This window comes from Acomys minous (genome assembly GCF_964271855.1).
Source record: "Acomys minous genome assembly, chromosome: 5".
Taxonomy (NCBI): domain Eukaryota; kingdom Metazoa; phylum Chordata; class Mammalia; order Rodentia; family Muridae; genus Acomys; species Acomys minous.
Window position 1 is genome coordinate 28,033,732 of NC_140494.1, and position 72,089 is coordinate 28,105,820.

General features: G+C 42.3%; 1 protein-coding gene across 1 annotated transcript; it reads left to right on the forward strand.

The window, feature by feature from the left end:
• Positions 1 to 11,663: 11,663 nt before the first annotated feature.
• On the forward strand, positions 11,664 to 46,218 carry RAB18 (RAB18, member RAS oncogene family). Its single transcript, XM_084782185.1, has 7 exons — positions 11,664 to 11,879; positions 17,882 to 17,937; positions 33,303 to 33,364; positions 38,142 to 38,214; positions 39,549 to 39,667; positions 39,933 to 39,999; positions 44,394 to 46,218. Exons 1-7 carry the CDS (start codon positions 11,812 to 11,814, stop codon positions 44,567 to 44,569), a joined length of 621 nt encoding a protein of 206 aa, XP_084638311.1. The 5' UTR covers positions 11,664 to 11,811; the 3' UTR covers positions 44,570 to 46,218.
• The last annotated feature ends 25,871 nt before the right edge of the window (positions 46,219 to 72,089 follow it).

Here is a 72,089-nt window from a genome sequence, read left to right on the forward strand (position 1 = left end):
CATGACTGATGCTGGGGCTTTATGCAACTTGAAGGGAAGAGGTACGAGGGGAGTTTAGAGATTCCCTGGATGTATTGGTCAAGAATCTTTGGTTGAAGAGTAGGGGGGGACCCAGGCACACCACATCTCAAAGATAATTAACAAGGCATTAGAAACACAGGAGAGCTGAACCCCCTCTTCCTTGATCTTCCTAGGCTGAGCTCCTGTGTACTGGACTGGTCAAGGAGTTACTACGTTTATTCACACCTGTAGTGGGCATACACACGTGACAACACACATGAGTAGCTCACAGGGGTGTCTCGAGGTTGTTTTTATATTACTGAAAAAGAACACTAAATTAGAAAGGCGACAGGATAAAGAGGCAGTTTTTAGGTTTTTGATGGATGAAATTATCAGAAGGTAAATATGTAGGGAAGACAATGGGGTTTGCTGTCATTGTGCCAGTTGGTTACTGAGCCCCACCTCGCACTGCCTAGCCTCATTCTTTCTTGCCGTAAGGCTTCTCCAGGAAAGGGTATCTATAGCATCCTGCCTCTAGTAATAGAAGAGACTCTCTGGAAAGGAGTAATTCTGCCTTTGTGGAATTTCAAATGTGTTCACATCTAAATAACTCCCGTGTCAACGTGCCATTTTTTTTGGATAGAAAATTGTGATTGCCTACAAAAAATACCAAAGGCCAGATGAATATGAAGAGTTATAGAACACTAAGTATAGCACTTCAAATGCATAAAGAGCTAAATCTCTCAACTCCGAGCTCCCAAACCTAACATTGGATTAAAAAGGAAAATTGTAGACAGAGATATATGACTTGAAAATATGATGAAATGTAAAATTCTGTCTAACAAATGTAAAGACACATAAGTAGGAAACAAAATATAGCAGTCTATGGACCTAAAATGCACTGAAGTTATCATGACAGCAATCACATCTGAGTGACAGGGAGAGAACCAGGGGGGATCCTCACCATGCCCTCAAGGTTAAGTGGCCTACGGTAAGACACTCAGTGTCATACACTTGATCCTTCTGTGTCAAGTGCCCTATAGTAAGACACTTAACGTTGTACATGTGATGCATGGATTAACTGGGTGTCCATGGTGTTCACCATCTCCTGTTTGGATGTGTGTTTTTAAATATTTCATGGATTACTTTAAAAGGGAACAATATGCTGACTCCTCTCCTAGAAGGATGTAGGAGACTCTGACTGTGAGTCTGGCTTCCTGCTGAAGGCTGTGAGGGGCTGTCAGGAGCTCACTATCTGCACTTCCTAGTGCCGCTTTCTTCTCTCTGAAGTCTGTACCATCTTGGTCCTTACACAAAGGTTTCTCTTCCCCGAGGCCTGTTTTAACCTGCCAGTCGGCATGCCTTGCAAAGGGAACTCCCCTTTTAACAGCTCCAGTGAAAGTCTGAGAACTGCATCCCATGGAACCGAGTTGTACCCCCTTCCTTACAGTAAAGCAGTATTTATTTGGGAAGTGAGGTTTCAGCTAGGCCTTGGTGATATGTGATATGTTGATATATTGTCCCCAGATTGGTGAAACAGCTGATACGCTTCCCTCAGGTGACATTAAGAGAGAGGTTTTCAAGGAAAACAGGGCCTTCTACTTTCAGGAGAAGAACTATATTTTGGGTAGTAAGAAACAACTGACATCTATCACAAAAAAGAATAAGAAAGATGATTTATTATCATCACCAATATCTAACATATTGTTCCCAAATGCTATTTCTTGTTCAAGGAGAAAGCAGATATATACAGATATGAAACACGAGAGAATTGTTCTACCAACAAGACACACAAGCAGATTCAGTCTGGGTCACTGACAAGGAGAACCTGATCTAGAACAACAGCACACACTTCTTTGGAACAGGGAAGTGTAAGTGCTAGGTACACAGACACATCGTTCTAAGAATTATCTCAGAATGAAGAAAGAGCTGGACACAGCCCCGGGGCAACAAGGCTGGCAAGAATGGACCTGGAAGCAGGTTCCAGCCAGCTGGCTTGACCTACAGGACACTGAGAGCTCAGTACACAGACAAAGACAGTTCAGGCATCTGAGTGGAAGAGAGGCTGGTAGGGGCCCAGATCTATTTCGTGTGTCTTTGCCGATGCTTCCAGGTATACTGGGGTTACAGGTGCTTGCTGTAACACTCAGGAGAGAACAATGGAGCAAGAGATTTGATGTGGTTGTACTAGGCTGGATGTATAATGGTCTATGGAGAGAAAGGGCAAGCAGCCTAGTTGTGATTGCTAATTCTTTGACAATGTAGTAAGATTGAGACTAACATGGGCCAGTCCTGACGTTGTCTTCCATGGGTATCAAAGATTAAGAACAGAGGCTGGAGAGATGGCTCAAGTGGTTAGTTCCACCTACCAGAAGCCCGTTTTAAACACAGCCATACAGTACAAAACAAAAATACCCATCACATCTCAATGATAGGAAGAGAACCAGAGATGCTCCCCAAGTGTCTGTAACCTGTCTTCAATATTAAGTGTCCTACACTAAAACAGCTAACATGAGATACTTAATCCATTGACAAACAGATCAATGGAATTGAATCTAAAACCAGAAGCAAACCCATACGGCTATGGACATTTGACTTTTGACAATGAAGCCAAAACTATAGAATGGGAAAAAGAAAGCATCTTCAACGAACGGTACTGGTATAACTGGATGTCTGCATGTAGAAAAATGTAAACACACCCATTATCTATTACCTTGCATAAAACTCAAGTCCAAGTGGATCAAAGACCTCAACATAAATCCAGACACACTACATCTAATAGAGGAAAAAGTGGGGAAGAGCCTTGAACTCGTTGGCACAGGAGACAACTTCCTGAGTAGAACACTAACAGCTCAGGCTCTAAGATCAACATTTATTAAATGGGACCTCATGAAACTGAGCAGCTTTTTAAGGCAAAGGACACCACCAAAAGGACAAAACAATAGCCTACAGAATGAGAAGAGATCTTCGCCAACCCTACATCTGACAGAGGGCTGATATCCAAAATATATAAAGAACTCAAGAAACTGTACATCAACAAACAAAATAATCCAATTAAGAAATGAGGAACAGAGCTAAACAGACAATTGTCAACACAGGAATATCAAATGGCCAAGAAACTCTTAAAGAAATGCTCAATGCCCTTAGTTATCAGGGAAATGCAAATCAAAATGACTCTGAGAGTCCATCTTACACCTACCAGAATGGTAAAGATAAAAAACTCAAGTGACAGCACATGTTGGCTGATGTGGAGGAAGGGGAACAAACCTCCATTGCTGGTGAGTTTGCAAACTTCTACAACCACTTTGGAAATCAATTTGGCAATTTCTCAGAAAATTGGAAATAGTTCTATCTCAAGATCAAGCTATACCACTCCTGGGCATATACCCAGAAGAAGCTCCACCATACCATAAGGACACTTACTCAACTATGTTCATAGCAGCTTTATTCATAATAATCAGAAGTTGGAAACAGCTGAGATGTTCCCCAACCAAAGAATGGATAACGAAACTGTGATATATTTACACACTGGAATACTACTCAGCTATTAAAAACAAGGACATCGTGGAACTTGCAGGCAAGTACAAGTGTCTACTTTTCCTTTGAATTCGGTCAGTTTTTGCTTCAGACATTTGAACTTGTGCTGTTAATCACAGTTTACCATGCTCTAATACTCCCTTTTTATAGCAGACACAACACTAGCAAAGCTATGAGTAGCATCCACCCACTGGATCCCATGGACTCTTGTAGAACTTCAAAACCAGGGTATCCACTGCTTTCAAGTGCACACAGAGTGCATGCCAACCCTGGTGATACACTAACCCACAAAAGAGATCCCGGTATGTTTATTAGATACAATTATAGGGAATGAATCAAAGTACAAACCAGCAACAAAAGAGAAAAATCTCTAAAAGCTTGGGAGTTAAGTTAGTTTTTTAAAATACAATTCTCAGGTCATAAATGAACTCCTAGGAGAAATAAGGACAGGTTTGAAATAAATCTCAATGAGGACACACCACCTTTGAGCTCCTGGGATGTAGCTGCATTAGTGGGTGGCGAGAATTTTTCTGGCCTTCATGATTATCTTGGAAGAAAGCTGCCAAACCAGCAGCAATAATTTTCTTATATGAAACTATAAAAACAAGAATAAAATAATCTCAAAGCAAGAAGGAGCCAGGAAATAAGAAAAGATAAGAGGTATCAATGTAACTGCAAGTTGAAAACCCAGACAACCAATAACACAAAAGATAATTTTTGAAAAGATCAATAAATTTTGATAAACCTCTAGCAAATATATAGATAGGGAGGAAGGGAAGGAAAGGAGGGGGAGGGGGAGGGAGGAACAGAGGGGGAAGGGGCATGTTGGAAGGGAGGGAAGCCTGCAATCCCTGTACTCAGAAAGTTCTAGATCAAAGTGAAAAAGGTGAAATTCACAATTTGCTAACATCAGGAAAGATATGGAAGGAACCATTGTATATATTCCACACAGACATGTACTGAACTGTCAAAAAAAAAAAAACCCAGCAAACTACCAAGCTGACTCAAGTAGAAGTATTTGATAATCCAAAGAGCCACAGAACAATAGTAAATAATTCACTGTTTAAAATATTGGCAGCTTGAAGTACGTATTTCTAGGAGTGCTCAGTGCTGAATAAGACATCTATGTCATACTTTTCCCCTAAGGCCCGAAGGTCATCATAGAAAGAACAGGAAGGTTGTAAGAGCCAGGACTAGTGGATGTCTTCAACAAAGCATTTCCTGGACATGCCAGCACCATTGCACAAATGAGGACAGCGTTTGAAACTGCACGCACAAGATCAAGCCAGCAAAATTCACACCATGGACAGGGAAGGATTCATAAAGTCCACCCCTAGTCTAGGAGACTTTGGCACTGATGGCTGAAGGGTGGGGAAGAATTAATTTTTTCAGGGATGCAGCTCTTGAATGGCTACCCATGTTCCACTAGGTGGTCCTGCACCCACCCGTGCACATACAAGCACTAAATAGATTCAGTCTTTTATTTCTTTGAGAGAAAACACATAAGATTGGGAGAAAAGGAGGGGATGAGGAAAGGGGCTGGAAAGAAAAGAGTGGTTCATTTGATCAAAACACATCATATAAATGTATGGAATTCTCAATAAGAAATTTCTAGAATTTTCCAGGCTGAAATAGGTTTACTGATAAATTCTATGAAGCCTATCAAGGAGAAATAACTCCAATTCTACTAAATTTCTAGAAAAAAACAACATGAATAACAACCTCACTCCCATTTATAGATACACTGGTGAATTTTAAGAATATTTAGGAGGAATCAAATATAGCATATAGAGGCTGGAGAGATGGCTCAGCCGTTAAAGGCTAGGCTCACAACCAAAAATAAATATAGTATGTAGGCCATTTTTTCTCCATTCCCTTTCAGAAAATAGAAGAAAGAACACTCAATAATTTCATTTATTAAGTCATTGTTCACCTGATACTAAAACTAAACAAAACAGTACAAAGAAGGAAAGTTAGGATCACTATCCATTAAAAATGTATATGAAATCATCAAGAATATTAGTAAATTGAACCAACTTATTAAAACAAATAAGTAAAAGAATAGTAACTCAGAGCTAACTCTGCCTTATTCAGGAATGTGGGAGTGGCCCACTGGTGAGAATCAGCCCACATCATCCACTGCATTAGCAGGCATATGTCATAGGAACGGAAGCAAAGGTAGCATTGGACAAGTGCCACACCCATTCAAAGTGAAAGTTTTACTTGGTAAATGTAGAAACCTAAATTTTATCAAAGTCATCTAAAACATACATGTATTGCCAAAAGACTGACCATAATACACACACACACACACACACACACACACACACACACACACACACACACACAATGTTTATTTGTGTAATTGTCTGTTTATAGCTATCCTACAAATTAAAAGTTAAAGCTTACCAAACACAGTTTTCAATGCACAACTTGTAGATATGATCAGTTTGGAGTGCCATCAGATTTCAGTGTGTAAATAAAACATAAAATTGGATTTTTTACTACGGAAACTCCATTTCTTCTTTATGGAGATGGAATTTGAGGAGGAGACACCAAGCCTGAGGACCTGAGTTTTATCGCGAGAATCCACATGGATTTGTGCCCTTTCCCAAGGGTTTCCCACTGTTACTTCCTGTCCTTCCTTAACAGAGTGTCTTGCTGGCTGTTGAAAACCACATTTTTTGTTTGGTTTTGTTTTGTGTTATTTGGGGTTTTTTTTTCTCAGAAAAACTGAAAGGTATAGAGATTTTCCACATGTCCCCCCACCACACACAAACACACACACACACACACACACACACACACACACACACACACACTTGTTACAATTGATGATCTTATGCATGTACATCATTATCATTCAAAGTCCATAGTTTACTTTTGGGTTCACTCATGTACAGTCCAAGGGATTGGAGGGATTAAGTGTGACGTGTCACCCTATTTGTAATATGCAAAATAGTTTCACTGTTCTAAAACTGTACTATACTTGATTCCTTCCCTCCTCACAACTCCTAATCTTTGAAAAAATATTTTTTTGTTTTGTTTCTGTGTGTGCATCTGTGCTTATGTTTCCCAGAGAGGAGCGACAGAGAAGAAGAAAAGGGGAGGAGAATGAGAAAGTGCATGCCCACAGAGGCCTGAAGAGGACTTTGCATCACTTACAGCTCTAGTTACAGGAAGCTTTGACGTCCAAACGCTGGTGCTCATGGTTGAGCACCAGGCATTCTTAGCTGCTGAGCCAACTTTCTAGCCCCTTCCAGTCTTTTGCTGACATAATCACTTGTCTTCTGTAGAAAGTCATACATTACAGTTAGAATCATATGATATGAAATTTTTTTTTATTGTTACAGCCCTTGACTAGTGTCCATGAGGTTCTGGATTTGAGTCTCTTCTCAGTAGGAGGAGGAGGAAGGGAAGAGAGAAAAGAATAGGGGAGGGGAGGGAGGAGGGGGTAGGAAGGAAAAGAACATGAGTAACGATGTTGCTTTTTTTTTTTTTTTTTAGCAGATAATAGCTTTGGGATGTAGTGGGAAACATTAATGCTGGCTATAGATCAGTCAGTCGTGTCCAAAGGATATGAATGGATCTGATTCTTCCTAGTTATTCAAAGATGATGGATGAAGAAGGAAACCATTAAGGACAAATCATCCCTCAGCATGTCCTCTCCTCGACTGTTTTAGTGTCTTACTCTCTGCCAGTAAAGAACAAATATCACAACTTTGTCTACACTTTGAACTGGGCTTATTTTCAGGGTTAGAATAGAAAATGCTTGCCTTCCTGGAGTGTGTGGATGGGCTCAGCAGAGGAGTTTGCCTTAGGCTGTAAGGAACAGAGAAAAGGACCAGAGGCAACTACTTCAGAGCCATCTTCTGGGTGAAGTAGGCACAGAGAGAAGAGATAAGGGAAAACCAGTGGCACTGGGCCACTTTGAAGGTTTTATGTAGGGACGCCTGCAAGGGAGTCAGTCTCCTGATCACACTGAGTCAGGCTGGCCTCCTGGGGAGCTGGCTGCTCCCTAACCCTGACTCCTCCCACTGTCCAGTACTTACTTAGTTTCTGTTTCGGGCATGCAAGGTCAACCGGAGTGACTCTATCTTGATTATTAGTTTGTCCCCTGGCACCTAGTGCAGGTCCTCAGTTCAGAACACTACCCTGTCACCTCAGGAGGAGCTATCGGCTTATTAGCAGTTGATGGCAACTGGGTCAGGAGAGATCACCTTTTTTCAGGGGTATCACTGGCACATTGCCCATGCCCCAGGGAAGGCCCCACATCTGCACACATATGAGAAGCACTAATCAGACTCAGTGAGTTATAAAAAAAAGAGGCATGAAGTTGAGATGGAGATGTTAGGGGGACCTGGGGAAGCTAGATGAAGGAGGGGTAGATTGATCAAGACAATCGTATTCATGTGTAAAAACTCCAAAAAATACATACAACGTTATTTTTTTTAAAATGCTGCCCTGAATCTTAGAACTTACCTCTAAGAAAGTTCTGAAAAACTTGCCTCCAAAATTAACTTCAACATAAATTCTAGTGATGTCAGATGTACACTTTTCTTGTTCACTTCTCTCTTGGATGTTTTTCCTTATCAGTGGTACCAAGTGTGGAACATTGGAGAAGCATCAACATCTCAGTCTTCCCTTCTCTCTCCTTCACCAGCAATAGGACAATATTCCCAGGTTTTTGTAAGCATCCCTTAGCGGCTAGCAGCCCCACCCTACCATCCTGACAACCTCAGGTTCTTAAACAATTTCATATGAGGTCCTTTATTCCTCTATTTCCTTACTATTGTGCACATGCATACACACACACGAGAGAGAGAGAGAGAGAGAGAGAGAGAGAGAGAGAGAGAGAGAGAGAGAGAACTTTTCTATAAAAAGATTAAATGTTAGATGCCTCCCTAATGCCTAAAATATTTTGAAACAAACACTATCCCTATAAAGCACCAATCCCCTAGATAAGGCATCAATGCTGTACTCAGCCAGCCTCTCATTCCTTGCAGTTTTCATTTCTTCACTATATACTACCCACAGGTGGGTCTTTTTCACGCTGTTGTTTCTTATCAAAAGCAGGACAAGATCCTGACCACTATTTTTTATCAAAACTGAACTTTTTTTTCTCATTTCACAAATCTTCTGGTTGCTGGAAGCTTCAGTGACCAAGTGTCAGTGCTCTATGTCCTTATGTCCTTCAAGTTTCAGATCTTCACATTCAAACAAGTACAGATTGAAAATGTAGGGTGTGTGCATGTGCGTGCATGTGTGTGCACCTGTGTGTGTGTGTGTGTGTGTGTACGTACAGACATGTTTATGCATGCAGAGGCCAGAGGCCACCCTGGAGGTTTCCCTGCTGTGCTGTGTTGCTTATCTATTTTTTTGAGGCAGAGTTTCCACTGACCATGGAGCTAACTGAATGGCTGACTTTCACATGGCTGCTGCTGGCCATGTTCAGGTCCTTATGCTTACCTGAGGCTCTTCACCACCACAGCATCTGTTAGCCCCTAGAAGAATTTAAATTGCATATATGCTGAGCATTTTTGGACATTTTTCTTAGATTATTTCCTCAAAGGCCTAGTTGACTTATCAGCATACAACAGCTTATTTCTGTCCCGCAGTACCCAGTAATGGGTGTGTGCCAGGTGATACTGAGGGGCCTTTTCCCAACTGAAATGTTCAGAGTAGAGTTTTAAAACTCATCTCAATCTATTCTAATAACAGATAAGAAAACTATATTTTTCCAAATTCCTGAGGTTGGTTTGAAGGTTTTGGTTCAGTTTGGGTTTTTTGCTTGTTTGTTTGTTTGTTTGTTTGTTTGTTTGTTTTATCAGCAAATAGTCTTCAGACACAAATGAGCCCCTAGGTCCCATCCCAAGAACTGCAAAAGAAAAGAAGAAAAGAAGGGAAGGGAAGAGAGGGGAAGGAAAGAAGGAAAGAAGGGAGGAAGGAAGGAAGGAAAGAAGGAAGGAAGGAAGGAAGGAAGGAAGGAAGGAAGGAAGGAAGATTTTTTTCAAGCAAGTTCTCCAGGACAAGGGTTGCACTAAACGCTGAAGACAAAAATAATGACAAGACTGTATATAATTCTGCTTTTAAGAAGCAAGTGTTGTGGGGCCAGAGAGATGGCTCAGTGGGTCGATGCCCTCACTGCTCCTCTGGAGCACTTCCCAGGACCCATGTTGGGTGGGTCACCACTGCTGCCAGGAACTCTAACTTCAGGAGATCTGAATCCTCTTTTGCCCTCTGTGGCCATCTGCACTCATGCACACACACATACACACATTCACACACATGCAGGCCCCTCCCCCCACAAACACATACACCCTCACACACTCACACACCCAGATACACATAAGGTAATTAAGGACAGACAATTAAACACAATGGTAGTACTGTGGGATACATGCTGCCGCAGGAGCACAGGACAATAGCAGCATTTCCGGGAGTAGCAGGTAGCACAGTCCTGCAAGGTCTAGGAAGCAATCCAGGGGAAGAGACTGGAGAGCTGGCATGTGAAAGAGTTGTCTTGGCAAAGGTGTGTGACTATGCGATGGTGCAAGGGGCCAGGGCGAGCAGCCCCCCTAGGCATAAGAATTGTGTGCAAGGTTTTGATCACTGAGAAATAAGTTCCTTTTGACTGGAATAGAAAATTCAAGGCATAGAACTGCAAGAGAAGGAACTAGAGGGAGAGCTGGCAGCAGTATTGTCTTCAGTCCCCATTCAACAACTTTCATTTTGGCTGCAGTAGCATAAAGACACGAGGAGAGAAGAAACTAGAAAGAGGAATGCTGTTGCACAGCTCATGTGGCAATCCAGTTCACAGTTGGTGAGGGTTGTGGTAATGCTGATAAACATCAAAAAAGTGATTTCAGGCATGCTTGAGCTGTGAGAACGATGAGGGTGTGGGGATAAGGGAATGGAAAATAAATGGTTGTTAATGTTCGTTATGAAGGAAGATAAACACATGCGTTCAGAAGGATAATGAGTTCAGCGTCAACCTTGGTCTGTGGCAGTTTTTCTGGGCATACATCCAGGAGACACCTCGGCAGTTGTGTGTGTTGGCCTGAACTTGTGGAGAAACAGCTAAACCAGAAATATAACTGTAAGACTCATCAAAAGAAGTAGAAGAAGCAGTGTCGGTCCAAGAGATATGAAGGGGAAGCATATACATACGATTAGAAGATAAAACAGGGTCAACAACAAAGGGAAAAAAAGGTCTAACTGATAACTAGGACTGCACAAAAAACTAGAAATGGCCACCATGTAGGAAGTAGAAAACAGCTCAATTCTCACACTGAGTCTTCACTCTTTTGTTACGAAATAGTAAGAAACCTTGCTCTAAGGAGACATCTCTGAAGGGACTATTTGGTTATCTTAAGAACTTTACATGGGATTTAACAAATTATTATTTTGTTTTGTTTTTGAGATGTCTCACTGTGTAGCTATGGCAGGTCTGGAGCTCCATATGTAAACCAAGCTGTCCTTGAACTCAAGAGAAATCTGTTTCTGCCTACTGGGTGCTGTGATCAAAGGTCTGTGCCACTATGTCTGGCTAAGAAACTAAGTTTTTCCCTGATTCTAAATTTTACTTATATGTTTTCTAGGTTTGTGGAGAGATGGACATACGCATAAAATTCTCGCAGTAGTGATAAAGTCGTTCTTATTACAGAACTAGTTGGAGCTGCAGCGAAGATTTGCATGTACTGGATCTTCCTAAAGTTCCTTACGAGATAAAGTAACAAGTGGATTATATTCTTAAACCTAAGGCCAGGAAGACAAGAAGTTACTTCCTGTTCACAACTATCCTTGCGCACTTCCCTGGACTTGGTTTGTCCCAGATGTGGGGAGACAGTTGTAGAGGGTTAGCAATGCGACAAGGAAGATCCAAGGTCCTGTTGTGCCTACATCTGAGACAGTTTGCTCAAAGGACCACGATCTGCCCACCACAAGCTGTCTTAATGCTGCTGACGTAACATCCAGTTGTCCAAGCATACAGCCGGAAGTGGGAGGAGTTACGGCTGGGGCAGGGCCAGCTCCCGGAAGAAGGGAGCCCTGCCAATCTGCCTCTGCGCAGGTACCACCGGAAAAGCGCCTGCGCTCAGGGGAGTGCGCAGACGCAGAGCGGCCTCTGGGCGGAACCGGGCGAGCTGTATCCTCTGCTGTCCTGTTGGAGAGGGAGGCCGTGGTCGCGGAGGTGCGCATGCGCGGCCCGCCTTCGCCGGACTCCGGGGAACGCTGAGTGGGACGGGGGCAGGGTCGGAGTAGAGCGGGCGCAGGATGGACGAGGACGTGCTGACCACTCTGAAGATCCTCATCATCGGCGAGAGTGGGGTGGGCAAGTCCAGGTGAGGCGGTGCGCGGCGGGCCCTCGGCCTCTGAGCTGCTGCGGGCTGCTCTCCCGGAACGGTCGCCACGGCCCTCCTGGCTCCACCCCGGCCGGGCGCGCCCGACTCAGGGCCTTGCAGGCCGGGTTCTTCCCAGCTTGGCGGCCGGACTCGGGCCTGTCCCGCCGAGGCCACCCGAGCCCATTCGGCCTGTCACCCCTAGAGTCCGGTGTGCCTGTCACCGCTAGAGCCCAGTCGGCTGTCGCCCCTAGAGTACAGCCCGTCTGACATCCCTAGTGCCCAGTCGGCCTGACACCCCTAGAGTACAGCTGGCCTGTCGCCCCTTAGAGTACAGCTGGCCTGTCACCCCTAGAGCCCGTCCAGTTTCACCCCAGGACCGAGATCAGTAGTAACTTTATCACGTTGAGATTTCCATAGACTTGTACGTCAAATACTTAATGTTCTACATAGGAACTTCTGTGATGTCTTAGGTCACATTCCTGGCCTATTTTGGCGTAGCCTGTTGTTGCATCTTTATTTCTTTTGCTTAGGTCGTAGGGGAAGAACTCTTGGTAACTGCTTGAAACTGTCTTTCAAAGTACAGGCACTTGAGCAGTGGACCACCTTTAAGTGAGATTGTTCTTGTGACGTGAAAGGAGAAACACTGTTGCCTCTTTTGCTTTGACCAGATCTTTGGCAGGATTATATTGACAGTGGAGTTGTGTAGTAGGTCAGAGGTGGACCTTGGTGACTATTGCCAGAGGGTTATGATTTCATCCGGGTCTGAACAAAGTTCTTCAGGTGAAGTCATCCTTGCCCTCTGATTATGAATAAATGTTATTTAAGTTCTTGATCTTTAAGCAGTATTTAAATCCCAGAAAGCTTTTTGGCAGTTTTATATTTGACTTCACCTTATGAGATCTTTCAAATAACCTTAAAGCGCCTCATAAAGATGGAGATTTTTAGGTACTTTGAAGTATTTGCAAGATTACTAAATAAACCCAAGTCTTTCTGCATTTTTAAAAGCTTAACAATCTATTTTCATAGTTTGCTTCCCTCTAATGTGTACTTTTCGTGTCCCATATTGATATACTTTTACATACAAAGGTACCAACTAACGGGAGCATTCTATAAGAATAGAATGGAGCGTGTTAAAGTAACGAATGAAATCTTACGATTACTCTTTTTGTACATACTTGAATGTTAAGAAGCTTTTGTACCGAACGTGGTCTTACTAGACATCATACACCCTCATGATTTTTCTCTTCTCCATGTTTACTTGAGAAAGAACTCACATGAAGTTTGTTTTGTTGCTTTCTGTTTTTTGAAGTAGAGTGTGATTGAGGCTGGCCTGGACATTTTTATGTCACCTAGCTGGCCTCCAACTAAGATGCTCCCCCTTTGGCTCCCAGAGCACTAAGATGACAGGCATGTGTCACCATACCTGCTTAGAGCTTGTGTTTGAAATCAAGAGTAACAGGTTGTCATCTCAAGCTAGTGTGTGCTTGGCTGAGACAGTGTATTGAATGGGTGGAACTGAGGTATGTTAGTTAGAATATCCTAGACCGTCAGCTAGGTACAGTTGACTATATAATTGGAGTTCCCCTGTATTTTTGTTTTAATTTGATTTGGTTTCTGGAGACAGGTTCTGGATGCATAGTCTGGCTGACCTGGAACTTGCTGTGTATGTAACCAACAGTTGGTTTGGCATTCACAGCCCTACTGCCTCACCCTCTCAATTGTTAGGACTATAGGCATGTTATACCAGGCTTGGTTCTGATTACCCCTTTAAAGTGTGTTGAGTGGATTTCTCTCCTGTGTACTCTCCCAGACAGTCTTAGTTAGGTCAAATACACTTTAAACATCTTTTTTCTTTTTAGTACCTCATGATGAATTATGAGTTGCTCACTGAAAAAAAATTAACATTTTAGCCCATTTAAAATGGTACTGGGACAAATGTCATGTCACATGCCCATAATCGCAGCATTTAAGGAGCAGAGGCAGGTAGATATCTTGAGTTCAAGGCCACCCTGGTCTACAGAGCAAGTTCCAGGACAGGCTGCACAGAGAAACCCTGCCTCTAAAACCCAAACAACAAACCAGTATTGATTTAGGGAGCTAGAATATTGGTCTGTGATATAACATGGAAAACAGCTTAGACCGCTTATCTTTGTGGATATGACATAAATGACTAATAAAACCTCTGCCTTTTAAGGCAGATCAGTACAGAAACATTTATAGACATTGTCTTGAAGGGTCATTCTAAGCAGCAGGGGTTTCTGTTTCCTTACGAATTAGGTGAAGAGATATGGCAGTGGGTTGTTGAGGAATTGTTGTACTGCACAATCTGAACAGGTGAATTTTTTCCTTTTAGTTGACTTTAGGGTGTTGGAAAGCATGAGGTGAGGATTGTGAAAGAAGTGTGCTCCATTTCCAGCACTGTTTATGGTAACTGGACAGTGTAGTGCTCCATTGGAGAGCCTGGCTGGAACAGAAGCCTCTCAAACATTGTTAAATGTGCAGTTCAAGGCTATGATTCTGTGGCTGAGCCTGAAGTCAGAATGTAGCAAAATGTATCAAGTACTGAAATGAAATAGGGGAATCTATTATGCAAGTTACTATCCATTCTACACTTCTTTCCTACCCATTTTCTAAGTGGATTTTCTTTGTACAGTAAGAAATATAGATAAAGCTGGGCGTGCTTGCGCAGACCTTTAATCCCAGCACTCAGGGAGGCAGAGGTAGGCAGATCTCTGTGAGTTTGAGGCCAGCCTGGTCCATAAAGTCCAGGACAACCAAAGCTACACAGAGAAACTTTGTCTTGAAAAACAAAACAAAAAGAACAAAAGAAAAGAAATATAGATGAGCTGAAATCACAGTATTTATTTATTTATTTATTTATTTATTTTTATGTGTCTGCGTTCAGGTCCCTTCAGAGGCCAGAAGAGGGTGTCTGTTCCCTGGAGCTGGAGTTGCAGGAGGGTAGTGAACTGGCTGTGTGTGCTGGGAATAGAGTGGGTGCTCTGCAGGGACAGCAAGTGCTCTAACCACCCAGCCGTATCTTCAGGCCTCCTGTTTCCCCCTTTATTGTTTAATGTTTTAAATAGTCACTCGTAGCCCAGGCTGACCTGAAACTCACTCTGTAACCCAGGCTAGCCTCAAACTCGGAGTAATTCTTTTTTGTTTGTTTTGGTTTGTTTTGATTTTTGTTTGCTTTTTTTTTGTTTTGTTTTTGTTTTTGTTTGGTTTTTGTTTTGTTTTGTTTTTGTTTGTTTGTTTTTCAAGGCAGGGTTTCTCTGTGTAGCTTTGGCTGTCCTAGACTCGCCTTTGTAGACCAGGCTGGCCTCTAACTCACAGAGATCAGCCTACCTCTGCGTCTCTGAGTGCTGAGATTAAAGGCATGAAACACCACACTCAGCTTGGAGCAATTCTTTGTTTTTGTTTTTTGTTTCTGCCTTCCAAGTTCTGCCATTTCAGCCATTGCTGTCCCCACCTTACCCCCACCACCAGATGGGGCATACAGTGGCATACAGGGGCATACAGTGGCATACTCTTCCATCTGTAGTTCTACATGCAGACTATTTTCCTCTCTTAACTTTGAAAATAGAAATGCTTTGTATAAATATACCATGTAAGAACAGTGAATTCTTAATCATTGGGAGGGAGGTTATAGATTCCTTTCATAATCTAATAGAGAATAGATTGTACCTATACAAATGCCTACATAGAGCTTAGAATACATTTGGGGCTGCTGGTGTGCCCCTGGCTATATTCAGGGTTTGTATTAAAGTGTTCTGCTTCACACTAATTCCCTGTCTTTGCTGACAAAGTACCCTTAGTGACAAGATCTCTTGTAAGGACTAGCAAGTACAGAAGAAGCATTTCTGACCCAACTCTGGTATATTGTTGTTATGTTCACTTAAAATCTTCAATACCATTGCCTGTAGTTTTTATGGTATTGCTATGGCTACTATACAAGGTAATGTTAGCCTGCAGGCATAGATGATCCCCCCCTCATGTGCTCGCCCTCCCCCCCGCCCCCCCTCCCCCCCCTCTCATGTGTGTGTGTGTGTGTGTGTGTGTGAGAGAGAGAGAGAGAGAGAGAGAGAGAGAGAGAGAGAGAGAGAGAAAGAAACACACACCACACACACACACACACACACACACAGTTTCTCTCTGTAGCCCTGGCTGTGTTAGATCCATGACATAGATCAGGCTGGCCTGCAGATAGCTGCCTGCCTTTGTCTCCAGAGTGCTGGAACTAAAGGTATGCCACCACCACACCTGGCTAGCCTGCATTTTTGTGGCAATGTTTTCTGTGATGGCCCAAGTATAGAGATAATGTCTTTTCCATTCTTAAATTCTAGGTAGCTGGGTGCATTAGGATAAGACATTTTGTACAAGTTACTATTAGGAGTCATAAGTTTGTTACTTATTTTAAGTTGTTTTGTTTTTGTTTATTTATTTTTAAGACCGGGTTTCTCTGTGTAGCCCAGACTGCCCTGGAGCCAGCTCTGTAGACCAGGCTGCTTCAAACTTAGAGATTCACCTGCCTCTCTGCCTCTGCCTTCAAGTTCTGGGATTAAAGGTATGCCCTGCACTTTGTTTTGAAAATATTATTCAACATATTCTGCTCCTGATTTTCCCTCCGCTGTCTCCTCCCAGATCCTCCCTACCTCCCTATCAGTCCAACTTAGTGCCTTCTTTATCTTTTTAGAAAACAACCCAATAAACAGAGTAGAAAAAAAAACCCACAAGAAATATATACACATACATACTACAAACACAAAATCAGAAACCCTAGTATATAAGCAAAAGAGCAGTAAGATAAAGAATACCCAAATGAAGCAATCTGAGCCAAAAAACAACAACAACAAAAAACTTCCAAAATGCCATTGAGTTCATTTTCTCTTGGCTGTCTACTGCTGGGCCTGGGGCCTGCCCTACAGGTGGTTTCATAAACCCAGTGTCACTTAACTTACGTTGGAAGCAAATAAAAAGTTACATCCAGATGTTAAGTAGAAATCGCTGAGTTTTTACTGTATTGCGACTGTTTTATAGGAAGTAAAACAGCAGAACCAGAGAAAGAGAGTTAGTGGGTTTGGAGGCTACCAGAGAGCTGTTGTGTTCTATAGACAGCTCCCCAGCACAGTTATCACTGCCTGTAGAAATGCTCCTCAGGCCTCTCACTGAGACTCAGGCTGGGGGAGTGTGCCTCAGGGGACAGTGTGCAGTGTGCAGGAGACAGCTAGTTTTGTAATGTGGGGTTTTGATGAAAGCCTCATAGTTTATTCTTGAAGAGCTAGTAAGGGCTCTTCTGCTTGAAGGTGAGTAAAACAGTGCAGGGGCCTACAGAGCCACAGGGGACCTTTCTAGTCCTTCTCCCCTCACACTGCAACAGCAGCAGTTACCTCCTGTTGACGTCCCTCCATTTTAGTTGAGGTTAACTTTTCAAACTGTAGACCAGTCCTTGTCATTCTGTTCCTTAAAAGCCCTTTGTAGTTCTAGTTTCCTGTGTGGTTTCTGTGCCTTACCCAGCGTTTGCCTGGCCCTCCTCTCCTCTCTTTCCACTGTTTGATCCACCCACACCTTTATGTTTTACTTCTTGTCACAGTTTGTTGTGCTTTAACACCTTTCCTATTTTATTTAACGTAGAGTAAAATTTTTTTTATCCCAGGAGACTATTGTTCCCCTGCCAGCGGTATCAGTGTGGGATGCTGCAGTGTCCTTTTCTCAGAAGAGTTACCAATACAGATTTCAACAAAAAGCAAATGCTGGCTCTCAGGAATTGTGTAGGAGAGCACTGGGCATATATTTGTTACTGAATTCCTTTAGTCTTGGGAGTCTTGGGAACGTACAGTTACTGCCTTTCCAGTACCCTAATTCCCTTGCAGACTTACATGAACTTTACTGTCTGTATCTAATCATTTGTGATTAAAACAAAAAACAAAAAACAAAAACCACTAATCCTATGATTAGACATATAAAGTTAAGGTCCTAACCTGTCTTTAACTCTCTTTTAGCCTGCTCCTGAGGTTCACAGATGACACCTTCGATCCAGAGCTTGCAGCAACAATAGGTGAGCTGGTAGAAATGCCACATTTTTCTGCCCTTAGACTCTGTCTTCACCCTGCCCCTCTTCTCAGTACCCTGGACTTTCCGTGTGGGTCTTGTCTGTGTACTCAGCTCTGGTGCCCATTCAGCCTTGTCTCCTGTTACTTCATTAGCACTGCTGATGTGGTGGTTTGTACCACATCTCATTCCCATACTGTGTGTTGTTTTTTATTTTCAGCAGATAGCAGTGATTGGACTATTTACTGCATGCCAGACACTATTATTATAGTGATGAGTAATGCAAACATGCTCTCTGTTACTGTGGACCTAGCCGTAAAATCTGTTAACTTTATATTTTTAACATTTGATACAGTATTTAGTGTGTACTTTCAACTTACATAGTTGAAAACAGTTACTAATTACTAGGAGCAATGATATCCAAATAGACTGTGTGTGTTCACATGTGCATGTATAGAAGGGGGAGGCAGGACGCTCACACTGGGTGTTCTCCGCTGTCACCTTCCACCTTAGTCTTTTCGTAACGACTCTCTCTGATCCTGGAGCTCTCTGCTCTGGCTAGACTGACTGGCCACTAAGTCCTAGGATCCTCTTGTCTTCTTTCCAAAGCTGAGATAACAGACTTTAACCACCGTGCCCAGATCTTACATGGGTGCTGCAGATGTGGACTTGTGTCTTCATGTTTATACAGCAAGCACTTTACTGAATAAATTGTTTTCCCAGTGCCCCCAAAAAGTGACTTGTCATCTAGACTATTAAAGAATCTTGTCATTGTTAGTGAAAGTAGGAAGTTCCTATTTTACTGGCTTTGGTTTTATTTGTTGTGGAATAATTTCAGGTTTAAAAGGAAAATAGGGAATACTATATAGCCTACTCACATTCTCTAAATGTTATGTGATATTTATCACTTTTGTATATGAACATGTGCACATCTGTATAGTGTATGCTTATGCAAGTCAGACTTCAACCATGATTCCTCAGGCACTTTGTTTTGTTTTGTTTTGTTTTGTTTTTTGAGACATTGTCTTTCTCACGCTGCCCATGAGCTAGCCAAAGAGCCTACCTAGGCTGCCTGGCCAGCAAACACCTCTGTTTTAGTTAGGGTTTCTGTTGCTGTGATAAAATGCCATGACCAAAAGCAACTTGGGGAGGAAAGAGTTTATTTTCCTTATAGTGTCACGTCGTAGTCATGATCCAGGCAAGTTGGGGCAGGAACTCAGAGCAAGAACTTGGAGTCAGGAGCTGATTTTGAGGCCATGGAGGAGTATTGCTTGCTGGCTTGCTCCTCATGCTTGGTCAGCCTGCTTTCTTATATACTCCAGAATCACCTACCCAGGATGGCACCACTCACAGCGCCCCTCATCCCCCTTTTAGACAGGCTCTCACACTAGCTCAGATTGCCTTGGAACTTACCATACAGCCCAAGGTGGCTTTAAACTGGTAGTACCCTCCTGACTCAGCCTCCCAGTTGTTGGGATTATAAGCTGGAACCACTATGCCCTCATCTCTTCAGTCTCTTTTAATTTTAACAGTTTACTGTGCCTGTAATACTAGCACTCAGGACTCAGAGGTAGGCTGATCTCTGTGAGCTTGAGGCCAGCCTAGTCTATAAAGCAAGCCCAAGACAGCCAAGACTACACAGAGAAACCCTGTCTCAAAAAAACTAAAAGAGAGAAAAAGAAAAGAAGCGGTTCCCTCACTGGTGTTTGGTTGTCCGTCCATGTCTCACAGTTTTGAGGAGTACAGGCCAGTTGCTCTGTAGACTGTCCCTCTACACCTGCCTAGTGTGTTCCCAGGTACAGTCCTAGTTATGTAGGGTTGTTGTTTGGTTAGTTGGTTTTCGGTAGGAATTCCACACAAATGCTTCTTAGAGTATTATAGCAAGAGGTGTTTTGTGTGCATTGTTCAGGTGCTGGTGGTGGCTTTCAGTCACACAGAGTGCTAGATTTCTTCTCTGAGATGTTTTTATTTTTCCATTGGTAGCATTCCTGTGGAAAAGTACTTTTGAGATTGAGTTTATGTTCTGTTTCTTCTTATGGTTTTATGTTCTTGTTTTACGCTGCAACAGATAGGAAAGAATTTAATATGTGGTTTTATCATCCCAGCTGTGGGTGTCAAATGGATTTTCAAATGCTTTCCTGCTGTCTATATTTAACACTTAAATTTCTTTAAAGAAGCACTCATCTTTGTTTCTATCAATACAGACACAAAATGCCTCTAAATTTTAATTAAATCTATCTGTATTTTGGCCAATGACTCCATAAGGATAGAGTTCATAATTGTGGGAAAGACATGGCAGTAAGAATAGGAAGGAGAAAGAGAGAGAGGGACAGAGAGAAGTAGGGGAGGGGGAAAGAAAAAGAGAGCAAGGTGGAGAGGGTGCTCACATTTCACCAGCACCCAGGAGGACAGCGAATAGGAAGTGGTGAGAGGTCATAAGGTCTCAAAGCCTACCACCAGTGATGTTCTTCCTCCAGCAGGGCTCTAGCTCCTAAAGGTTCCTAACCTACTAGATAGTACCACCAGGCGGAGTCCCTCCCCTTAGCACCATAACCTCCCCGGCTGGGGTTGAAGTGCTTAAACAAATGGTGTTGTGGGGGACAGTTCTCATTCCTATCACAAGGTCATTCACATGTTTGTCAGAGTTAACCCTACGTGGTCCATGGGCTTTTGTTCTAAGTGGCGGGAGTTTATTTTTGTTTTCCCTTTATTACTGACATGTAGAAATTCTCTTAGCCAGTTGTAGTCACACCCGCAACCCTAACATGTGAGAAGCTAAGGCAGAAGAATGGCTGCAAGTCGAAGGGTACTGTAGATTGAGGGAGGGTAGTGTAGATTGAGGGCGGGTACTGTAGATTGAGGGAGGGTACAGAGATAAAAAGGAATACTGTTGATATTTCAAATAGTAATGCTGTACCTTCCAACCTGTTTTTTTTAGTGTGCTGGCGAGTTTTCTGTTAACTTGACACAAGCTAGAGTCATTGGAGAGGAGGGAGCCTCATTTGAGAAAAATGCCTCCATAAGGTGTGCTATAGACAAGCCAACAGGTCATTTTCTTAGTGATTGATGTGGGAAGGACCAGCCCACAGTGGTTGGGATCAGCCAGTGGTCCTAGGATCTATTAGAAAGCAGAAATCTGTGAGGGTGACCCTAGCTAAGACTCCTAGCAGTTGGGGATATGGAACATGAAATGTTCACCTCTTGTCACTAGGCAAGACTTCTAATAGAGGGATTGGGATACCAACCCAACCACAAAGCCTTTAGCCCACAAGATCTCTTTGACCTATAAGAGATGCAGGGGATAAAGAGGGAGCAGAAAGTGAGGGAATGGCCAACCAATGACTGGCCCAACTTGAGTCCTATGGCATGAGAAAGAGCCCACCCCGACACTATTATTAATATTCTGCTAAACATTGCAGACAGGAGGCTAGCATAGCTGTCAACTGAGAGGTTTCACTCAGCAGCTGATGAAAACAGATATAGAGACCCACAGGCAAACATTAGGCGGAGCTTGAGAAATCTCATGGAAGTGAGGGAAGAAGGGTTGAAACAGCCAGAGAGGTCAAGAGCACCACAAGAAAACCTACAGGATCCATTAACCTGGTCCCCTAGGGGCTCACAGGGACTGAACCACTAACCAGAGAGCATGCATGGGATATGCCCCCTACACACATATAGTGTGTATAAGATGTACAGCTTGGTGGTCAGATGACTCTGTTGGCTGTCTTTGAATCCCTTTCCTCTAACTGGACAGCCTTGTGTAACCACACTAGAAGAAGATGTGCCAAGTGCTACTACAACTTGATACACTATCCATGGAAGGCCTCCCCTTCTTTGAGGAGAAGGGGGGGGGGCATAAGGAGAGGTGAGTGGGAAGGACTGGGAGGAGAAGAGGGAAAAGAAGCTCTGACTGGAATTTAAAGTAAATAAATAATGAAAAAAGGGAAAGACATATAGGAAGGAAGGAAGGAAGGAAGGAAGGAAGGAAGGAAGGAAGGAAGGAAGGAAGAGCAAGCCCTGGGCAGCAAGCTGGCAAATGGCACTCCTCCTTGGCTTCTGCATTACCTCCTGCCTCCTTCCAGGTTCCTGTCCTCACTGCTCTTGAAGATGGAACTGTGGGTGAAATGAATCCTTTTCTCTCCAAGTTCTCTTGGTTATTTAATTTTGTCATGGCAAGAGTAACCCTAACTAAGAGGCATGGTGACACTTGTAAATTCTAAGAGGACTTTGGCTTTTCTTTTAGGGTTTTATATTCTTCTTTTACAATCTGTGATCTTTATTTATCTGACTGTCCTGGATAAACATTTGCAGTGGGGGAGGGTTATGTCCTTAACTCATAACTGACAATAAGGGAAAACATCCCTGACTTATGTATGATGTTAATTGTATGTGTTTCGTAGATACCCTTTATCAGGTGAAGAAATGCTCTTCTATCAAGAGCTATAGAGATAGTTCTTCAGAAATGCATGGTTTTCTACTCTCTGCTGAGCAGATCTTTAGTTTAGCATAGTAAAGGGTCCATCGCTTTATTTCTTCCCAATTCTAAGATGAATCAGATGGTTGTTGTTTTTTGTTGTTCTTCACATACTTTTAAATTCATTAAGTACATCTGTGTTTTTTGTTTTGTTTTGTTTCTTTTTAGGATTTCCATTTGTATTTGTGAAAGACATTGGTCATAGTTTTCTTTAACTCATCTTTTTCTGATGTTGGGGTCAGTGTAATATAGGACTTAGAAAAGAACTAAAGAATTAAGGAAGAGTCCACTTCAGTTTTGTGTAAGATTTTTGTTTAGAACCAATTTAGTTGAACTCAGGGGTCTCAGAGATGTTCCTGGCTAGATTTCACTGCAGATTGAGTTTCCTTAGTAGGTCCTTCCTCCAGCTGGACTCTCTGGGCCAACCATTTACTAGCTTTTTGTGGTTATGGAGGGCAGTGTTTGTATTTATCCTGTGATGAAGCATGCAGAACACAAACCATACCATTTCAACCATTTTTACACATATATCTCACTTATCATTCACTGTTCTGACACTGTTGATTTCCAGATCATTTAAACAACTTTACTACCTCTTCCCTGCAGCTCTTGGAGACCTTTATTCTACTTTCTGTCTCTGGGAAGTTTGCCCACTCTGGCTGTCTTATGCAAGTGGAATTGTGCTTTGTGTATTGTGAATTGTGTATTGGGCTTATTTCACTTACCAAATGTTTTCAAGGCCAATCCACGTTGTGGCATGAGCCAGTACCCAATTCTGTTCTTACATTCAAATATTGTTTCATTGACTATAAGTACTATATTTTATTGATCGATTGATCCACTGATGAAGACTTGAGTTGCTTCTACATTTTGGCAGTTGTTGATGGTACCACTAATGACTGTGTTGTCCAAGTATATGCTTGAGTCTCTGCTGTCACTTCTCTTGGGTCTCTACTTAGGTATGGTCCTGCTGCCTTTATCCATATGATATCTGTACTTTTAATAGTGGGGAAATGCTGATCTGTTTTTCACAACAGCACTTGTGCACAGTTCTTGTTTCTCTACAGCTTTGTCTATACTTACTACTTTGCATTTAAAAAAATATGAATTAGTCATGGAAATAGGTGTAAAGTTCTAGTTCGTTGTGGTTTTTAACAAGCATGCCCCTAATGGGCAGGAGAAGTTGAGCATATTTTTAATATGTTTATTAGCCATTTATGTTTGTTGATATATTGCGGTGGCTCTTTTTTGAGTTAGGCAATTTTGTTGTTCTATTGTAGAGGTTCTTAGACATGTGCTTGGTTTTATCTCTTACCAGATAAATGTTTTCCTGTTGGTGAGGATTGTCTTTTATGTGTTGTGATATCCCTTGATGCCATTCCTTTATGGAATTATTTTTTTTAACAGTTGTGTGTATTCTTTGGGTTTTCATTGCAGATATTATAGTGCTGTCCACAATTATATTTAACAAATATATTTGTGTATATTATATATCTAAAACTCTTTCTTAGCTGTGTGTATGTGTGTGTGTACACTTTATATATATAATATACAGTCTTTCTAAGTGGCTCTTGTAATTTCTTTTTTTTTTTTTTTCTTTTTGCTAGTTTGTATAATGAAAGTGGTAAAAGTTGGTGTCATTGTGCTTTTATCTCTGGAGAAAAACACCCAGTACTTTACCATTGAGTGTGTCAGTAGCTGTGAGTTTGCTGTTTGGTTGGATCTCAGAAGCCTGTGAGTGAGATGGTTTCGGCTTTTGGGAGGTATTTAGATCAGAAGGGTTCTGATCTAACCAATGGATCTGTATACTGATAGATTCACAATTTGATGTTAGTGGGAGATGGTGGAAACCTGTGAAGGCAGGGAAGCAGGCCACCAGAAAAGTTCATCTTCTGTTTGGGCCCTTTGCCTGCCTCAGCCCCTTTGCTTTCTGGTTGCTGTGAGCTGAAGACCTTCTTCTATTACGTGCTCGCTGGTATGGTGTTGTGTCTCTTCAATGGCTAACACTGTAAGCTAAGTAACCACTCACCCACCAGAACTGTGAGCCAGAGGAAGTATTTTTTCACTTTAAGGTGTTATCTCAGCTATTTTCTCACAGCAACAGAAATGACAAACACAACTACCCTTATCATTTTGAGGAAATGCTCTTCTATCTCTAGTTTGCTGTGTGTTTTTTATCATGAAAGTATATTGACTTTTGTTTAGCGCCTTTCCTGTGTCAATTAAAATGATCATGTTTTCCCATTTCATTTTACTAATGTATTCAGCCCTCCTTGCATTCTGTAAGTAAACTTGATTGATGACAGATTGAGTCTCTACTAGTTTTTTAATTTGTTCAGATTTTCTATTTCTTTGAGTCAATTTTAGCAAATTGTGTTTCTAGGAATTTTTTCACTTATCTAAATTATCCCATTTGTTGTCCAGTTTTTAATTTAATTTTCCTTCTGTAAAATTAGCGGCAGAAGTTTAGTATCACTGATCCAAAAATGAGAAATCTGAAGGGCACAGAAATCTACAGCTGAGTACCACTATGATGTTACTCCACAGATAGCCCCCACCCAGGAATCCCAGAATCACAAGCAATTCTGTCCTTCAGATGAGGTTTGCCCATCTGCAATACTCACAACCTTCCTACCTTTTATTTGAATTTCCTCTTTGTTAGTCTAGTTTATTGGTTTTTTAAATTTTTTTAAATTTTTTATTTTTTTAAGATCAAGGACAGTTTTATCAGTTTTATTAGAGTTTAAAAGAAAACCCCAGGGCAGGCAAGCTGTGAAGGTCAGCAGCTTCATGGAGGAGGAGAATGGAGGACATAGTCAGAAAAGCCTTCCTTGTGACTCAGACAAGTGTGCAGGTCAGCCACAGGTGCAAGCAGCCACACGGGAGGGAGGGATGCTTTAGAAAAGGTGTAAGGCAGCCCCACGGGCTGGAGAAGGCGAAGCTTGTTGGGAAAGCATGCTAAAAAGAGATAGAAGAAAAGAAGTTATGCCTTACTGGCAATTCAGAAAATTGGGCCAGATTCCCAAGCTGAGCACAGTGCTGGAGGTAGGTATTCTGGGAGGGAGAAGCTTATTATCTTATTAAAGGAACAGTTACTTTGCTTATCTCTTTAGTGGCTTAAGGTGACTCTGCCTTCCCAGGAGTGGTCCCGTGATCCCTTCCTCAGGACAGACCCAGCGAGAATATTAGGTCTCCACCCAGGCCAGGGATTCCACTGACCATAAAGTGTTTTCCCCAAATGGGCTTCTGTGGCCAGTCTAACATTTTCACCCTCTGAAGAGGTAGCTCTAAAGTTATTTAGGAACCAGATCTGAGCTCAGAGGCTCAGACAGGCAGGACAGGACCAAGGACATTTTTAGCTTTTATTCAAGGAAGAAAACCAGTGGCCTTTCTTTGGGGGTCTTGTTACCCTAAAGTGCCTAGACAGTTTCTACCTCCTGTTGTCAGTATCTCTCAAGAGGTAACCCTAACTGCCATTAGGCAACTGGGGTAATGCTTTCTTAGAGCTGAATGGCAGTGGCAGTTGAGGTACACCACTAGTGTTCCTATCTAAAAGACCCCAAAAGTTCACCAGTTGTTTTATTTATATAGCTGCCAGTTGTTGGGAGGAAAGAAAGTTTTTGATGACTGGTAAGAGATGCAAGGGGAAAATAAAGGCAAAAAATACTAGCATTATAAGTCCTAGGCTGGCAACCAGGAGAGCCAGAACAGAAGGGATTTTCTAATTGTCCAGTTCAGAGTCCATCAGAATCTCTGTATGGGCTCCTCTTCATTTGTCCTTTTGGCCTCCAAGGCTGAGTTTAAAGATGATAGACCTCAAATAAGGGGACTCATCTCTGAGAGAAGCTAATCCTCTCAGCAGTCAGTCATCAGTTGCCTATTGATAGTTCTTTGTCTCTAGTCATGGGATCCCATAACAATTTCCCTTTCTAAATTGACTTGTCCATTGATATGACTGTTGTTCCGGTCTTGTTATACAGCCATTTCTAGGAGAGACGGTATCACAGCAGACTTCTAGTATTCTGGCTCTTAAACTCTTTCTGCCGCTGCTTCTTCCGTGTTCCCTGAGTCATAAAGACAAGAGCTGTGATGTAGATGTGGCCACTGGGACTGGGCTTGCTGTGAGCTATTGATTTCTGCATTTTGTCCAGTTGTGGGGTTTGTTTGTTTGTTTGTTTTGGTGGTGGTAGTCTCCATTTGCTGTAAAGAGAGGTTTCGTTAATGATGAGTGGTAGCTACACTGATCTGTGGGCATGAGGATGAGATTTAGAATGTGGTAAGTTAATGAAAAAAATGAAATAAACAGAGGAGGACATGACTACTCCTGAAGTATGGAGAAGATTTTTATTGTAGATATAGGGAGAAAACAGGCAGATGGAAGAGTCCAGACTGGACATAGCTAGCAGACTAAACTGGACCATGGGAGCAGTGGAGACAAATGGCTGAGTTCCATAGGGATCAGGCTGGGTGGAAGGGAAGTGGAAGCCAAGTTCCCAGGAAGGAGAGGTTTAGGGCAGAGGATGGCTTGAGAATTGCTGGGAGGAGCCAAGGCACTGAGTGAGACTTGCCCTGGGTTTGAGACCTAACAGTAAGGACTTATGCTGGCCTAGCAAAGGGCAGGTATGAGATTATTTTCTAAAGCCCATGACCTCTCTTGGCCCAGGAAGTTGGCTAGATGTCCAGTACCAAGCATGATCTTCCTCCTGATGAGTGGTTTTATTGCTTGATTTTGTTTCCATGCTAAGTCCATATGGCGTGGGGCTTATACTAGAACATGGAAATACTACCAGTCACCACATCCTCAAAGGGAACCAGTCTCCTCCTCCAGCAACTGGACTGCCTATAGCTCCTCAGTAAGCATGTGGCCTGAGAATTCCTGCATGACTGGGTAGGAGAAAGTCTGTTCCTTAGTTTTTAATCAGCACTATCCTTTCATAATTATTGCTTGCTTTTCTGAAGCATAACTTGATCAATTCCTTTCTTTTTCAAACTCAGCACATCAGATGGTGTGTGTGCGTGTGCGTGTGCGTGTGTGTGTGTGAGAGAGAGAGAGAGCGCGCACGCACGCCATGCACTCATGTGCATACATATATCTTTGGATCTTTCTCATGTAGGAAGACTAGATAAAATGCTTACTTTTACCAAATTTAAATATGTAATGGATTATCAGAAAACTTCAAAAGATTATTAATATACTAGTGTATTAGTGATATACTTTTTTACTTATCAGGATGCATTTATTATGCTGGGTGTGATGGTTCACATCTGTTTTTATATACGTTTATAACTTTTCATTATTTCATGGTTATGTTTTTTATTTAAATTTATTTTAATTTATTCAGATTACATCCTGATTGTTATCCCCTCACTTGTACCTTCCCATTTCCACCCTCCCTTCCTCTTCCACCCTATACCCCTCCCCTAGACCTCTGATAGAAGGGGACCTCCTCCCACACCATGTGACCACACTCTATCAAGTCTCATCCAAATAGCCTGCTTCTCCTTCTTCTGTGTGCCCACTGGGCTTCCCCACCAAGGGGAAGTGATCAAATTGGGGGGGGGGGCACCAGAGTTCATGTCAGAGGAAGTCCCTGCTCTTTGCCCACAATCTTGGAGAATGAGCTGTCCATTGGCTATATCTGAATAGGGGGTCTAGATTCACTGTGTGCATTGTCCTTAGTTGGTGCAACAGTGTGTGCAGGCCCCCTGGGTCCAGATCTGTGGGCCTTGATGGTCTCCTTGTGGGGCTCCTGAGCCCTCCATGTCCTTACATCTCCCCCTCATCCTCCCGTACCATTCTCAGCACACACCCAGAGTCCAGTAGCGAGTCCCAGCATCTGTCCTGATCCCCCGCTGGGTTGAATCTCTCGGAAGACATCTATGTTGGGCTAACATGCCTGTCTTTCTGGGTCTGGGTTACCTCATACAGGATGATCTTTTCTAGTTCCATCCATTGGCCTGAAAATTTTAAGATTTCCTTGTCTTTTAATTGCTGGGTAGTATTTCATTGTGTAAATGTACCACAGTTTCTTTATCCATTTTTGGTTGAGGGACATCTAGGTTGTTTCCAAATTTTGGCTATTACAACTAAAGCTGCTATGAGCAAAGTTAAGCAAATGTCCTTGTTGTGTGGTGGACCATCTTTCAAGTATATGCCCAGGAGTGGTATGGCTGGGTCTTGCGGTAGCACTGTGCACAATTTTCTGAGAAAGCACCAGATTGATTTCCAAAGTGGTTGTACAAGTTTGCACTTCCACCAGCAGTGGAGGTGTGTTTCCTTTTCTCCACATCCTTGCCAGCATGTGGTGTCACATGAATTTTTGATCTTAGCCATTCTGGTAGGTGTAAGATGGAATCTCAGAGTACTTTTGATTTGCATTTCCCTGATGACTAGTAACTTTAAGCATTTCTTTAAGTGTTTCTGGGTCATTTGATGTTCCTCTGTTGAGAATTCTCTGTTTAGCTCTGTATCCCATTTTTTAAAAAGATGTATTTATTTATTACATATTACATATATAGTGTTCAACCTGTATGTATGCCTGCACACCACAAGAGGACACCTGATCCCATTGTAGATAGTTATGAGCCACGATGTGGTTGCTGGGAATTGAACTCAAGATCTCTGGAACAGCAGCCAGTGCTCTTAACCTCTGAGCCATCCCTCCAGCCCTGTACCCCATTTTTTACTTGGATTATTTGGTTTGGTGGTTTTTAATTTCTTGACTTCTTTATATATTTTGGATATTAGCCCTTTGTCAGATGTAGAGTTGGTAAAGATCTTCTCTCAGTCTGTAGGCTGTCGTTTTGTTCTGTTGGCAGTGTCATTTGCCTTACAGAAGCTTTTCAGTTTCATGAGGTCCCATTTATTAATTGTTGATCTTAGAGCCTGAGCTATTGGTGTCCTCTTCAGGAAGTTGTCTCCTGTGCCAATGAGTTCAAGGCTCTTCTCTACTTATTCTTCTAACAGATTTAGTGTGTCTGGTTTTACTTTGAGGTTTTTAATCCATTTGGACTTTAGTTTTGTTCAGGGTGGTAAATATGGATCTATTTACATTTTTCTACATGTAGCCATCCAATTAGACTAGCATCATTTGTTTAAGATGCTCTTTTTTCCATTGTACAGATTTGGCTTCTTTGTCAAAAATCAAGTGTCCGTAGGTGTATGAGTTTATTTCTGGGTCTCTAGTTTGATTCCATTGTTAGGCCAGTACCATGCTGTTTTTGTTACTGTTGCCCTATAGTACAGCTTGAGATTAGGGATGGAGAGTCCTCCGCAAGATCTTTTATGTACAGGATTGTTCTAGCTATTTTGAGTTTCTTGTTTTTCCATATGAAGTTGAGAATTGATCTTTCAAGATCTGTAAAAAACTGTGTAGAGATTTTAGTAGGAATTGCATTGAATCTGTAGATTGCTTTTTGATAAGATGGCCATTTTTACTATGTTGATCCTTATGATTCACGAGTATGAGGGATCGTTCCATCTTCTTTGTCTTCTTCAATTTCTTTCTTCAGAGACTTGAAGATTTTTCATACAATTCTTTCACTTGTTTGGTTAGAGTTACACCAAGATACTTTATATTATTTGTAGCTATCGTGAGGGATGTAGTTTTCCTTCCTAATTTCTTTCTCAGCCTGTTTGTCATTTGCTTACAGGAGGACTACTGATTTTTTTTTTTTAATTAATGTTTTATCCAGCCCCTTTGCTGTAGGAGTTCTCTGGTGGATTTTTTTTTGGGGGGGGGTGTCACTTATGTACACTATCATGTCATCTGCGAAGGTGATACTTTGACTTCCTCGTTTCCTATGTAGATGTCTTTGATCTCATTTTGTTGTCTTACTGCTCTAATGAGAACTTCAACTATTGAAGAGATATGGAGAGAGTGTACAGCCTTGTCTAGTCCCTGATTTCAGTGGAATTTCTTTCAGTTTCTCTCCATTTAGTTTGATGTTGGCTATCGACCTGCTGTATATAGCCTTTATTATGTTTATGTATGTGCTTTGTATCCCTGATCTAAGTCTTTAAACATGAATGGGCGTTGGATTTTGTCAAGTAATTTCTCTGCATCTACAGAGATAGTTATGGATTTTTTTCTTTCAGTTGGTTTATATAGTGGATTACAATGATGGATTCCATATATTGGAGAACCCCTGCATGCCTGGGATGAAGCCTACTTGGTCACAATGAATATCTTTGATGTGTAATGTTTCTTTTACAAATGTGGGTGCCCTTGTACTTGGGGCATAGATGTTTAGAATTGTGATACCATCTTGGTTAAATTTTCTTTAGATAAGTGTGAAGTGTCCTTCCTCATCTCTTTTGATTAATTTTGGTTGAAAATCTATTTTATTAGATATTAGAATGGCTAATCCAGCTTGCTTCTTGTGTCTATTTGCTTGGAAGACCTTCTTCCCGCCCTTTACTCTAAGGTAATGTCTATCTTTGTAGCTGGGGTATGTTTCTTGAATACAGCAGAATGTTAGGTCTTGTTTATGCATCCATTCTGTTAGTCTGTGTATCTTTATTGGACAGTTGAGACCATTGCTTTTGAGAGAAATTAATGACCAGTGACTGTTAGGTTCTTTTATTTTTATGTTGGTTGTGGTAGTGTATTTTTGTGCTTGTTTAATTTTTGTTTTGCTAAAGTGAAGTTTTCCAGTGTGTAGTTAGCCTCCTTTGGTTGGAGTTTTCTTCTAGTGTCTTCTGTAGCTTTGCATTTGTGGATAGGTACCATTTAATTTTGTGTTTGTCATGAAATATCTTGTTTTCTACATCTGTGGTTATTGACCGTTTTGCTAGGTATAGTATTTTGGACTGGCATCTGTGGTCTCTTAGGGATTGCAAGACATCTGCCAAGTGGCTATAGGTGGAGACCTGCAGGGACCAGGGAATCTTCAGGTGTATCAAATGGATGACCTGAGATCAGACCTTGGGACTTTCCATGGACCAGCTGTGTGACCTGAGATCCAATCTACCTGTGTTCCACACCGTGTTGTCTCCTCTGACCAGGAAGACTCAGACACTGGTGTTTTGAGGCCCACAGGTGCATGTGCTGTGTGCCCACCAGGCGTGTGGCTAGTCTTTGGAGCCCATGCCCTTGCCTACGTGGACCAGATAACTTTCTGTGGTCCTTTGTGCACATAATGCTTGGCCATGTGACCTGAGGTTAGATCCATTTGTGTCCCAGACTGTGGGGTTCTCTCTGAGCTAGAAGACCCAGATGCTGGTGGTTTTTGTAGCCCCCATCTCTGTCTGAGATGTAGAGCTCAGATGCTGTGCACCCTGCCAAGCATGTGGCTAGTCCTTGGAGCCTGTGCCCGTGCCTGCAGGGACCCAAGGACTTTGCTGTGGATTAGTAGGGGTAGCCTGAGGCTAGACCAACCCGTGCTCCACACAGTGTGGACCCCTCTCACCTGGGGATCACCAGCACTGGTGTTTTGTAGTTTTCAGTTTGGTCATTAGGTAGCTGTGTAATCAGTGCTGTTCTGCTGATCAGACACGGTGTCTGTTCAGCCCTGCCATCTCGGATCCTCCCAATGTCTCACGTCTTTAATACCAATACTTGGGAAGCAGAGACAGGTGGATCTCTGAGTTTGAGGCAAGTCTAGTCTACAGAATGATTTCCAGGACAGCCAAGGCTACATAGAAAAACCATGTCTCGAACAACAACAAAAACATAAAAAGAAGGCATTTAGTACGTGAGGGTGCTTCTTCTCTTAGTTGTCTCTGTTCTGAATTTATTGTGACAAACTCATAGGATCTCGTCTTGAGCTAATGTTTTCCTCTGGCCAGTGGAATAGCCTGCATATTATTTCTGATGCTCTTTTTTAAATGTAGGCAGTCACTGTTTACGTGGGACAGATGGCACATGTCAGATCTCTTTGCTGGAAAGGAGTGTTTTGTGTTCTTCCCTGGTTTTTTTATGAAGTTCTTTTTAATATCCATAGCAGCTTTTCAGAGAACTTAAGCCAAAGATCTTTTCTCTTATGAAAACTGGTAGAGGGATTGGCATGTGTTCTTATACACATTAAAAAAAATAGAATTGCAAGTGATCATTGCATAGGGAAAAAAGTAGAGTTCATAAGACAAGGAGTTAGTGGCCCTTTCACATATTTACTGGTTACTTAGAGGTAATCTGCATTAGTAGTTAAGCGTGGTAGACAGCATCTACTTTAAGTTTTTGATAATTCCATCACGAGTATGTTGTATTTACATAATTTCTACCTTTCCCTCTCAGACTGATCCCATGCGCCTCCCATACCCTCTCCTGAATTCATGACTACTTACATTATTGTTACATACGCACACAGTCTCCTGAGTTCAGTCAGTGTTTCCTTTGTGCACATATGCTTAGGGCTGACCAGGTAGGATTGGGGCTTGTCAGAGGCTTTGTCTCTGCAGTAAGCCAGTTAGTTCTTCCTCCCTCAGCAGCTGCTGACTGTCTGTAGTCTTCCTCTTGCAGCAGGGCCTCGTAGAATGTTACCCACTTAGTGTTGGGGTGTCAGGCAGCCATATTGCTGGAGAGTTCATAGATGTAGTCCTTGTCATGAGTAGACAGCACTCCCTTGCAAGCAGCCATGATCCACAATCAGGCCCACTCATTTTTGGATTACTACTCACTTGTAGCTGCTGATTTTCAGTATGCACAACCATCATCGGAACTGATTTTGAGTTTCCCTTTTCAGAGGCACAGTTAGGTATCTTCAACCCTAAAGCTCTTCTTCCCACTTACACCACCAATCCTGAGCTGTTCTGTTGGATACCTTCAGCCCTCTGGTCTAGAATTTACAGAATTTAGGCATTTAATAAAATATTTTGCCTTTTTTTTTCTGGTTTTCTTTATAATGAATGTAAAAATCATATTTTACTGATGACTTACCAACATTCTCATTTTTTCAAGGTGTTGACTTTAAGGTGAAAACTATTTCAGTGGATGGAAATAAGGCTAAACTTGCAATATGGGTAAGAATTTTTAAAATGTACTTTTTAAAATTTATTTTTATGTATATGTATGTCTGTATACCATGCTGTACATGAGTTATAGAAAGTTATGAGTTGCCACCTATGGGAGCCCAACTCAGGTCCTCTGGAAGAGCTGTATCTTAGTTAGGGTTTTATTGCTGTGAAGAGATGCTGTAGCCACAGCAACTCTTAGAAAGGAACGCGTTTTATTGGGGCTGGCTTAGTTTTAGAGGTTTAGTCTGCTGTCATCATGACAGGAAGCATGGCAGCATCCAGGCAGACATGGTGCTGGAGAAGGAGCTGAGAGTCTACATCTGAATCAACAGACAGCAGGAAGAGAGAGACACGCTAGGCCTGGCTTGAGCATCTGAATCCTCAAAGCCCACCCCTAGTGACACAACAAGGCCACACCTCCTAATAGTGCCACTCCTTATGAGCCTGTGGGGGCCATTTTCATTTGAACCACCAGAAGCTGCTTAGTACTTTTAATAGCTGAGCCATCACTCTAGCCTACTAACATATTTTATTTATTGTATTTTATTTTTAATTTACATTTATGGGTGTGTTGCCTACATATCTATGTACGATGTATGTGCCTGACATTAGAAGAAGAAGGTGCTAAAGCCATGGAACTGCAGTTAGAGGCAGTTGTGAGGTACAGTCTTCCCAGCTAGTACTTTGTAACAAAGAAGAAACTGATTTTATTTAGTGTTTTAGAGGTGAATAGGCAATTTGTATTAAATAATTTTTCTTGGGAGATTTGATACTACTGAAAGGGTGTACAACAGTGATAACTGTAATTGGGTAGAGGACTTAAATTTTTTTTTTTGAAATGTATAATGCCTTCAGAAAAATTCAAAATAGAACAGAGTTTTAAATTTTCCTGTAGAGTGTCAGGAAGGTTGTTGTGAAACATGCCCCCCCCCCCACTATAGTGTTTAAAAGAGAACTGCTGTCTCAGATGACAGGAACAGACTGAGCAGCAGCTGTCCTCTGTGTGATGTAACTCATCTTCCTGAGGGGTTCTGAACTGTTTGTCTACTTGCCCCTCCCCCACATATATTTAATATCAATAAGAACAGCAATGTTTAACAGCAAACATTCTGAAAATTGCTGTGTTGACATCATAAAGTATTGAATAATTCACACATCCTTGCTTCTGAATTAAGCTGTGGCATTCCATGTTTTCATGGTAGGATTGCTAACTCTTCCCTTGTCACTTACTGCTTTGTGAGGCGAACACAGGAGTCAGCTCTGGCCCTTGGCTGCAAGGAGATTTTTCTGTACTGGAGGGCTCTTTTTATTTTGTTGTACATTTATTTTCTACTTCATGCTTCATTAAAAGGCTAAAGGTATTGTTGGAGAAGCATCTTTGCCATAGGCTTATCTATATTTTTGAAACATTGGTTTCCCTGTAACCATAACATAATACTGGGATTAATATAATAGGAAATCAGTGGAGAAAAAGTTTACCTTTAATTACTGTGTTATTATTAATAAACATACTTATAAAAATGCCAAGGCTATTATATATATACACATATGCCATTTTGCCAAGTAAAGAGCCTATTTTTTGTTTTTAAGCAGTTTGCCAAAACCTTGTTAGTATTTATTTGATGTAGTCATTTGTTTTCTTACAGCATCTGAGCATCAGTCATGTTTGGGGGAGATGAGCTTCCAGACAGTATAAGAAACGTCTAAGTCCATAGTTTACCCTAACCTTGCTGAAACTTGTTTATAGAAATACAGTGAGTGAGCTCCTTTCCTTGTTAGCTGGGCAGCCCTGCCCCATTGCCTCCAAAGTGCACACTCACCATGACCACGCAGCCTCCGAGAGCTTGTGCTCTTCTTCCTTCCACATACTTGCCCTACTTGGACACTTTGAATTCTGTTATTTAGCTTTTGTCGGGCTTTCTTAGCTCTTGGGCTTAATCCATATCTATCTTTAATCTCTAATTTCTGCCTTGCCCAATAGAAAATAAAACTATAACACACAAAAGGATTGGCCTCTTCTGAACAAAGATGTTAGTATATGTAACATTTCTAGTTTTGAAGACCATCACAGCAAAAGTTTAATGTCTGACTATTTAGTACACAGTTATTATAAAGTCTAATGCTAAGGTGCAGGATTTTGGATTTTACCCCCAAAATTATCATACCAAAAATTTATATAAATGAATTTTAAAGTGCCAAGGCTTTACTATCTCAGTTAAATTTTCACATACAAATTGTCAAAATTACATGGTGTGTGTGTGTGTGTGTGTGTGTGTGTGTGTGTGTGTAAATGAAGGCACACAAGTGCCACAGCATGGATGCGTGTAGGTCAGGAACTGCATCTGTTCTCTCTTGCTACCCTGGGACCCTGGGATAAATGCAGGCATCTAGCCTGAAGGCCGTTTTTTAAGTTGTTCTCAGGGTTTATACTAGATTGCCTTGTGCTAAGTCTAGAAATTAATTTATTAAAAATTTCTGTTTCACAGCTGGTCTTGTGAAACTTTTTAAATTGTGCAACAGTTTTGCTATCAGTAGCTTTTTCTTCTGTTTCCTTTTTCTCTTTCAAAACAAAGACAAAAACAAGGGAAAAACAACAACAAAAAACAAAATAACTGGAGTATTTAAATGCTTCCCATGGTGGAATTCTAAGAATCCCAGTATTGTAGATATTGAATGCTGCTAACTTGTTGTTTCTTTGTGTGTAAGTAAATTACTAGACTATGTTCCTCAAATAACTTGTCTTTTTACAGTATAACTTTTATGTATATGAGTGGTTGCCTGCATATATTTCTGTGTACCAGGTGCATAGTGGAGGCCATAAAGTGCATTAGATTCCCTTGAAATTGAAGTTACAGACTATTGTGATTGACTGCATGGATGCTAGGAACAGACCCCTGGTCCTCTGCAGGAGCAGCGCGTGCTCTTACCTGATGAACCGTCTGTCTAGCCTCTGTGTCATTTTTCTGAATTGGATTATCTTAAATAGATATGCAGATTTAAGTCTGTGACCACTTGATGATACATATTTTTGATGGCTCTCAACGAAATAGGTTGTATGTGTAATTAAAAATCATAAGCCGAACATGGCAAGAAAAACTGTATTTGGTTGCTTTGTGTATGAGTGGATTGAAACCACTACATTCTTTGTGGTGGTAGGATTAGACACTTAAGTTGTATCATGGTTCCTAGTTGACCTCTTTTACAAATCTGAGTCTTGATCGGTCGTCATAGTTGTGTCATGATTATTAGAAGTCACCTCTATTATTCTCGGTCACAATCTGCTTTAGAAGTCAGTCTGCTTGATGAAGCATGTGTGCAAATTGAATGATTGTAAGCGAGAGGGAGGTTTTGCAAGAAACTCGGAAGCCTGAGGAATTTGAAGAGAGAAATTGGGTTTCTACTACAATTTTTGTTCAGAAAGTTTAACTGTGTCACATTTTCATCTAAACAAATGTAGCAGAACTAGGGTTAGTGTCCTTGCTGCTGTGAATTTGTGAGCAACCATGGTACATTTAGTTCTGAAAGAATGGCTTATGTTCAAACCTCTGTATGCTGGAAGTGATTTTCAGTCTCTTAAATATGTTTCTTGTGAGACTTTCCTCAGACACTCTCTGTTTTACAGCATTCTTTTCTTTGTCCAGACAAAGAAATCCCATATTGCTGTCATCTCTTGTTGCTGTTTGAAGTTTCCTCTCCAATCTTACAAACTTTTTAGAGTTTACGGACACTTTTTATGTATGCAGGAGCTTGTGCTTGTCCCATAGCAAAACTTACTTTTGCACAGCGATCCTGCAGCTAAGATGAGATTTGATGTGTGCCTTTACTGTCGTCCAGGTTACCTCCCATCAGTGGGCCAGATAGTAAATATTTAGTCCACCCTAAACTGGGCCATATAATGATATGTAGATGGATGGCCCTGACTGTTTTTAAAGCTTTATTTAGAAAGCCTTTTATAATGCAGATTATAATAGGCTGAAATAGCAGTTTGCCAAATGCAGCTCTGTAAGATCCTAGGTACTTTGAAATAGAACCAAAGGGGTGCTGGAAAGAAGACCAGGAGGGACTCCTGCCTGGAAGGAGATGGAATTATTCCCTTCCCCCTCCCCTCTTCCTCCTTCCCTTCTTTCTTCCTCTTCCCTTCTTCCTTTCCCCCACTGTAATGTTTTCTTTTATATAGCATTTTTAAATGCATAACTTTAAACTCCCTTCTGTGAAATAAGATGCTCCTGTGTCTCTCTTTAAGTCAGTGGTCCTCAGCCTCACCTCCTCAGCACAGTAGCCGAGGAAGACTGTCATTTGTTTATGTTATTCTTCTCTCATAATCCTGACCACAGGTTTCCCTTCCTCCACTCCTCCCAGTAAACCCTCCTGGATTCTCATCCATTTCTCTTCAGAAATCAGTGGTCCTCAGCTTCATTTCTTCATCAGGATAACCTAGGAAGATTTCTTTCCTACCCCTAGCCTACATCGATTCAGTCAGAAGCGTCAGAGATTAAACATAAATGTTCCCAGAACATTTGATTGTGTAGCTGAAGTTAAGAATCCTGACTTTCAAAGAAATTTGTTTCATCTGTGATAAAAAATCTTAAGTCTGGAAACCTTCACTTGTGTTTTGTAGGGATGGCCTAGTAATGTAACACTTACTACTAAACATACATTGTGTTTAAGTTTCAAGTGTTTTTAATAGTCTTATTTGACTTGCTTAAATATGTTCAATAGCACTGGAGATGTGCTGTATATTTTGCTGCGCTTTTCCTTAGTAATAATTGCTTGTTGTTTTCAGGACACAGCTGGTCAAGAAAGGTTCAGAACATTAACTCCCAGCTATTACAGAGGTGCACAGGGAGTTATCTTAGGTAAGTATTTCACTTCAGTATACTGTTCAAAATACTAGCCACTGGAGTTTCTAATCTAGGAAGACCAGTATTTCAGTTTTCCTTAGGGCTACTTTTTTATGTGTGTGAGTTTATATATATGTACTTTTAAGTTATAGACTTTATTTGATATTATCAAACATTAATCTTAACTTCTTTCAACCCCTTGTATGTAAATTTACAAAGAAGACTGTTACCTTTGTTTTAAAAACCATGTTGAAATTGAATATTAACCCACATCTGTTCTAGAGCATTACTAAAACTAGTCTTCATTTATCAATAAATTAGGCTTCTGTCTGTAAACAGAGTATTTGTTACTAACTGGAACCTGTTTTATCAAAAAGTAGCACTACCACTAAGGATTCATAATCAATCAAAATTTAAAACGTGTGGAAGGTTCATAGTCATGCTCCATTTGGCTGTAGCAACATTTTGAACACCAAGCTCTTTGTGATGCAAGATGACACAAGACAAAGTAACGGCAGAGGAGCCACACGGGGTCATTTTCATTCAAATTCTCTTATAGTTAGGATTTCTGTTGCTGTAAAGAAACACTATGACCAGAAGCAAGTTGGGGAAGAAAGGGTTTATCTGGCTCACACTTCCACATCATAGTCCATCACTGAAGGGAGCCAGGATGGGAACTCAGCGAGACCAGGAACCTGGAGGAGGAGCTAGAACTGATGAGGGGTCATGGAGAAGTGTTACTTCCTGACTTGCTTCCCATGGCTTCCTCTGCCTGCTTTCTTACAGAACCAGGACCACCAGCCCCGGGATGGCACCACCTGCAATGGGCTAGGCTGGGCCCCACACCCACCCATCTCTCTCTAAGAAAATGTCCTGAAGGCTTGCCTGAAGCCTGATCTTACGGAGGCATTTTCTTAATTGAGGTTTCCTCCTTTCAGATAATTTAGCTTGTGTCACATTGACATAAAACTAGCCAGCACAGTAACTGCACCTGTATTTTTTAAAGTTGAAAATTCTGATCCTTGATATAAAAATAAGAGGTTAATAGATGTTTGAAGTCATGTAAGTCTTATTAAGATTTAGGTTAAGATATTTTGTGATGAGATAGACCTCTTCTTTTCAAGCTGCAGTTTGGTTGTAACTGATTGTCAGTTGCCACACAAGGCATAATTTCCTTTCTGTCACTATGTGTTAATGACTTAAATGTAAGTATTCACTAGTAAGCAGTAAAGGGCTATCAGAAAACAGACTTGCTTATATCCTAATGTTAGCTTTTAGTGAATATCAAAAATAAATCATTGCTTTTATTTTGTGTGACTTTTAAATTAGTGGCTTTGTTTTTATTTCAGTTTATGATGTCACAAGAAGAGACACATTTGTTAAACTGGATAATTGGTTAAATGAATTGGAGACATACTGTACAAGAAATGACATAGTAAACATGCTAGTTGGAAATAAAATTGATAAGGTAAAAGCAGGCACCTAACATTTGGGTAGCTGTTTGGGGAGGGAAGGGGGAGGAGGAGAAAAGAGACTTGAACCCAGCACTTCCTGCATGTTAAACACATGCTCTACCATGGAGCTACATCCCAGACTTTTTTTTTTTCTTGCTAACTTGCTCAGGCTGGTCCCCAAATCAAAATCCTCTTGGCCCTCTAAGTAGTTGGGAGTACAGTTATGCCTGCCACACATGCCGATGGCAGATTTTAAAAGTCACTGCTTTTGTCTTTTAGGAAAATCGTGAAGTTGATAGAAACGAAGGCCTGAAATTTGCACGCAAGCATTCTATGTTGTTTATAGGTAAGTGTGTCAGTGAATCTTTCCAATCTTAAGGAAGACTTTTTAAATAGTGGTTTTGTTGAATTATTTCCTTGAGGAACTATAAAATATATGCAGGTCATCATTGTCTTACGGTATAAAATCTGACTGTAGAATAAAACCCTTTTCTGTTGTTCCCACTTTCCACAGGGCATCAGCACCCCCTGGGAGTTGGTACTGGTAGAAATGCTTCATCCCAGGCCCCACCCCAAGGTTTTGAATTGGAACCTGATTTTTAGTGATTTCTTTGTATGGTTTCTATGCATATTAATATTTGAGGCACAAGGTTGGCAAAACAAAATGTCGTCTCCTCCCCCCATATATTAAGTACGGGTATACTTATTAATTTACTTACTGCCTTTGGCTGCTTTTGTGCTACATAAAGGCTTGGTAGTTCCTATCAAGCCGTACAGCCCACGAAGCCAAAAATACTTATTCTCTGCATCTTTGCAGAAATTTCTCAACCCTCTCTCTAGAAGAGTAGCCTGTACTTGAATCTGTTTTGTCATAGGACTAAAAGTTTCTTAAATGTACACAAGCTTAGGCTGGAGAGACAGCTCAGCAGGTAAGAGTGCTTACCACTCTTGCACAAGACCCAAGTTCAGTACCCAGCACTTATGTAGGTGACTTATAGATACAGGGAGATCCTTTGGCTTCTGCAGACACCAGCACGTGAGTTTGTATATGTAAACATGTGCCTGCTTGTGCACGCACACACAAACGCATGTGTGCACACGCGCGCGCACACACACACACACACACACACACACGAGTCTTGTTGGCATCTTCATCAAAGCCTCCACCATCTGGCCATCCTCTTATAGCTTTTGTTATAAACCAAGCCTCTTGTGCCTACCATGCAGTATGTCAACCACACAAACAAAGTTTTTAAAGAGCAGTTAGACCCAGGTGTAAAACTCTTTTAAGAGAGCGACTTTGTACTGTACAGTGTGGTTAGGAATGAATTAGTGTTCATAAATGTCTCCTGGTAAAACTTACAAACTAGTGGTCAGTCTTGGGGAGAAGGCTAAGTCAGTGAAGTCCTTGCCCGTGAGCACGAGGCCCTGCATGCCACCCCCAGAACCATGTAAAAGCCAGGCATAGTGGCAAGCACTTGCAGTCCTGGTGCTGGGGACGTGGAGACAACAGGAGTCTCTGGGATTGTTGACCAGGCGTCTTACCAGACCAGTGAACTCCAGGTTCTGTGAGGGATCTCAGGTGGAGGGTGATATAAAGAGATACTAGATGACAACCTCTAGTCTCCACAGGCACTCACTTGTGCACACGTGCACACACACACGCCCACGCATGCACACACAGTCTTGTTGGAAAAGTTACCCACTTTGAATCTCATCTGGCAGAAAATTTAGAAATTTGTGACCTAGGTGTCTTGTTACTCAGATACTAGGAACCGGCAGGTGGACTGAGAACTTGTACAGAGGCAAGAAGGGGTTAAGTGGCTGGGTGCTGCTGTTCTGAAGGGAATTGGATGCCACCTTTACTGTTGAGTTGCCACATGTCCCACATCTCCGTGTGGTATCTTTTCCTACTTTTCCTGAACATGGAGGATATAACATTAAACAAACAGACAAATGCTCTGCCCTCTTGGAACCTGCATTCTAGTATAGGAAGCAGGGTTAGCAAGTAGGCAGTGCTATGAAGGAAAGAGAGAGGGCAGAATGACTGCCAGGGTGGCCACACAGGGAAAGCTGTTGGCACAGTGTGCTATTGAGCAGAAAAGACAGTGTACACATCCAAACTCTGAGATAGTAGTGTTTCTAGAGGTAGGGGCAGCATAGTGCTCACGAGCAGGAGGGAGTTGCCATCTGCATCTAGAGTGTGCTGAGTGTGAAATAGGAAGCTGGTCTTCTCTTGCCGTGACCAGGGTAATAAAGCTGATGCTGTCACTATCATTGAGTGGGCCATGGAGAGTTGATGGCTCTGGGAAGTACTTGAATGTTAAAACTGACAGGATATGTGGAAAACTTGGAAGAGGAGGCCAAGGAAAGAGAAGAATTAAAGCCAACTGCAGGTTTTTAGCTTGAGCAAGTAGTAGGTGGGTTATACTCCTGTTACTTGGAGTGGAGGACCGAGGTAAAGTAGATTTGGTGTGGGGAACAGGAATCAGGAATTTTACTTAGAAACAGGATGAGACAGTGTCCAGATAACAAATAGGAGCACTAGTTGTTCGGGTGGCATTTAAAATGCTGTGATAGAACCGGGGGTGGTGGGGGAGGCAGAGGCCGGCAGATCTCAGTTCAAGGCCAGCCTGGTCTACAGAGTGAGTCCAGGACAGCAACTAAGGCTACAAAGAGAAACCCTGTCTCAAAAAAAACAAACAAAACAAAACAAAGGAAGGCAGAAAATGCTGTAATTGGTGTAATTGTTTCAAGAATGTGGATACAGAAGGGCTGAAGGTTGACCTCTAGGATACTCCAGTGAGGAGCCAGCAGAAAGGCCACGGGACAAGAGGATTACTAGGAGTGTTGACTGTAGTGGGAGTCACAGGAGCAAGAGGGAAGTAATTAGTAATGTCAATGCCAAGGGCATCAGGTGAGGTTAGTGTGCTCAACTTGACCAGAGGAACCAGCATGAAAGGAATGCCCTAATGGAGCCAGGGGAACAGAAGCCAGGTTAGACTGTGCCTGCCCTACAGGGCACGCCTCCTCACAGTTTCAGTTACCATGGTCAGTCTTGGTCTGTAAACATGAAGAACAAGATTTAATATAGAGTCCAGCGTGGTGGTGCATATCTTTAATCCCAGCGCTTGAGAGGCAGAGGCAGGCAGATCTCTGAGTTTGAGGCCAGCCTGGTCTACAAAGCGAGTCCAGGACAGCCAAGGCTACACAGAGAATCCTGTCTCCAAAACAAAACAAAACAAAACAAACAAAAAAAACCAAAACCCAAAGATTTTATTACAGTATATTGTTACAATTGTTTGATTTTCTTATTAATTATTATTACTGTGCCTAACTTAATAGTTAAAGGGTATTATAAGTATGTACATACAGGTAGGTGTAGGAGTGCCCTGGTACTGTGACCCTTGGATGTGATTTGGCTGCTGCCAGTTGAGGAAAGCTTCTGAGGTGAGATAATGAAAGTAGCATATTCAAAAATCACTCTGGAATGATTCCCATGCAGAATAGAGACACTGAGTAGCTCCAAGAAAGGTATATGAACTCTAGGACAAGTCTGTCTTGTTAATAAGATGCAAAACACTAGCAGGCATTTAGATTGATGGTGTTAGAAAAAAACAGGTGCATGAGCCTTTAGAAGAAAATGAAGGAGTGGCATCCTGGGGGCTGGACAAGGGGTGTTTGGGGCAACAGCATGGGCAACTCACCTTTCCACAGAGAAATAGGACAAGCTTGTAAACTTAATAGTGGGGTAAGCAGCGAATCTTTGCCAAGGTGGTTCTATAGCCCTACGCCCAAACATCCTTTTTACACTAGATCAGGGACTGGCGGTTTAGCTCAGTGGTACAGTACACATGCCTGTCATGCACAGAGCAATCTTCAGCATTAAAAACTGAAACAAGGGGAAGCCTGGTGACACTCAGAGGAAGGATAGCAGGCTACCAAGAAAAGACTTGATACCCTATGAGCATATACACGGGGACGAATGGGAGGATACAAGGGATGGAATAACAATTAAGATGTATATGAATAAATTATAAAATATATTATAAAAAAATTGAAACAGGCGCTGAGATAGATCAGTAAAGAAGGAATGCAAGTTGTCTCCTTAGGTAGTGAGGCAGACACATAAGCACTTGGCTTAGAGGGCTGTGTGAGCACATTTGAAATGGGCAGTGGGCCTCCCTGTCAACATTTCATCTTGCTCTGTGTCACTACTTAGCTACACATTCAGAAGATTCAAGTTAGTCGTGTTGGAGCATGGGTTTTCTTACTTTCTAATATGAATGCTTTCTGCTTTGGGGGCTCATTTGAAGAATTAACTGAAAACTTAAGGAAAAGACTTAAAGCACAGTATGGTCTTACAAGCTCTTACAACCCTAAGGGCTAAGCTGATTACTGGTGGGTAGAGTTTAAGTAGCTCTGTGTGGGGAGTGGAGAAAATTTATTAATTCTAAGCCTGTATCTAGACATTGCTTCTGGGTGCAGTGGCACACGTCTGTGATCCCAGCACATGGGAGGCAGAGACAGGTAGATCTCTGTGAGTTTGATGCCAGCCTAGTCTACAAAGTGAGTCCAGGACAGCCAAAACTACACAAAGAAACCCTGCCCAGAAAAGAAAAATGCTGGTTAGATTGTCATTATCTTGTAGGCTTCTGTTTATGCTATAATAATTCTCTAGCCACACATAAGACTATGTCCAACAAAAAATATACTGTGATCCTTTTTCTTGACTTTTAGAGGCAAGCGCAAAAACCTGTGATGGTGTTCAGTGTGCCTTTGAGGAGCTTGTTGAAAAGATCATTCAGACACCTGGCCTGTGGGAGAGTGAGAACCAGAACAAAGGAGTCCAGCTGTCACACAGGGGAGAAAGCCACGGAGGAGGAGCCTGTGGTGGTTACTGCTCTGTGCTATAAACTCTGGGAATTCCTTCACTTGCATATTTGATCAGATAGTGACATCTTTCTGTATATAAACTCTTAACTGCTATTAGGGACCCTGCAGTTTGCACATAATTGTTTTTATCATGGCAGTGAGTATTTGCAAGAAACCCCCTCATTGGCTTTCCCAGGTGAAATGTTATGGTAAGCATGCACAGTTTGCAGTCTATAGTATTTTGGGTTTTGTTGTTTTGTTTTTTTAATGTAACATAAAATAGGTGTGCCTTCATGAGTACATTTGATTTTATGATTTACATTTATCATGTCACTTAAGAAAAAACATCATCTGTCTAGTATGTGTTGCTGCAGGTCTGCTTTTTTTTCTTCCTTTTGCTTAATTACTGAACTACTTGGTATGTAGAAGGAGAACCGTGGAGGTAGGTGGGCATCATCAAGCCCGTCGGAAGAGCAAAGTATGAGTCACAGCTTTTCTAGGATGTTGGAGATTCTTCATACTAAGTAAAATTCTCAGTTCAGGTTATAGCCCAGGCCAATTCATAACTGAATCTCTATTCTGATGATGCTTCCAAAATAGTATTGATAAGTTAAAGCAGTTTGGTATTTTAATTTACTCCAGTGATTAGCTCAGTTACCTGGAGCTTTGACCTTGTGTTGCACACATTGGGTTCCTGACCCCTGGTGTGGTGTATTAGTTACATGGCAGGATGCCAGTAAGGCTGTCCCTCATTTGGGTTTCAGAAGGATGTGAGCAGTATATTATCACTGCTTTAACACTTCCACTTTTAAAACCAACGTCTTTTTTCACAAGTGTTGGTAGTTTTTGTCCGGGTGCCTCAACTGTAGCTTGTTGTGTAATGACTGTCTGTATCTTACGGCTTCCTTAAATGGCTAGTTGCTATTAAAAAACTTATTTCTGTGCTTTGAAGGTGGGGGAGAAAAACACTAAATGCTAATTTGAAAAAGGAGTATTGCTTCCAGATTCTGACTGGTGGGGAAATGCTACTGCAATGAGATCGTTGGTAATTTACTGTAACAAGTAGCTAATAGTTTATTAAAAACCAACCTGTACAGAGTAATAAACCTTTTCCACAATATTCAGTTTTCTAATTCCTTGTTATATGGTACATTGTATGTTTTTTCACTCATACATTATTTAATTCCTTTGACCTCTGCTATTTATGCTTCATAAGTAAAATGTACTTAGGCTGGTCACTGTATTATCCCTTTTAAATTTTTGCAGTTTATTCTCTGTGTACAATGGTAAATGATAAACATTTTTGTGTACCTTTGCAATATGTGTGTTAATGGGTTTACTTCAGATTGGCCTTTTTCTGAACAGGGTGACTTCACCTATGGAAACCTCACATTACTTCATTTATACTTGGTAGTCTACATGTGATTAGAGCTTTTATACATCATGTATATTTTTATTAAATGTAAGACTTTTGCTTCTATAATGTTAGACGAAGGTATCTCACACATGCACTTCTAATTTGGTCACGTTACATTAAGTTTTAGATTTATGTATGTTTTGAGTCTGTCATAACAAGACTTCTGCTTATTCTTGCTCCATGAGTTACATTGTCTTTATTACTGTTAGATTGTCATCTTGATTTGATCAGAACTTGAGTATGTGAGTCATTTGAATATAACTTTTAAAAATTTATTTGATGTCTTTGTTCATTGGACAAAGTACTTGCTGTACAAGCTTGAAGACTGGAGTTTGCATCCGTAGAACTCACCTAAAATGCCAGGTGAGTGTAGCTACCAACTCCAGCTCCAGAGTCAAAAGGTGGAGGCAGGCTCCAGAATCAAGCTGGAGAGCTAGAACAGTCATGTTGGCAAGCATTGGGTTCAGTTGAGAAAGACTTCACTTCAAAGAATAAAGTGGAGAGCAATTGGGGGATGCCTCAGGTGTCATCTGTGGGTCTCCACACATATGGACGTACATGTACACCCCCATGTACTTGAACACACACACACACATTAACTTTGATAGGTTTATTTTATAACCTTACATTGTTTGCTGTCTATAGATGGATCATGTGACTATAGTATTCAAATTCTTTAATATGACTTTCATTTCACTGTGTGGTTGAAAGATTAATGCTAGGCTGGCCTTGAACTCACAGGGATCCTCTTGCCTCTGCCTCCCAAGTGCTGGGATTAAAAGCGTGTGCCACCACGCTCAGCCGAAGATTAATGTTTGTTAGTGAAGGTTTTGTAAGTGATCACTCTAGCTCCTGAAATCAGGCACGTAAGTAACAGTTTTGCTAATAGTGTTCAGAATTATTTGAGTTAATCTCAAGCTCTTTGCAGATGCTAGTAGAACCTGGAGAAGCAGCATAGACTTAAACTACTGGATTATCTCTTAGTTAGTGAGTGGTTATGAGCATTTATTGCAGCACGCTTGGTGCTTGGTGTCCTAACTACTAAATTATCTTTTAAAGCCTTACAGTAACCTTATGATAATTTGTACTACTTTTTTCTGCCCATTTTTTAAAGTGTCTTTTGTTGTATTTTGGTTTTTGTTGTTGTTTGAGATCATCACCTCTCAATCCACTTGTTGCATCCCCCAGAGGCCAGAGGCCGGGGGGTGGGGGGGTGGGGGTGGGAGAGAGAGAGAGAGAGAGAGAGAGAGAGAGAGAGAGAGAGAGAGAGAGAGAGATGGATGGGAAGAAGGTTGTCTAATAGGTGGGTAATGCAATTTCTCCAAGGTCATATCATGCTCAGCAACACAACTGAATTCCTGTCAAGGAGATTTTACTCCTGTCCTTCAACTCATTGTCTCCTCACTGGTCAGTTACTAGCAGTTTAACTTAAACAACTGAGCTGAGTTTGCTCATATTTCTTCACAGTCTGTTTGGCTATATGTAGAAGTGTTTCAGGTCTGTTTTTGTGGAATGAATCCCATAGATAGAATCCTATCCTTGGAACTATTGATGTAAAGATCCCAGCAGCAGAGCAGGTGGAATAAAGGTCCAAGACTTAGGAGAGATACAAAGACTTACAGCCCAGCACTCCTTATATGTTATTGGGCATAAAAAAGAAACATAGTCTGGAAATGGTCCTTTGCTTAAAATCATAACTGGAGGTGGGGTGAGGATGTATTTCAAGAACTGAGTTTCCATGCATAGCTTCATTCTAGTTAAATGCACCAGAGTTCGACCTGACTGCTCTGCATTCTCAAGAGCCATAGCTGTCTCCTCACTGTGAGGCGGAGATGTCCCTTGCACCAGTGCTTGGCTGTCTGGGAATAGCCCAGACTCAGTTAGAGCCACCGTGTCTTTGAAGTACAGTTTGGGTGTTTGTTTTTTTTCTGAGTATTTTCTAAGGGTCAGAAAAAATAGGTATTGTGGTTTAGAACCTTTCTTAGTATTTGGGTGTTAGGCTCCTAGTAATATTTCTTGAGTCTACTTTACTAGTAATGCTTTTCGGAGTATTTGTTTTGTCCACACAGTTTTCCTACTGTTCCATTATTTTGAAGAGGCAGCATGACCAAGGCAGCTGTTAACAAAAGAGAACATTTAATTGTATATCATTTTAGAGGATAGGTTTATGACTATCAAGGAGGAAACCCATTAGGCATGGTACTGGAGCAGTAGCATCCTGATCCTTTGAAACCTCGAAGCCCACTCCAGTAACATCTCCAGCAAGGTCAATCCTTTTCCTTCCCAGGGACAGTTCCATCAACAAGGGACCAAGCATTCAGATACATGAGCCTATAGGGGTCTTTCTCATTCATCACTTATTCAGCATGATAAGTGATGTCATTTGAGTTGTATTTCTTTGGTTACTGGGGGGGAGGGTGAATAATCTACTCTCTAAGTGGGTGTTTCTGTTATATTAAGCTCTTATTCATGTGTTGTAGTTACTAATCAGCGTACTTCTTTCTCTCACCGATATAACACCACCACCTACTTTGTCTCTGGCTAACTCACCTTACAAATAGTCATGCCTGACTGTGGTTGGGAGCTGTTACTATGAGCTTGGCTTTCTGGGTTGGCTCTGTTACTTTTAAGCATTGTCTCCTTCTCAAGAAGTAAATAACAGGATGGATCTGAACCTCTAAGATTGCTGAGTTACAGGAGCTATGTAGACAGTCTGACCTCAAAGTCAGAGATATGCCTACATCCGCCTCCACCTCCTAGGATTAAAGGTGTATACCACCCTCTACAGAATTCTACATAGACTTTTTAAAGCAAAAATGTGATCATTTTAGTACATTTTTAAAGACTAGAATTCAAGTTGGTAAATGTATCCCTATACTAATGATAAGGAAACTTACAATTCATTTTTTATATATGTTATGTGGATGAGCTCATATGTTCGTGCACATTGATAGAAGCCTGAGGTTGAAATCAGATGTATTCCTCAATTGCTCTCCACATTATTTTTTTGAGGCAGCATCTCTCATTGAACCTGAAGGTCATTGATTCAGTTAGGCTAGCTGGTTAAAGAGCTCCAAGTGCCTGCCTCTCTCTGAATGAATGTGAACTCTCTCTTGGCATTGTACCTCTGGAACAGAACCCAGTTCCTCATACTTGGGCGGCAGGCACTCTGCCAAATGGCGCTATTTTCCCATTTCTTCCCATGTCAAAAATATACTAAATATACTAAAGAGGGTTCTGGAAATGCCTCAGTAGTTTGCAAGCATGTAGCCACGAGTTCAGCTCTCCAGAACCCATGCAGAAAGCTGGAACACACTTGTTATCCCAATATTGTGGTGACATATTCTACTTGGCCAAGTCCCAGGTCAATCGGAGACCTTGACTCCAATGAAGAGAAAGAGGCACCTGAGGCCTGACAGTGAAGTCTATCCTCTGACTTCTGCGAGTGGCGATTCAGTGATGTGCATCAGCCAAACCCCGTCCGTAGGCTTTCATCCTCCAGAAGACCCATGGCTCATACTGCTGCCGGACAGTGGAGCTCTATTGCTCATATCTGTATTCTCCATAGGAAAGAGAGGCCAACACACTCACTGCCTTACGGGGCTCGCTCCTTGTAGAGAAATGAAACTTCCCAAGCATATTGCTACCTAGAATGTAGCCACCTAGTTCGAAAGTTAAGAAATTTAGTTCTATAAAAGTTCTGTAGAAGACCAATGAGATGGCTCAGTGGGTAATGGCACGTGATGCCAGGCCTGGTGACCCGAATCAATGCCTAGTACTCATAAAGTAGAAAGAGAATTGACTCCTACATGTTGTCCTCTGGCTTCTCCATGGGTGCAGTGACATGCACACATTAGAAATAATGTAAAATAAGTTATGTATTTTGTACATACATATGTGTGTAACTGGTTGCAGCTGGGTGTGGTGGCACACACCTTTAATCTCAGCACCCAGGAAGGCAAAGCCAGGCAGCTCGCTGTGAGTTCAAGGCCATCCTGGTCTACCAAGTGAGTGCCAGGGCAGCCAGGGCTGTTGTTATACAGAGAAATCCTGTCTTAAGAAGAAAAAAAAAATGGTTGGGAAGATGACTAGCCAACTGTGTCACAGAGAAGTAATGTGGTCTGATACTTGTTTCAAAAGCAATGTTTGCAGGAGTGGAAACGGGCCTGAAACTTTCTCAAGGGTGACGGAGAGGGGGTTGTTCCTGCAGTGACAGTGGCCAGCAGTGGGTGAAGGGTTGATAGCTTGGTAGGCGTTTCCCAATTGCTGTCCACAAGAAACCATGGAATCCTTCCAGAGCCCTTTGGCATTACATTAGAACAGTGTTCTCATCCTTCTTGTTAAAAGAAACCTTGGCATCAGGAAGTCAGTAACCCACCCACACCTTTCACAGGTGACTCAGAACCAGCAGTGTGGCTCCAGAGCCTGCAGGTCCCTGGCTATCCAGGGAGAACAGACAACAGAACGTGTAGGGTTCGATTTGGGAATATTGAAGCCATTAGTAGGAGACAGTTTGGGAGTTGTAAATGGAATTTGGTAATTGTGTCTAGGAAGAATTTTATTTATTTATTTTGGTTTTTCGAGACAGGATTTCTCTGTGTTATCTTGCCTGTCCTTGGCTTTGTAGATCAGGCCGGCCTTGAACTCACAGCGATCCTCTGTCTCCTGAGTGCTGGGATTAAAGGCGTGTGCCGCCACCACTGCCCCCGCCCCCGGCCTAAGGAAGATATTAAGATGGATGGATTATACAATGTGTGTTGATGGGGAGGGTCTGCTGGAATGAGACAGGCAACGGTGTAGAAGCAGTCTCTGGGTCTGTAATGGATCTGAATACCGTGGCAAAACAGCTCAAACTGTGGGCAGGAAGCAGAGGTAGGGATGGGCCAAAGATAAGATACCTGCAAGGGTCTGTCCTCTGATGTACCATATTTAGGCCCCACCTTGTAGAGTTTCCGTGCCTCTAAAATAGTGCTTGCAGCTGGGAACTAAAGCCTGTAACGGACCAGACTGGGCTTCTCTAAGGGGTCAGATGGCAATAGATGCAGAAGTTATTTAAAAGCAAATATAAGAAGCACATGCAAAGCAGAAGAGGGAAGCAATGCCAACAAATAGGGTGAGATCAAAGGATGGTGTTCCTTTTGGGTAAGATCTTCTGGCATGTATTTGCCAAGCTGGGTGAGCTCGAAAGACAGAACGTCAGGCAGATGCGCGACACTGGGGTGTGGGATACAGGCCACGTTTATATGCTTGAGGTGAGCTGAAGGAAAGACACTGAGCTCAAGGTGCTATGAGGATCAAAGGGTAAGTTCCTGTATACGGTTGAGGTTCTAGAATATTCTTATCTCTCACTGTAGATCTTTGATAAGATTTAAACCATTCTGGTCACTCTTTTTTTTTTTTTAAGCCACTTTGGCAATCATTCTGCTGTTCCATGAAAAGACCTAGAAAATTCTGACAGGAGCTGTATTAATTTTATACATTACTTTATTAAAGTGATGCCTCAGAAGTCCTTCTATCCAGACACCTGGTGTGGTGTGTCTTTCCACATATTTAGCTTTTATGTCCTTTAATCAAAATTTAGGGTTTCATATTGGTCCTCTATATTTGTTAGTGCATTTTGTCATTTTTTGGTGTATATCAACCTTTTTATTCACTCCTCTGGTTTTCCCTGTAGTAAAAAACTGCCATTTTCTTATTCTCGTAAACCTTTTACTATATTTGCTATAAATGCTAAGCCCTTTTTAATATAGTCTAGATTGATTGATTGATTGATTTTCCTGAGACAGGATCTCTAAAGAGCTCACGTTGGCTCAAGTCACTGTAGCCCAGGCTGGTCTTGAACTGCACCTGTCTTCCCATCCCAGCCTGAGTTCTGGGTTTAGAAGTATGAATTACAACACCAGCTTGTTTTCTAGATTTGCAACATACAAGGAGTTATTTTTTCTGCTCCTCAATTTATAACAATAGTGTTATTATTTTACATTTTGATATACTGTCTGCTTTTTGTTTTACTTCAAGAAATAAAATAGATGTATCCTCATTTTAATGTAATCAGTCTTAGGGGAATGACAGCTAATTTTTTTTTTTTTTTGCCATCAGTTGATATGGTCAGATGGTTTTGCTGCTTGGTTTAATATGACAAATTATTTTACTGACTTCCATTCACAAACCATCTTGGTGTTCTTGAAATGCATCTGTCTGCACTCTGGTTTTCAATGCCTGGTGGGTCAACTTGCTCTTTTGCTTTGGTGGGGAAGTTAAGAACACATACCCTGTTGTAGCCTAGGAAGTGGGCTTTCAGAGCGAACTCTGGCTTTGTGTAGCTTCTGTCTCTACAAGCTCTATGGAGGTTAAGATCTTACAAAGAGGACAGTCCATGCTCACAGCTGTGCTCTCCCTGAAGCCTGGGAGTGATGTCTGCTGCAGAGTCGGCACAACTATGGCCATCCACAGACAGCCACTCTGCTAGGAAGCTAGCTAGGCCTACTATAGTTAACTTATAATTTAAACCTCATTGCTGTTGACTTATGTGTCTGAAGTTCTTTTGTAACTGGGGTTTTGTCATTTTTTTTTATATCCATACTTGTGTGTTTTTGTCTTTTTTCCACTTGGCTAGGCTTTGAGGGTTTAATACATTCTATTCTTATTTTCAGAGGATTGTTTATTTTTATATCCTAACTTAAAATTTTATCTTTTTATTTTGCAACAATTATAGACTTGGAGGAAGTTTCAGAGATACTGTGGAGTACATGAATCAAACCAGGATGTCAGTATGGCTCATGTGTGTGCCATTTTATCACATGCAGATTAACCTTACCACCAAGATGTTCCCTCCTCACAGAGGTCTCTTTTTCCATCTCTGTATAGTCACACTTTCCCTTACTCTGCTATCCTCACCTCGTAGCAATCACCAGTTGGTTTTCCATCTATGTATATAATATTAGTACCATTTGGGAAACAATGTTTGGTGTATAGTTTACCCATGACACAGTTCTTGCAATGGCCCAGAGCACTCTTGAACTCGTATGTTTACTCCCCTCCCACAGAGCTGAGGGCACAGGCATATCCCTCTGCACCCAGTTCTAAACATAGTGCCTAGTATTCTTTTAATCATAGTATCAGTTTTAACTATGTTTATGAGTGGGGAAATGTTATGAAGAGTGAATCTAATTTTATTTTGTATGAACTTATTCCCCTAGAGTTGTTTTTTCATTCTGTAAGTTTGCAGTATTAATTGTTACAGGAACCGTATATGAATCATAAGACCTCTGAACTTTTTAGTTAACTGTTAAGGATTTCTTGGCTAAGAGCTTGATTTGACTTCTGTTTTGACTAATATATTTTTATTACTTATTTTGCGCACGATACCCAAGGTCAAGAGCAGGCACGCTTGTGTATGCATGTCTTCATTAGGCTTTTCACTGCTGTGATAAACAACATGACCAAAAGCAACTCAGGGAGGAAAGGGTTTATTTCAGCCTACAGCTGATAGCTTTGTGTTGCTAAGCACATGGAAAAATACATTAGCCTTTATTGTTCATCTTTATTGTTGCCTAGCTACTCAGGCCTTCTCTGTGTATAACATAGTACTGAAACTGTCCTGCCATTTTAGTGTGTGTGTGTGTGTGTGTGCGCGCGCGCGCGCGCGCATGTGTGTGTGTGTTAGTATATTTTCATTAATATTTCAGAAAGTGCGATATGAAGACCAACTGTTGAAGTTCCACTTGGAGTGTGGACATGTGTACATGCATACCACACGTATATGGCCTGACTACATTTTGAAGTAAGTTTCTGTATAAACTAGCCTAGATAATAAAATTTAAGATAGTTGATTTTTCTCTTCCAGTTTTTGGAACATTTGTGAAAGAGAAGCAAAGTATGAATGCAGGCATTTAGATTTGGTTTCAGGCGCCACCAGTTTCTTGTGTGCTCCGTAGCAAAGGCAGAGAAGAAACCTGCAGCTCAGTTTCCAGAGGAGCTGACAGGGGAGTGGACCTCGCTGCCCTACTCAGAGTGAAGACTCAGAACAGCTGCATGGTAAAAGCCCCACTGGACTGTCCACTGGAGAATGTCATCTGTGAAAAGCGCTTGGTAATGACCAATGCTCCTGCTGGCCCCCACCCCACACTGTGGCACTTCTGCAGAGAAAGACAACGCTTTGCTGTCAGGATGTTGCAGAGGAGATGGCCAGGAAGCCTCAAAATCTGTTTTAATTTGCTGTTCTCCAAAAGTGAAGTTTAGCTAAGAGCGTTACAAAGTGCATGTTAAGGGCAAACTGCAGCATGTCTTATCATGGTATTTTTCTGTATAGTCAGGAGCAGGATTTGGCTGATGCTATGTCTAAATCCATGTAATGATAACCTACCTTGGGTACTCCAGAAAAAAATAGGCTTTATTCCTTTCCTGCGCATGCGCTGTGTGGTTGTGAGGCGTAGAATGAATGTTTGCGTTTATGTAGCTATATGCAGAAATGAGATGACTGCTAGTGATGAGGTGCCACTCAATGCTTGGCTTCTTGTTATTTTGTCTTGTCTTTTCGAGACAGGGTTTCTCTGTGTGGCCCTGGCTGTTCTGGACTTGCTTTGTAGACCAGACTGGCCTTGAACTCAGAGATTCTCCTGTCTCAGCTTCCCAAGTGCTGGGATTAGAGGTGTGCTCCACCACACCCAGCTTGGATTTGTTACTAATAGGGAAATCATATACCAGGAAGAGCTGATCTTTTATAAAGAAATACATGTTATGGTCATAAACTGTTTCTCAATAAAAGAGAAAGGTCAGAGACTAGGCATATCACTCAGTAGGTGAGGGCGTTCCATAGAAGCATGAAGACCTGAGTTTGGTACCCAGAGCTCACTTTACTAAGTTGGGCATAGTGGCTCATGCTTGTAACCCAGCACTGATGAGCTAGAGGCGCATCTCTGGGCTTCACTGGCCAGCCTAGCATGATTGTCAAGTTCCAGGCCAGTGAGAAACCGTGTAGCCAATATAAGGGTGGTTGACCTCCAGCCTACAAATGCATACACCTACATATACACACAGAAGGGAAAAGAAAGGGCCAGCATGAGGCTGGACATTTTCTGTTGTCCAGGAGGTGGCGGCAGCTGTTCGTAACCCAAGTGAGGCCCTGGTGAAGGCCAAGTTCAAAAGCAGCCCAAGACACTGTCCAACTGAGAATTTTTACAAGTGCATGCTTGCTTTTGCCAGATTTCTTCTGTGAGTTTGTTGGCACAGTCCATCTGCTGGGCCTTTCTGTTCTGCAGTGGCTTGTCTATGCTGAAGTCAGTAGACAGATATCTACAGAGTCGGACTTGAAAGAAGCACAATCCATGGTCTTCCATTTGGAGGAGAGAACAGCTTGCTTTCTGAGCTATGTGATTAGTGTTTGCTTGTTTGTTTGTTTGTTTGTTTGTTTGTTGTCTATTGGGGATTTGGGGTTTTGGTTTGGTGAGCCACTGAATTCCTTTAGGGTTGCTTACAGAAGCATGGACTACTTATGGAGAATTTTGCAGGACTCAGTAAGGCATTACCAGGAAAATAAGGGTTCCACCATGAAGACTGAAAATGAGATTATAGCAGGCTTCTTTTTGTAAGGAAAGAATTTTTCTGGAAACACTTAAAGCATTTTTTAAATTTTGTTTCATATTCCACCAAACTTTTAAACTGAATTGTTGGGTGATTTTGATTCCAGTATGCTGAATATATTTCACTCTAACAGACTTCCTTCTCCAAATGTTTCTGATTATGAGACAATTCTGTCCTTGTGCTGCTTGCTCATCAGGGTTTGGCAGCGTCCCCTCCCCTTATTCCCCCTTTCTTTGCTAATGACTGTTTTGGGGCAGAGGCAGCCATCCTTGGTGTGAGTGTGTCTGTGGTAGAATCTGTTTAGAAAGCACAGAAGTCTTCTTCAGCTAACATTCTGCTCCAACCTTGTTTTGGGGGGGCCGGGGGCACGTGTTGTTTTTGCTTTGTTTTTTGTTTTTGAGACAGAGTCTCACTATGCAGCTCTCACTAGCCTGGAACTCATAATGTAGACCAGGCTGACCTAAAGAGCACAGATAAGCCTTCCTCTGCAGGGATTAAAGACGTGCACCACCACATCTGCCCTCCACTAGCATTCTTTATTACACTTGCTAAAGAATATGATTAAAATATATTCTATGGAATATATTTTGTATATATTGTATATATACTTATTTATACATATATTATATATATAGTAACATTCAAAACAGGCTGAAAAGAAGGAGCTTTGATATAAACCACAGCAAGGACATTTCTGTTGGCACACTTACACTTTGGTCCTGAAGGAAGTTCCCTCCTTCCTCTCCTCTTAGTCCCTCCCTCCCACACCCTCTTCCTCACTCCTTTTCTTCTCATTGAAGGGAGACCCACCCACACCCACACCCAGCCATGCCACCTGCCATCACCATTTCATGTGGCATCAGGACTATGCAAGTCTTCTTCCATTGAGGCCAGACTGGGCTGCCCAGCTAGGAGAAAGTGACCTAATAGCAGACAATAGCATCCATGTCAGGGACAGCCTCCCCTCCAGTTGCTGAGGGACCCACATGAAGACTGAGCCGTCCATCAGGTCTATAAGTGTACGGAGCCTAGGTCCAGTCCAACCTTAGGTTGGTGTTTCAGTCTCTGTGAGCCCCCACGGGCCTAGGTTAGTTGACCCTGTTGGTCTTGTGGAGTTCATATCCCCTTTGGGTCCCTCTATCCTTCCCTCAACTCTTCCACAAAAGCCTCAGATCTCTGTCTGACCCGTTGCTGTGGGTCTCAGCATCTGTTTCGATCTGCTACTGGGTGGAGCCTCTCAGAGGACAGTTAGCTTGGCTCATGTCTACAGGCACAGCAGAGTTATCATTAATAGTGACAGGGGTTGGCTCTCTCCCTTGAGGCAGGTCTCAAGTTGGTCCAGTCATTGGTTGGCCATTTCCTCAAACCGCTACCTCTTTATCCCTGCCCATCTTGGAGACAGGATAAAATCTGGTCAAAAGTTGTGTGGGTAGGTTGGTGTTCTTCTCCCTCCTTTGGAAGTCCTGCCTGGTTATGGACCAGTCTTGATAGCCTCTGCTATAGAAGAGTCTCCGCCAGAATCACCCCATATTGTCCCAGGAGCCTACCCTGTTGCAGGTCTCCAGCATGTCCGAGAAACCCCAACCCATCAGCTCCCCATCTCTCTCCCAGCCAGACGGCCTCTCACCCCCACTTTCCACACCCAGTCCTTCCCCTTATTCCCCTCCCCACCTCTTACCCAGTTCTCTCTCTTCATCTACCTCTAATGTCGTATTTTATTTCCCCTTCTGAGTGAGGTTCAAGCATCCTCCCTTGATCCCTCCTTGTTACCTAGCTCCTTTGGGTCTGTGGAATGTGGTATGGTTATCCTGTACTGTATGGTTAATATCCACTTTTTTTAAACCTTTTTTATTATTATATTTTTATTTATTATAATTTATTCACATCACATCTCAATTGTTATCCCCTTGCTCTTATCTTTCTGTTCCCACCCTCCTTCCCTTTTCTGCCCTATTTCCCTCCCTAGACCTCTGACAGGGGGCCCCTCCTCCCCCGCCATCTGACCTCAGGGTACCCAGTTTCATCAGGACAGCCTGCATCCTCTTTCTTTGTGTGCTTGCAAGGCCTCCCCACCAAGGGGCAGTGATCAGATCATGGGCACCAGAGTTCCTGTCAGACGCAGTCCCCGTTCTCCTCCCCAGTGTGAATGTGGAGAATGCGCTCTCCATTGGCTACATCTGAAAAGGGGGTCTGGGTCCTCTGCCTGCAATGTCCTTGGTTGGTGCATCAGTTTGTGCAGGCCCACCCTGGGTCCACAGCCACCAGGCTTGATGGTCTGCTTGTGGAGCTCCTGACCCCTCCTGGTCCTTCCATCCCTCCACTCTTCCATGCAGCTCTCAATGTTTCATCCAGAGTCCAGCTGCAAGTCCCAGTACCTGTCTCTACCCCCCACTGGGTGGAGTTTCTCAGAGGACATCTACATTGGGCTAATATCCACTTACAAATGAGTACATACCATGTGTGTCTTTCTGGGTCTGGGTTATCTCACTCAGGATGATCTTTTCTAGATCCATCCATTTGCCTGCAAATTTCATGGTTTCCTTGTTTTTAATAGCTGAGTAGTATTCCGTTGTATAAATGTATCATGGTTTCTTTATCCATTCTTCAGTTCAGGGACATCTAGGTTGTTTCCAGTTCCTGTCTATTATGAATAAAGCTGCTATAAACATAGTTGAGCAAATGTCCTTGTTGTATGGTGGAGCATCTTTTGGTTATATGCCCAGGAGTGGTATAGCTGGGTCTTGAGGTAGATCTAGTCCCAGTTTTCTGAGAAAGCACCAGATTGTTTCCAAATTGGTTGTACAAGTTTGCACTCCCACCAGCAATGGGCGAGTGTTCCCCTTTCTCCGCATCCTTGCCAGCATGAGATGGCACTTGAGTTTTTTATCTTAGCCATTCTGGTGGGTGTAAGATGGCATCTCAGGGGGCCTGGAGAGGTGGCTCAGAGGTTAAGAGCACTGGCTGTTCTTCCAAAGTTCAATTTTCAGCAACCACATGGTGACTCACAACCATCTATAATGAGATCTGGTGCCCTCTTCTTGCATGCAGGCATGCATGTGGGCAGAATACAGTATAAATAACAAATAAATCTTTAAAAATATGAATTTTTAAAAAATGGAATCTTTATATATATATATATATATATATATATATATATATAATTATTTATTGCATTTTTGTGGGTTATTCACAAAGCTGGGATGCAATACCAGATCTCGACAGTGTGTAGAAATGGAATCTATTTCTATTTACCACCAGCAAGCAATTGGGTAAGGAAGACCACAGCCATAAGCATTGGTGGTGAATGTTCCAGAAAATGTGATGATCACACCTCCAGTGGACCACAGCCATAAGCATTGGTGGTGAATCACCCAGAGATGTGATGTGCTTTGCCTTCAGCACAGCAAGGTGTGTCTGGGGAAGATCAAAGGCAGCTTCATAAACAGAAAAAGGCTACTGTGGGAAGCTCAGTGTTGCCCAAGACGCCTGTTCTCCCCAGGTGGTCAGGACAGCTCCAAGTACAGCCATCCAAACAAAAGTTCCAATGGGCTTTACTTTTTTCCTAACATTTACAGGCTGATTATAAATTTTATATGAAATACACTGAATACATAGCAAAAGGAAAATACCTAGATCTGTTAAAAACAAAAGAAACAAAAAGCTAACAAGTGAGAAATTGTCAACGTAAGGAGAGAAAATGTTCTTCAGTAGCAAGCCGGAAGGCCTAGGGAAGCCACTGAACTGGCTTGTGGAAAAGCTACAAGACCATCTGCTGAACAGAATAAGGCTTTCCACAATCACTTGTAAAATGTGCTTTCATAGTTACCTCAAAACAGATTAATCAGAAACAGAAGAGCAAAAACTAAAGCTTTTAGAAAAATGTGGAATATGGTTGTAACCTCTGCGTTATCCAAGGCTTCTGAGAAAGCATCCAAAAAGCATTCACCAGGGCTTGGAAGAGCTCTAACCTCCAGAACCCTCATTAAAAAAAAAAAAAAAAAAGCAAGCGAGGCCTAGTGGCAGTGCACACTTACAGTCACAGTGCTAGAGAAGTGAGACAGGCAGAGCCCTGGCTCTCATGGACCAGTCAATGTCACTTAATTGGCAAGCTCGAGGACAATGAGAGACTGCCTCAAAAGCAAAAGTGGACAACCGAGAAATAATGCTTGAGGGTGTCTTCTGCCATCCATGCATGCAAACGCTCATGTGTGCCTGTATACATATGCACCCACACAACAACCAAATCACTAGCCATCCAAATTAAAACTGTTTGCTGAAAAAGACATGGATATGCAAACATGGGGCTGGAGAGGTGGCTCAGTCGGAGTTGAGTTTGGACCCCCAGCACCCTCTGACTAAAGAACCTGCATAGAGAGAGACAGCAGGAGCCCTGGGGCTCACTGGCCAAAAATAGCCTACATGAATTAGTAAGTTCAAGGTTCAGTGAGAGACCCTGTTTCAAAAAGTAAGGTAGAGTGAGGAACACACACACACACAAATACAAGCCACAGACCAACAACATTATAGTACATAAGGCTCACAAAAGGCGTATTCTCCTATCTTACAGTTCTAACATTATCAACTAAAGACAGGCCATGAAATGGCTGAGAACGTTGAAGAGACACAGACTGATGTGTTTGATAAGCACATGGAAAGATGCTTAGTATCATTTACTTAACCCAGGTGAAAATCAAAACCACAATCAAATACCGTTCTGAACTCACTGGAATGTCTAAAGCTGCTGCACAAAGCTCAGAGTGGAGACAGGAACTCCCATTTAGCTTTGACATGGGAGCTAAGGAAGCCTGGAGTGACCATGTGCTGTGACTCCGCCTCAGAGCCGTGGAGGGGCAAAGCTTTCCTCTGTCCAAGTAGGACACTGAACATGCAAAGGCAGAGAGTGCAAAGGCCAGACACTGCTTTCTCCTGCCCATGCTTACAGCTTGAGGGTGTTCCCCTCCAGACACCACCTTAGCTGTCCCCCAGTGCTGTGCACATGAAAGAGCTGAGGTCCAAGCACCACTCCTCAAAGCCCACCTGATCCTAGCTTTTCTGTGAGCGTGCCTGCCCTTTCTTCATTCCCTAGTTAGGACAAGTCCCAGCCACACAGACTATAGTGCTTGGATATACAGCTACACTGAAAACCAATGTACTGCTTTAAAAAAAAAAAGAGTTCAATATTTATCTACCCTAAGGTCCCAGAAGCCCTCGAGCAGGAATACTCAGAGTGGCGTCTACAATAGCCCAGCACCTCATGCCAACAGCTGAAACACATTACACAGTCTGACACTGGTCAGCATTAAAGTAGGAAAGTGCTACTGAACTGTGGACACGACAGATTTAAAAAGCAATGTCCAGTGTCCAAACTCAGCCTTCTATGTTTGATTTTATTTATGTAAAAGTCCAGGAAAGGCAAAACCAATGGCTAGACATCAGCATGCTGCTGGCCTGAGAGCTTGTGGATTGAGTAAGAGGAAAACGTTTCCAAACCAGTCAAACTGCCCGCACTTACCTGCCCACTGCGCATTCCATCCCACACTACCTGCCCACTGCACATTCCAGTCCACACTCACCTCAATAAAAACTGCAGCCTGGGCTGGAGACATGGGTCATTAAGAATACTTGCTGCTGCTGCTGCTGCTGCTGCTGCTGCTGCTGCTGCTGCTGCTGCTGAGGACAAGTTCCAGCACTGAGGTTAGGTAGCTCACAGCCATCCACAGCTTCAGCCCCAGGGAACTTGATGTTCTGTTATGGCTTCTTAGGGAACACTTAAGCACATGCTTAAGCACACTTAAGCACACACTCTCACCTACACACACTCACACACACACACACACACACACACACACTCATACACATACACACACATAAACATACCCACATACATATACTCTCTCTCTCACACACACACACACATGCACACGCAGACACATGCACACACAGACACACACATAAACATAGCCACATACATACTCCCTCTCACACACATACACACACATGCACACATTCACACTCACAGAAACAAACACACACACCCCTAAAAAGTAAGACCTTTAAAAACCCCTTTATTCTATGCTTTCCTACCCAGAACTGCCTAGACTAGCCTCCTTAGTGGGCACAGTTAGCAGTGGCTTTTCTCCAGTTCCCCCTCCTCAGACCCCCACCCATCACATCCGATTAGGCAGCTTCTTTGGTGTTCCAGTCGGCCTCCATGACTTCTCCTTTTGCTAATTTCACTTTGTGGAATGACAGTTTTCTTTTTGGAGTTCACTGCACTTAGGAGAGTGTCTCCCTACCATAAAGAAAGCACCTCTTTTGTGTTTTTCCAACAAAACATTCATTGCTTTAATTACATGGTGTGTGACATTAATAGTCCCCAAGTGCTAACATCTCTCAAGTTTATCAGTTTCCACTTTACCACTTCCAACTCTTGTGTCGTTTTGATTTATATATTCTGTAAACCACAAAGAATGGAATTTCGTTTCTGTTTCTCTTTAGCTCCATCTAAGAATCTGTCTTTTATTTTCTGGGTTTAACCCGGTTATCATTATTGCAGCAGCCAACTGTGTCACATGGGGCCTGTTGCTGGACTAACTGCTTTCTTTTCCATCTATGAAACGTTTTCATCCTCTGCTTTTATTTATTTTCCCTTCCTCATGATTCTGGTCCTTTTAACATAACTTTGGGCTTTGGAAGCTATACATCTTATTCCTTGTCTTGAAACTGGTATACTTATATTTTGCAGGAGCATTGGAACCCTGTGTCTGTTGAATGCCTTCCTCATTCACTTGAATAATCTAAAGAGAGTTCAATCTCCAGAACTCTCGTGGTGGAAGGAGAGACCCTATTCCTGTAAGCCGTCCTCAGCCATGCACATGCATACCAAGCCTTGTACATACCTGTACCTACATCCGCACATGAAGTATAAACAAAAATGTGGTTTAGAGAGTAAAAACGAACAGGATGGTATGGGTTTATATTAGTCTTCTTTTTTAGCCGGTTTGCCTGCATGTTTGTCTGTGTACCACATGCATGCGGGCCAGGAGAGAGTGTTGGATCCCCCAGGACTGGAATTACAGATGCCTATGATCTGCCTTGGGTTGATGGGAATTGAACCTGGGTTCCCCAGAAGAGCAGCTAGTATTCCTCTTCACTACTGCGCCATCTCGCTAGGCCTCTCCCTTTTGCTTTGAGAGAGAACACTTGTCACCACAGCGATGATTATTAGTTTCTGGTTCTGTGTCAAGCTGTCGCAAAGCTCAGTGGATTAAAACAATGCAGTCCTGGAGGCCAGGCATCCTGAAAAACAAGTAGTAGCAGGGCTGCACTCCTAGAGCCCCCAGGAGGGGGATGCTCCTTGCTCTCTGTTGGAGGAGGAGCTTACTCCTCAGATGCCCTCTCCTCTCTCCACCTGTCCCTCCCCTGACACTGGTTTTCTTCCCTGGGTAAGAGCTTTCTGCCTCTTGACTAACTTTGGCCTATGAAGCTAGTCATGAACCTCTCAACTCAGTCAGCCTGAAAAGCCTATTTTTCCATGCAAGCAAGCATGTGTGTCCTGTCCCTGAGGTTGGGATAACCTGTCTATCAGGAGCTCTCTTTGTTGGTGCTTAGGCAAAGCAGTGGGGGGGAGGGGTCCAACTGTGTGATGGGGCTTGACCCTAGTACCTCCAAGGACATCCTCTAGGCCATCAGGCATCACAGCAGCCGGTTCATACAAAACAGTGGGCAAATGTCGACTTTTATACAAAACCTTGCCAGGAAGGGGGTAAAAAGAGGGCTGGGTTCTTTATGGATTCTGTAGAGGCCTGTAAAAATCCAATTTATGTACCAGAAATGACTACATGTGTTATACCATCGAAACAGGTCTAACTGCATCTTGAACTGCATGCATGTGGAGCCTGCATCTAATCTAGGCTCGTCTCTTTAGATTACAATGCAAAACACCTTCCTGAGGTCTTTGATGAGAAACATATGGTTGAGCTGAGCAGACCCTCAGCCCCACAGCTGCTTGCTTCTCCAGGTTAACAGGGGGGCTTCTCTGGCCTGAGATCTGACAATAGAGCCTGTGTAGAATTCGCTTAGCCCAAGCTGTTGATAGAATTAAAAGCCAATCAGTCAAAGACGTTGTTCTTCTTCCGCAGATGAAAAGCACTTGCTACTGTCAGGCTTGCCAACATGCTTTGCGCCACATTGGGCTTAGAGAAGAGGAGGCCTGGCTAGCGACTGACCAGGTACCTCGAATAGCAGCAGAGGGTAGCAAGCTTACTAATTACACCTTAAAGTTTCATATTACCTTACTATAGTTGCGTTGTTCTGCTGGTGATTAAACCCAGAGCCTCACACAAAAGAGATGAGGCTCAACCTCCGAGCCCTCCTGCAGTTCATCCATACACTTCAGGTGGAGGTCAGCCAAAGAAAATCAGGGGCAGCCACTCACCCCTGCAATCCCAGCAGCCCAGGGGCTGAGCCAGAAGGACCCAGAGTGCCAGGGCGGAAGATTACAACAAAGAAGATGGTACCTGGTAGGCAAGCAGTTCAAACAATATATTCTACTCTACAAAATAGTCTTTTTTTTTTTCGAGACAAGGTTTCTCTGTGTAGCCTTGGCTGTCCTAGACTCACTTTGTAGACCAGGCTGGCCTTGAACTCACAGCGATCCACCTGCCTCTGCCTCCCAAGTGCTGGGATTAAAGGCGTGCGCCACCACGCCCGGCTACAAAATAGTCTTACTACTTACAAAATACCTGGCATACAGAAAATACTAAGCAAGATGGCTGTGTGCTTAAAAAAAAAAAAAAAAAAAAAAAAAAAAAAAAAAAAAAAAGGACCTGATTTAACAAGCCTAAACACTTACCTTGTTTCCTTGAGGTGTTAGAAGAATCTTGCCCTCCCTCCCCCCTCCCCTCCCCCTCCCTTCTTCCCTCCCTTCCTCCTCTCCCCCCCACCCCACCCCCACCCCCACCCTAGGCTTGCCATCCCTCCTACCTCCGTCTCTTTCTCATCCGTACCTTCTGCTCTTGAGACATTCAGCCATAAGGATGAGCAGAACTGATTGGTGTTGAAATGCTCTATTAATGATATTCTACCGTAGTTGTCATTTTTTAATGTGCTCTGTATCCTCATTAATATAGAGAGTCCCTGACACTCGCCTGGTTTCCAGTTCAGTCTTTGGAAATGGCATCAGTTAGTTTCATGACACCAATATGCCCATGCTGCCTTCACTTGTTTCTTAATGGTGAAAAAAACAAATTGAAGTTGTTTGCAGTGTTTTACTATTTTTTTTAAGTTGCAAAAAAAAATTACTGTGTATTTTTCTTGTTTATACTTGTGTATGCTGGCTTCCAAGCTTATAGACTTCCAGAAAGATTTATACCTTTGGACTTTTAAGACAGACTCCTTCAACTTCTTCCTAGTTCTTTGAATTAAACTGCTGATGCTTAAGGCAAACCATTAAATTATTAAATGACATCTTAGCATATTTCCATGGGTTTTAATATGTCCCCTGCCATTAGTTTTAAATTTCAACTTTAACTTCATGATTTTTATCTTACAATTATTAGTTCCTTTGCTTTCTAGTTTTCCAATTCAGGTTGTTAAGGTTTTTTTTTTCTCTCTCTCTCTTTTTTTTTTTTTGAGAATAGATACATTCTGTTCATTTTTAATTTGTGATTTAGTAACCCTGGCAATGAGCATGGTGCAGGGTGTGGCCTGTTTACTTGCTGTGCAGTTGGTGAGCAATTGTGTGCATGGCTCTGACCTACTAAAGAGGCAAGTGTCTTACAATCTCTTTTAATTTTACTTGATTTTTGGGAATTCTTAGTCTTTCCCTCTTACTTTGAATCCAAGACTCCTGTGGCCTGTGGCATACATTAATCTGCAGGGGAACATGGGGTAATGCTCAGTGGGCGCCTTGGAGGGAGCGTGTCCCCGCCCTATGCTTTTCTGTGGACTCGAGCTCTATGGGTGTGTCCCCCACAGAGTCCCCATCCTGAGAAGACCATAAGCTGTGTCCCTACTCCCTGGTCACTGTGTAGCAATAAAACAAGCAGTGCTTATATTTTATATAGGAGCCAACTTGGCTCCCTTTTTACATTTCTATCTGACTTAACTACATAGGCAATTAAAGAAGACATAATTTTTAATCAAGAAAACCTTGTGGATACTTATGAAATAGTCTGAAGCCACACACTTTCTTTGCTTTTCTTTACCAGAAGTTTGTATGCCAGATTTGTCCTTTCAATAATTTGTTGGCATGCATCAGGCTGACTTATGTGGGTATGTATTCTTAAGCTCAGAGTATATCAGATACATATATAATTAAAGCATGTGCTTTACATAATAAGGGATAAAACAGAGGAAGTCAGTAATACCAAATATTTAACTGGAAGTAAACATGTTTCCCATTTAAATAAATTTATTTACATCAATGATTACAGGTTATCCTAATGCTCTTACCTTAACCACTGCATACAGTAATACTGATTTCAATAGTACTAGCCCACAGCATCTCCTTTGCAATCAAATCGGCAATATTTTACATATCAAGGACCTAAAACAACTCATTTTTATTGACAGAATAGTCCTCCAGGAAGGAGAATATTCCAGAAGCAAGGGCAAGGTTAATTCTGGAGTTTCGCCTTTGAATTTTTATCCCACCTGCAATGAAGGCTGGATCAGTGTTAGACTTTTCATTGCAAGTTAAATCAGAACATCAAAAAACAACATGATACAATCTGGGTGTGGTGGTGCATACCTACAATCCCAGCTCCAGGAAGGCTGAGGGGAGAGTTTGCAGGCAGTGTAGACTACAAAGCAAAACCCACCTCCGAGGGTTTTTTTTTAAAAATGCATGCATGCTTAAAGTGCCCGCATTATTACAGGTTTGAGGAAGAACAAACTGTAGAGCTGAGGTCAGTGGACATCTGAGAGAAAGCTCGCTTGTTGGGCTGTGTTAGCATACCCAGGGAAACACTCAAAGGTCCTCCCGAACAGGAGGTAGTTGTGGCAGGTGGCTATGGAAGACCCTTCTAATGCTCCCACTGTAAGCCTTTCCCAGTCTTGGGTGGTAAAGGGGCTGTGCACGGTCCTCAGGTGCTTTGGGTTGGAAGACAGATGGGTTCAACTTAATGTGTTTTGCAAGATCAGGGAAATGGCTCAGCAGTTGTGAATGCTTGCTGCTCTCCCAGAGGACTGGAGTTGGGTTCCTAGCGTCCGTGTAGGGTGGCTCGTGACTGTAATTCCAGCTGCAGAGATCCAGTGCTCTCCTCTGGCCCCCGTGGGTACCAGCAGGTACATGTAACATGCACAGACATGCAAATAAACCTTTTTTTTTTTTTTTTTTTTTTTTTTTTTTTTTTTTTTAGTTTAAAGAAAGTGAATTGTTTGGAAGTTTCAAACACATTTTGAAAGGCAAACACACCCCGGCTCTAGAGATGACATTCTTGATGGTGGCAGAACATGTAATCATCAGTGGAAAACCAGTTACACAGTTCAGCTGTACAATTACAGTGACACCTCACTAAGTAAGTGGAATTATGTGGAGAGCTTCTAAATTATACACTGAGTGAAGGAAGCAGGCTGTAGCAATTTGCTTGCATTTACACAACAAGAATGGTTATATACATATCTTAAAATACATGGACTATCAGCAGGGTGTGGTAGAGCACACTTGCGATGCCAGCACTCAAGGAGGCTCAGGCAAGTGGATCTCCATGAGTTCAAGGCCAGCCTGGTCTATAAAGCAAGTTCACAACAACCAAGGCTAACACAGAGAAACCCTGTCTCGAAAAACAGAGCAAAAATACATAGGATGTCTACAGAAAAATGCACGAGAATGTGCAAAGTGCTTATCTCAAGGTATTGCAAGATAGAGGAACAAAAGAACTTCATTTTTGACCCATAAATAATTTAGGTATGTATTAGTTTCCAAATATGTAGAGAGTTTATTATTTTTTATTAATTCAATCTTCTGAAGTTTACTGAACTTAGTTTAAAGTCCTAACAGTCTGGCTGATGACTGGGTGGTTGTGTTCTAAAAATATAGACTCAAGTAAAGCCAATTAAAATTGTGGTTCGTAAATATTCTATACCGTAAGAGATTTTTTTTTCATTCTGTCGTTATATTAGTTGCTAAGACTCGGGATACATTTCCAGCCACAGCTCTAGTCCTTTGCTTCATGAATTTTGAAGTTAGTTGCATAAACAGTTAAGATTTTTGTCTTTATGACTAATTGGTTACTTTGAAATTATAGTGTTTCCCTTATTTTTAGTGGTTATTTTTTCCCCTTCTGAAGTCTACTTGATATTAAAGGCACACCGTAGGTCTTTACTGCATGGAATAGCTCCACCCTTTCTTTTAAAGCTCTTGATATCTTCACTTTTTGCTGTGTCTTTTGTGCCCTGGTCCAGTATATACTTAATGCACTCTGGTGATCTTTGTATTTTAATTTGAAATAGTTTGTATTTTTACATTTAATACAGTTACTGATGCATCTGCACACAGGTATGTCATTAGCGATTTGTTTTTTATTCTGCTGTTTTTGGTTTCCTGTCTTCCTCCTTCTCTAAAAAAAAGGGTCTCAGTTTCGAAATGCACCTTGAGAATTAGAACATAGGCCGAGTAAGCAATACACGGACACACTCTCCAGCGGTTTCCCAAAGTGTGTGTGTGTGTGTGTGTGTGTGTGTGCGTGTGCGCGCGAGTGTGTGCCTTGCCCTTCTTCCCAGCACACCCCAGCGGAAACCGAGTAACCAGCATTTCTTTTGTAGTCTGCCCTACTTTATGCTACATCATGGATTGTGGAGGCATCTGACCCGTGGCTCTGTATGTTAATATCACTTTTGTGTCTCAGTGTTTGAGTTTGTGTGTCAGTCAACATGCAAAGGTCCAGGACTCTTCTTGAGTCTCTACATCTGAAGGTTTTAGTCTGAGTCATGAGTACGCTCTGAGCGACAGTAGTGGAATGTCATCTCCGCCCTCAGTGAGAATTCCCTGTGCTGGTTGTAGATGCAGAAACTGAGAGGAAGCACAACCTGATGGTGGCTTCCCAGTTTCCGTCCTGCGAGGGTGTTCTGAGAGTGGAGGAGGGATGGAACACACTGGAATGTGTACTTGCTTTTATGTCTCACCCCCAAAGATTCAGTGGGCTTTTTTGAGTTTGGGCAATGTATTCTTCAGTAGTTAGTAAGGTTGGGTTTTTTTGTTTTGTTTTTTTTAATTTATTATGTATATAGTGTTCTGCCTACATGTACATATGCACACCAGAAGAGGGCACCAGCTCTCATTATAAATGTTTGTGAGCCACCATGAGGTTGCTGTGAATTGAACTCAGGACCTCTGGAAGAGCAGTCAGTGCTCTTATCGGCTGAGCCATCTCTCCAGCCCCTAGTAGTTAGTAATCTTACTTTTTTTTTTCTGGGACTGTCTCTAAAGAGAGTTACTGCCTGAGCACAACACTTAAAAAGGAAAGGAGCTGGAGTAACTGCCTTGTTCCTGTCAGCACTGAGGCCCGGAAGCACAGGAGACACAAGGAAGAGATTTTCTCTGGTGGCAGCAACAACAGAAATCACTTAAAGTGCAAGGGCTTAAATGTGTTCTAATTGAAGAAACGCAGTAAAGAAAGCCCAGCTGTCAATCTGAGTGCTGCTGTCTCTCCCCGTTTATGACAGCTGCAGGAAGATGCAGCTGAGGAAACGTCAGTGTCTCATCCATCTCTTTCCTCCTGAGCAGGGCTGTGGTCCAGTGGGCTCGAGTGAGTTCAGGTTACCGTGAGATGAGGGAACAGGGCTCGGTGTAAACAGGTGGCTGGGCTGTGGTTCCATGGTAGAGCACTTGTCTGATATCTGAAAGGCCCTGGGTGCAGTCCCAGCTTCACAAACAAATAAACAGACAGTGACAGCTTGCCTGAGATCCTGGGGTGGTTTATAAGTATGGATATCAGAAAACACGAGGGAGAACACACGCCATCTGGCCTAGGGATATGGCTTGGCGGGTGTGTGTTGTACACACAAGGCCCCTTTAGTCTTTAACACACCTGCTCCAAATAAACTTTATCCACTTTTCAAATCAATTTAGGCAAAAATTATCTTTAAATTGCATAAATGAAGCTGAAGAGCTGGCTCAGTGGTTAAGGGCACCGGCTGTTCTTCGAGAGGACCCAGGTTCAGGTCCCAGCATCCTCATAGCACTTGCCTGTAACTACAGTTCCAGAGAATCCAATGACCTTTTCTGGTCTCTGTGGGTGCCAGGGGTGTACATGCTACATAGGCCACGCATACAGGCAAAACATACACATAAAATAAAATACTTTTTAAAAATTAATTTTAAAAAACCTTGTATAGTTATTTTAGCAAACTCCCTGGGGAGTCTGATAATGGAAGAACAAATTTACATGTTAGGCTTTCCTGTTACTCACTCCTAAAGACACTGCTGACGACTCAGGGGATGCAGTAAGCTGCGTTGGACATGGAGACAATGCCAGAAGTGCCGTGATGTCATAAAAGTCTGGTGAGGGTTTGGAGCGAGTGAGAAGGGCACAGGAGTGCTGCAGAACTGTGTTGCCGAGGAAGTGCTGCAGAGGAGGAAAGGGCAGCCAGCATCACTGAGGGACAGTCTGGTAGGACAGGGTTACTCAGCGCATGCCCATTGTAATGGTTTTGGAGTCAGTGGAGTGGCATGCTTAAGACTCCAGGCTTGGATGTCTGTACTTTGCTGGCATTTGCAGCAGTAGTTTCTTGCCTGGTGGATTCACGATATTGAACAGCTCTGCCAAGTTCAGATGCCTTCTTTGATTGTAAAGGATTTAATTCAGGAATACCATAAAATGAAGTATGCATGGTCAGTGCGCATAAGGACTCTGTAAGAGAAGCATTTGCATGTGGGAAACAACATACAGAATGCCTTTACAAGCTCCATGCTGAGTGCAATAACAATGTCATATAATAAACAAGCCTGACCTATTTCCCCAGGTGTGGGCCTTTGCAAGATGGAGTCTGCAGCCTTGTGCAGTTTAATAAATACTTGTTATAATAAGGGTCTCAGGCTGGCCGTAACTTACGGGGTGCCTTTAAAATGCACTGCTAGGGTTGCATGGGTCAATGCTGCCTAGTCTTCCCCGGCACCTGCCTCTTGCCCTCTCTTTCTGTTTAGATTCTTTGGAAGGTTCACTGAAGCCTATGATCATGACCCCATCTCCTCTCACCCGACCCCACCCCCAGCCCGGCATTCCTTAGGCTCTCAGCGTCTACGAGTTCACTGGCATAGAAGTGTGCTCACAGTGTTGCCTCTTGGCCTACTTTGCCTCTTGGCCTACTTTACTTAGGATAGCATGTTTTCCAGTTCCATCCTTGCTGTGGAACCATATCAGATTTCCTTTGCTTTAATGACCAAATAATATCCCACCATGACATGCACTGCACTTTTATTATTTGTGGCTCTGTTGAGGGATCTTTGGGTCATTTCCGTATCTTGGCTATTGTGAACAGCACTGCAGTGAGTAAGTATGTGCCCACACGGGCATGCTGGCTCATGGGGCAGTTCCACCTTTAATGTTCTGAGGCCATCACATGCTACTTTCCACAGGGGCTGAACCAGTTTAAGTCCCACAGTGCCTGCAGGGCTTCCTTCTCTTGGCAGTCTAGTCAGCATTTCTTCTTCTTCTTCTTCTTCTTAGGTGTAAGCTGATATGGCTTCATGGTTTTGACTTGAATTTCTCTGATGGAAGTGATGCTGGCACGTTTTCATTTACCCATTGGCTATCTCTGCCTGATTTTTGAGAATATACTTGTTCAGGTCCTTTGCCCGTTGTAACTCAGATGGTGAGGGTCTGGCTACTGAGTTATAGGACTTTCCTGCATATTTTAAATATGAACCCCTTGCCCAATATATACTTTATAAATATTTTTTCCATTCTGCTGCCCTTCTTCCATATTTTTTTATTATCAATTTCTATGTAGAAGTGTTTCAACTTCTTGTGGCCTCATTTGCTTTTGCTACTTTTAATACCATTTTTTAAAGTCCATTGCAAGGCATGAATTGAACTCAGGGCCTCTGGAAGACCAGACAGTGCTCTTAACCACTGAGCCATCTCTCCAGCCTGTGATGATGATTCTTTGATCATCGGCTTCACTGAACATGGGGTCAAGGCCTCTGTGTGGTATGTGAGGGTGTTTCCAGGCAGGACTAATGAAGCACATGGGAAACACACCTGCTGGGGTTGTGCCACAGAGATGCACAAACACCTCCTGTTAGCAGGGATAATATGCATGGTGACACCATACTTCTGATGGTGGTACAAACTTGACTTCCTTTGCTTGATGCCATCCAATGGAGATTATGTTCCTGGGCTGTATTCTCTGGATCACTGACATAGAAGGGTCAGCATCCTGGGGAAGTATGTCAAGATTCTTCAGTTCTCCCATGTCTCAGTCAGCAATGTATTTTAGGTTTGGACTGTGGCCATAGTACCCCTGGCTTCTGGGAACTTGACTTCATATGACAGTTGCCCTGAATGTCTCTTTATTTGCTCACCTTCTGAGCTGACAAAAAGTCAGTATCAAGACAG

What these genes read in the sequence shown, in the direction of transcription:
- RAB18 (XM_084782185.1), top strand. Translation starts at nt 11,812, where the DNA reads ATGGACGAGGACGTGCTGACCACTCTGAAGATCCTCATCATCGGCGAG. An exon ending in AGAGCTTGCAGCAACAATAG is followed by an intron (nt 17,938 to 33,302) that starts GTGAGCTGGTAG and finishes CATTTTTTCAAG; the next exon opens with GTGTTGACTTTAAGGTGAAA. An exon ending in GCATTCTATGTTGTTTATAG is followed by an intron (nt 40,000 to 44,393) that starts GTAAGTGTGTCA and finishes CTTGACTTTTAG; the next exon opens with AGGCAAGCGCAAAAACCTGT.